At 39.3% G+C, this 60,198-nt stretch overlaps 1 pseudogene; it reads right to left on the bottom strand.

Annotated features, from left to right (window-relative positions):
• Nucleotides 1-15,850: 15,850 nt before the first annotated feature.
• LOC101710599 (swi5-dependent recombination DNA repair protein 1 homolog pseudogene) lies at nucleotides 15,851-59,906 on the bottom strand (annotated as a pseudogene).
• Between the last annotated feature and the right edge of the window lie 292 nt (nucleotides 59,907-60,198).

Genomic DNA, 60,198 nt, shown 5'->3' with positions numbered 1-60,198 from the left:
CTCTTCCTGCCACACACAGAGACTCTGTCCACAGCATCCACCACAGAATGTCTCTGCCCCTCACAGTTTCCAATGGCATCATGACTGTAGTCCATGACTCCAATAACTCAAACTTTAATTCCTCTGGCGTTCATCTTTATTTTATGTTAATGACAATCTTTCTTTTAAAAATGCACACAATTTTCTAACTTCTAAAATACTGGGCTCATGCTTCAGGGGACACTCTCCAGGATGCTTCACTCATTTCTGGTCTCCTCCATCTGAGCCCTGCACCGCCAGAACATCACCTCACTCCCACCTCTTCTGAGAAAGGGTCCCTTAACTTTCTTCACCTGCCTCCTTCTCTTGTTCTTCCATTTACCTCCTGTTGTAACTGTCTTTTCTACAGAGAAGCTCAACTTTTATAGGCACTTTTGAACTTTTATAGACATTTTGATCCTGCAAAGAGGATCCTAGCCAGCCTTGTGATTTGTGTGCTCTGCCCTGGCCATCCTCTGAGGCCCCACTTTCCATGGAGGGGGAAGTCTGCAGAGGCAAAAGAACGTGACCACCCAGAGTCCTCACTCTACCCCACCTCAAACACCAAACACGACCTCACTAGTCCTCACTCCAAAGGCCCCGCAGCAGCTCGAGGATCCGCACCAGCTTCTTCACTGAGTCCTTCAGAGGGCACATCACAAGACCAAGATGTGTGTGCACCCCAAGGCTTGCGGAGTGGGGGCCAAGGGCAGCTGTCTATGAGGGATGGAAACAACGTGGATATGTGTACTACGGTGTGCACATTTGCTCGTGAGGGCTTCTGAGCAGCCAGGAGTCAGCTTTTCCTGTGTGTCTGTGTTCTGGGGTGAAGTTTGAGGGCTCTGAGAATCCATATTCTTTCTAGGCAATTAGGAAGGTATATATGTCACTCTAAGAGGATAAGACATATCTCATTCAACAGTTTTTAGCTTGATAGATAACCTAAAAATTAAGAAATATGGTACAAGGCCTCCATTTGTAAATCTTATCCCAGACCTTACAAATATGAGGGATTTATCAGGGTTTATCAGTCAGGGCTCACTAGAGGAACAGATAGTGGACACTTGACATACAAACAACTTGAGTTATGACTGGCACTTTAGTTTTAACTTACGAACAAAGTCTTGAGTTATGACCTGAATGCCGGCCGCTTGTGCTTCCAGATGGTCTCAGATACAGATTTAACCCTTAAAGGGTTCTGGAAGGAACACTACAGCATTCCTTCCTGTGCGGGGTTAACTGAGAAATCTTGGGTCAGTGTCTCTCTAAGGACACTGAGGTCTGCCTGTATACAGAGGAGAGACTTTGACGGCTGTGTAGAGGAGCCTGAGCCTCCAATTGACCAACCTGAGTTATAACCCTCCCTAGTGAATGAATTGAGTTCATAAGTCAGGGGTCCATATATATATATATCTGGATTTACAAGGTGGGTTACAATGCTCCAGGCAGATGTGGAAGAGTGCAAAAGGGCTGTCTGCATCCTGGAGATGCAATGGGTCCAGTCAAAGGTCAGAGGCCTGGAGCTCACGGTAGAGTTCTGTGCCAGTCTGTACCAGGACGCCAAAGGGTCTGCGCCGCAAGGCTGAGGAGTCTACGCTGGAAGCGCGGAGACAGCTATCCAAAGTGAAGGCAAAGACTGCAGCTCCTCTGGAGAAACAAAAGTAAGGCTTTCTTTTGCTCTTCCTTTTTATTCCATTCAAACTGTAAGCCTTTTTGCTGATGCCACTCACACCCAGGGTGGGTCTTCCGTCTTCAGTGAAGTTTATTCAGTCACACCCAGAACTATGTTAAACCAATCAGTTGGGCTTTTCTTACTCAAGTTGACACAACAATTAACTATCACATAGGAGACTGTAGCCAGAAATGAGAATCAAGCTTGAGGTTTTGTTCACCTAGATATTCCTCTTATTTTCCATAACAACTCTTGAACCATCTTGAAATAAATTAAAAGAGATGTGGAATGGTTTGGTTGGCCTGGACTTGAGATTTAACGGTATAAGTGAACCTCAAATGGAAATTATACTGGCAGATTTTTTCTGCCTCTCCAATTTATCAAACCTAAGTCCTCAAAATCAAGATATTTACAGACTCTTTCTATATCTCTAATTCATCAAACCGAAGTTCACAAAGGCAACTTTTAAAGGACTTCTTTATACTTTGATGATTGTGCTTATCTGAAATGTAACTAACTTCACATGTTCACACTCCAGGAATTCCTAATCTGTTGATAATCCAGAAGAATTTGCTGGTTCTACCGAGGTTCCTTGATTTTACAAAGGAGGTTCATAGATTCTGTATCACACAGACTTGAGGGTGAATCCCCTTGTACTGGATTTGAGTTTATGCACTGTAACCCTTACTCTCCTAGTGGAAGGGAAGCCTGCTATTTTTAAATGCTGTTCATTATCATGGACTCACAATAAATAGCATTTGGCACTGAGAAAAAGTTATTGACTGGGATGCTATGAGAAAAGTGTTTCTGTGACATGAATTTACATGTAAAGATAGAATGGTTAAGAAAAACTTCTAGTGATTTATAAGACAGAACTTTCTGAAAATTAGTTTTTAAACTCCTTTGAATTTGTAATAACATCATTAAAAGATAAGCAGACAGACTTTCACAATCGATAATCCAAGTTGTTAAGTTATACACATACACCCACTGAGGCACACATTTGATCTGGTTATTTGGAGGTAGAAAACTTTAAACTTTATTTATTAAACTTTAAACTTTATTTCCTGTGGTTTCAGAATGCTTCCATCTTCTTCATTTATGAAATTTATGTATCTGATATCTAGATTATGAAGTTGAGTCTGAAAACAGTGAATATGCTTTCATCATGACTGGCTTCAGAAAAGTGAGATAAATTCTTTTTATGGTTTGGGAGAGCCAGTAAAAATTTAAGTAGGCTTGAAATTGAATTTTGGCCAACCCACTGACTAACTAAACCCTCAGGAGTTCTTAAACCTGAAGGTTGATGACTTCATTTGCAAAATGGGGTAAGAACACCTACCTTATACGTAATTTCCTAAGAATGAAATAAGAGCAGGCAAGTAAAATACTTGGTGTAGTATCTGGCTCGTAGTAAACACTCATAAATGGTCAATGTATCTGTAATATTATTACCAGTGCTTTTTTATTTTTGGTAGTTCTCAAAATTTGCTATTGTTGGAGTATGCCACCTCTGCAATTTGTCTATTTCTTTCAATTACGAGGAATTCTTTATTCAAAACTGGTAATGCAGCAGATTTTTATCAGCCTTTCCTTATCTCTTCTGATGGGTTTATGAGGCAGTCAGAGCAAATAACTTTGGGTTAACTTGTTTCTTCCGCTCACCTCCTGCCATGGTCAAACAAGTTCAACACTACAGAAAGGTAGGAGGAACAAAAGGCTCAGGAAAAGTTAGGAAAAGTGCTTCAGTTTCTCATGAAATTCAGTATGTACATTTCTATCAGGACGGAATCAGCATGTTAACCCCAGATGCTGAGCGCCAGCTTCCAGAAGCCATTCCCCAAAGACAACATCGCCACCTACCGTTGCCATTGTGAATCACTGCCGAAAATACCGCTCTGCAAAGTGGAGAAGCCAAGGAAATAAATGTCTTCTTTACCTTATAAAACCAATAATTTAGTTTCTATTTCAGCTTCCAGAATGACCCTGTTTCACAGAGATTCACTGTTTGAAAGCTCTTGCTAGGGCCATAAGTTGGCTCCAGAGTGTCTGGCTCCCTTAGTCAAATTTCTTCTCCCAAACTTTCTACCATGCGTCTCTGACTTCCAGTTTTCACTTCAACTTATTATACGTAAAAGAACCTAATGAGTGGCAATTTGTGTGTGATTGCCATATCCACCCTGCTTATTAGACGGGCAGGGGGTTAGGGAGGTGGGGGGAAGAGTAAGAAATACTGAGAAGCCAGCATTTGTGGTTATTGCTCAAAAAGTGATTGTCTTCGCTTGAGAGGAGCACAGGGAGTCTGAGAGTAAAGTCTGTTTCCTGGATCAGCCCAGTGGGGTCCTAGCACAGATCAGAAATCTGTCCCCACCACGCAGACAGCTGATAGCAATATCATCTCCTGAATGTCACGCTTTCCTCTGCCTCTGCAGTGATTTATTACTGCATGCTGACAAAGGGCGAATACTGAGCTATTTATTAACTGTAAAGTGGTTTTGGAAGCCGTTGTATAAAAGGCACTTCGCAAAAGCAAGCCTTACGTACTGCAGCAAGTTGGAGAGGAGGCACCCTTTCTCCATCTCCTTTTATGTACATATTTGCCTGGCATTTTATTTTTCCATCACCTCACTCTGCGCAGGAAAGTATCTTTCATCTTAGCATGGCTTCCTTCCACACTCCAGTGTTAAGTCTGGCCCCTGGCGTTCTTCAGATGCAAAGGAAAACTCTAAGACTCCTGCGTAATAATCTGGGAAGTGACAGTTCATTTCGCACAGATAATAAAATAATATAAAGTGCCTTTACCTCATACCAGAATAAACTGCACATTCCCTAGCAAAGAACAAGGCCTTCTTTTCACGTCCCAGGTAGGAAGCAAAGTGACTTAGAATGAGTGGGATTTTTTCATATCCTTGGAAGGGCATTTGTGTCCATCACAGGACCGGATGGCAGTCCTTACGTCCCAGCTCCTTTCGGGGTCATTTCCCTCCTGGAATCAGGATCAAAGTGAACAGACCCCATGGCCAGGCTGAAGTGCACTCTTGGAACGGTGACTTGGTTTACTTTAGACCAGCACAAGGGATTTTCCAAAGCCAAAGTTATTAGGGAAAGCAGGAAGGGGAATGCTTGGGGAAACACCATTAACACCTGATCCACACATTCTTTCCCCCTTCTTGCCACTCATAATCACTCACAAGATGCCAGATGTGTGGGAACAGATAAGCAGCCTCAGCCTGCAGGGGCCTCAGACCCAGGGCCACAGAACTCTGCCTCAGATCCTGTTTCTTTTTCAATTATAACTGTGCGTTTAAATTTGAGGAGACAGTTTAAAAATTACAATCGAACATAACCACCAGTATTTTCTTTTTTGTTTATTTCCTTGCATTTTCTGCTTTTTATACCAAAACCAGAGAGAGGACTGTTAAAATCTACTGATTTTTAACCTGTCTTTTTCCTAGTTAAGTCTATCAACTTCTTCCTAGTTTATTTATGTTATTAACCACTGTAAATTTTATTTATTTAGTTAGTTATTTTATGGGAGCAATTGCTTTCTAGAATTAATGAAGTACAATTGACAAATAAAATTACATAAATTTAAGATACACGATGAGATTATCTTCATATACAAGGGGTGATCAAAATATAGTGAATGCTTACATTTTAAAAATGTATTACAGTAAAGACACATTGCTATTAATCCCTCTCAAAATACTCTCTCCTGCTTTAGACACATTTATTGTTCTGTTCTTGTCACTTTCTGAAGTAGTTCTGGAAGATCTATTTTGTGTGTGTCTTTACAATGCTGCTGCCAAGTGCCCTTCAGTGGAAAGACAGGCTCACGAAATCTTTATGTGTCTTCATCTACCTTATGCACCTGATCTGGCACCATGAGACTTCTGACTCATTCCCAAAGTCAAAATGACCATGAAAGGTAATTGTTTTGAATCAATTCAGGACATCAAGGAAGCCATGACAGCACAACTCAAAGATACTTGTTAAAGAGGACTTCCAGAACTGCTTCAGAAAGTGGCAAAAACAAAAGAATAAGTGTTTGAAGTAAGGGGAGTATTTTGAGGGGGTTAATGGCAATGTGTTTTATACTATGATAAAAAAAAATTTTTAATTCTTTTATTGGTACATTTTAGGTATACAATACATTTACATTTATCATTGGGTGCTTGTAACTGTACGTGATGTATCTTGATTCTTATTTTTTCCCCGTTACCTGTGCACCCTCCACCCTTCCCTATTTACATAATTTTGGTTTATTTCTATTTTTTTCTATTTTTTTTGTTTCATTTTTTTTCTTTTCTCATAATTTTTCCTTTCCCTTTTTTCCTTTCCCCTTCCCCTCGTACCACTTCTACACCTTTGGACCTTCTCCTATTTCAGATTATCAATTATTCATTTAAATCATTTTAATCCTTATTTACACTTTCAGTTTCTCACACTAGAGAAACTATTTGGTATTTATACATGTGTGTCTTATTTATTTCATTTAATAGTATGGCCTCAATATGCATCTATTTATCTAAAAATGTCTCTGGTTTCTCATTCTTTATGGCTGAGTAGTACTCCATTTTATTAAAAAAAACAAAATCACATCTTCTTTATCCAGTTTCCAGTTGATGGGCGCTTGGGCTGTTTCCAAGCTTTAGCTATTACAAACTGTGCCGCTATAAACATGGGTGCACATATATCGCTGTGGTATGATTCTTTTAATTCTTTTGGGAAAATACCCACCAGGGGAATAGCTGGGTCAAATGGGGCCTCTAGTCCTAGTTCTCTGAGGTATCTCCATACTGATTTCCACTGTGGTTGCACCAGTCTACACTCCCACCAACAAAGGAGAAGGGTTCCTTTCTCCCCACACCCCTGCCAGCATTTGTTATTGGTTGATTTCTTGATAGCAGCCATTCTTTCTGGGGTGAGGTGGAATCTCAGTGTTGTTCTCATCTGCATCTCTCGAATGACCAGTGATGCTGAACATTTTTTCATATATTTATTTGCTGCTTTTACTTCTTTGTTTGAGAAATGCCTACTCATTTCAGATGCCCATTTTTGAATTGGGTCTTTGAATTTGGGGGACCCGACTTTTTCAATTCTTTATATATTCTATAGTAGTCTTTTGTCTGAGGTACTGCTGCTAAAAATTTTTTCCCACATTGTAGGTTGTCTCTTAGCTCTGTTGGTTGTTTCTCTTGCAGTGCAGGAGCTTTTTAATAAGATGAGATCCCAGTTGTTGATTCTTTCTGCTAGTTCCCGTGCTACTGAGGTTTCGTTCATAAAGTCTTTTCCTATGCCAATGTCTTCAAGAGTTCTACCTAACTTATCTTCCAGCAAGTTTAGTGTTTCTGTTTTAATATTAGATCTTTAAGCCACTTTGATCTTAGTTTAGTGCATGGTCATAGGTATGGGTCTAGTTTTAATCTCTGGCAGGTTGAAATCCAGTTTTTCCAACACCATTTATTAAATAGGCTATCTTTCCTCCAATGAGGGTGGTTGGCTCCTTTGTCAAAGATGAGGTGGCTGAGTATGTCTCGAGTTGTTTCTGTATCTTCTAATCTATTCCACTGATCCTCAGGTCTGTTTCTTTGCCAGCACCATGCTGTTTTTATCACAGTAGCATTGTAGTATAGCTTCAAGTTGGAGATTGTGATACCCCCTGCCATGTCTCTGCTGTCTAGAATTTCTTTTGCTATTCTGGGTCTCTTACAGTTCCAAATGAATTTTTGTATTATTTTCTCTAGTTCTGTGAAGTATGTTGTTGGAATTTCAATCAGCATTTCATTAAATCTATATAGTAGTTTTGGAAGTATGGGCATTTCCCTACATTGGTTCTTCCTACCCAGGAACAAGGGATGTCTTTCCATTTTCTGATGTCCTCTTCAATCTCTTTTTTCAGAGTGCTGTAGTTTTCTGAGTTTGCTTCGTTAGATTGATTCCTAGATATTTCATTTTTTTGGATGCTATTGTAAAGGGAATTATTTCCCTAATCTCTCCCAGTCTGTTATTTGTATACAAGAAGGCTATTGTTTTTTGAGTGTTGCCTTTGTATTCAGCTACTCTACTGAATCTGTCAATTAGGTCTAGAAGTCTTTTGGCGGAGTTTATTGGGTCTTCTATGTAAAGTATCATATTGTCAGCAAATAATGACAGTTTAACTTCTTCCTTTCCTATCTTTATTCCTTTTATTTCTTTCTCGTTTCTAATTGCTGTGGCTAATGTTTCCAGAACTATGTTGAACAGCAGTGGTGATAGTGGGCATCCTTGCCTTGTTCCTGATGTTTTAGCATGAAAGTTTTCAGTTTTTGACCATTTAGTATGATGTTGACTGTTAGTTTTTCATAGATAGCCTTAATCAGGTTGAGATAAAGACCTTCTACTCCAATTTTCTGTAGAGTTTTTATCATGAATGGGTGTTGGATTTTGTTGAATGCTTTTTCTGCATCTATTGAGATGATCATATGGTTTTTGTCCTTGGCTCTGCTAATATAGTGCATTACATTTATTGATTTATGTATGTTGAACCATCCTTGCATCCCTGGGATAAATCCGACTTGGTCAGGGTGTATGATCTTCTTGATGACCCTCTGTATTCTGTTTGCCAGTATTGTATTGAGAAGTTTTGCAACTATGTTCATTAGGGAGATTGGCCTGTAGTTCTCTTTTTGGGTTGAGTCTTCCCTTGGTTTTGGAATCAAAGTAACACTTGCTTCCAGGAATGAATTTGGAAGCATTGCTTCCCTTTCAATTTCATTGATGAGTTTAAAGAGTAATGGTGATAGTTCTTCTTTAAATATCTTGTAGAATTCAGCAGTGAAGCCATCAGGCCCTGGGCTTTTCTTTGTTGGTAAATTTTTAATTACATTTTCAATTTCACTGATTGTAATTGGGGCGTTTAGAATTTCTGTATCTTCTTCATTTAACTTTGGCAATTCATGTGTATCTAGAAATCTGTCCATTTCTTCTGTGTTTTCCATTTTCTTAGAGTACAAGTTCTCAATGTAGGTATTGATGATCCTCTGGATTTCTGCTGGGTCTGTTGTGACTTCACTTTTTTTGTTCTTAATTGCATGGATTTGAGCCTTTTCCTTTCTTTTTTTGATAAGGTTAGCTAAGGGTTTATCAGTTTTATTTATTCTGTCAAAAAACCAACTCTTTGATTCATTAATTTTTTGTATACTTCTCTTACTCTCCATTGCATTGATTTCTCCATGGATCTTTATAATTTCCTTTCTTGTACAAGCTTTGGGTTTGTTATGCTCTTCTTTTGATAGGAGCTTGAGGTTCTGCATTAGATTATTAATCTGAGCTCTCTCTGTTTTCCTAATATGGGTATTCACTGCTATGAATTTTCCACGTAGAACTGCTTTCATTGTGTCCCATAGATTCCTGTATGTTGTACTGGCATTATCATTTACTTGTAGAAATTGTCTAATTTCTTCTTTAATTTCCTCTGTGACCCACTGGTTGTTCAGGAGGGTGTTATTCAATTTCCATGTGTTTGTGGGAGTATTACAGTTTCTTATGTTATTGACCTCCAATTTTATTGCACTATGGTCTGTATTATAGAGGGGTAACTTCAGTTCTTTTACATTTACTTAAACATGTCCTAAACTAGCATGTGGTCTATTTTGGAGAATGACCTGTGTGCAGCTGAAAATAATGTGTATTCTGATTTTGTGGGGTGGAACACTCTGTAAACATCTACTACATCCATTTGTTCAATATATTGGTTCAGTTCTAAAATTTCGTTGTTAATTTTTTGTCTAGATGATCTGTCTATTTGTGATAGTGGGATTTTGAGGTCCCCTGTTACAATTGTATTAGTGCTTATTTGGTTTAACATGTCCATTAATATTTGTTTTGTATAGTTGGGGGCATTCATATTTGGTGCATACATATTTATGATTGTCATCTCTTCCTCTTGGCTTGTTCCCTTCACAAGGATGTAGTGACCATCTTTGTCTCCCTTAATTAGTTTTTGTTTGAAATCTACTTTGTCTGCAAATAAGATTGCTACCCCTGCTTTTTTCTGGGTTCCTGTCACATGGAGAACTGTTTTCCATCCTTTTACTTTCAGTCTGTGAATTTCTTTTTGAGTTAGGTGTGTTTCTTGTATACAGAATATTGCTGGATTTTACTTCTTAATCCATTCTGTCAGTCTATTTCTTTTGATTGGTGAATTGAGGCCATTAACATTGAGAGTTATAATTGATAGATATTGACTCATCCTTGTCATGATGTTTTACTGTTGTTGCTCTTTTATTTCTTATTTTTCCCCCTTTCTCTTTAGTTTCTTACCTTGCCTGGTGGCTTCCCTCTGTTGGGCCTCATGGAGTTGTGACCTTCATTGTCTTTTTCTAGGATATTGCTTAGAATTGTTTGGAATGCTGGTTTGGTGTTCATGAAATTTCTCGGGTGTTCTTTGTCGTGGAAGTAAGTAATTTCCCCATGGATTTTGAAAGATAATTTTGCAGAATACAACAGTCTAGTTTGGAAGTTATTTTCTTGTAGGGCTTCAAATACTTCACTCCAGGCTCTCCTTGATTTGAGGGTTTGTGTTGAGAAGTCGGCCGTGATTCTGATGGGCTTTCCTTTGTAGGTGATTTGTTTCTTTTCTCTAACTGCCTGTAGGATTTTGTTCTTCTGTTGGGTTTCTGGGATCTTGACTATTATATGTCTAGGTGTAGATTTTTTTTTATCATGGCTAGTTGGAGTTCTATATGCCTCACTTATCTGTATGTCCAATTCTCCACCTCTGTCTGGGAAGTTTTCTCCTGTTACTTCTGTGAACAGTTTTTTATGTCAATTGTACGGTCTCCTGTTTTTTCGTGGACTCCTATCAGTCTTATGTTACTCTTCTTTGCATCATCTAGCCAGCTGCTGGATTGATTTCTTGTGGTCCCTTACTATTTTGAAGAGATCTCTGTTTTCATGGTCCTTAACCACAATCTTGTCTTCTATATCTGATATTCTATCTTCAGATTCCCTTAATCTGCTCTGCATGTTTTCAGTGGAGCTTTTAATCTCCTGAATATCTGTTTGAATCTATTTCATGGTTTCTATTTCTTTCTTATGCTGGGCATTCATGGCTTCCAGCATGTTTCTGAGCTCATCTATTTTTTTTATCTGTTTCTATTCTAGAGCCTCTAGTCATGTCTTTCACTCTGGTCACCATCTCTGTAGTTATCTGGGAGATTATTTCTGCTTTGAATTTTTCTAGAGCCTCATTCATCTGTTTTGTTACTTCCTGTGCTATCAGTTCAGGGTGTCCAGGTGGTTGATTATTGGACTTCTCCACCTCGTTTCCCCCAGAATTTGCCTTTTGTGGGGTGGAAGTCTGAGTTTGTGCCTTACTTAAATGTCTTCTCATTTTTGTTTTTGGTACTGTTCTTGGTTTAATTCCTGGGTTGGTACTTTGAAGTTGCTTATTGTAAATATCTTTGTTGATGTATTTAGAACACTTATGGAATGATTGCTTCTCAGAGGTGTCTTCCAGGTATAGCTGGTCTTTAGGTTTTGAGTCTCTAATGGCTCTGAGGCTATCTCATTTTCATTATACCAGGAAGGACAACTGATTAGATCAATCACAATACCTTAGCTCAAGTGATACAATCAGTAACACAATAGCATCAAGTACCTCTTAGAAAATGACAGTTTGTGGTAGTTATTAATCTATCACCTTTAACTGTGTGAATTAAATCAAGATCAAGGACCAAACCCACATATGTTTATAGTGAATAAACTCTTCAATATAGCAACTTTACCCTTCAGGATGGAGAGTTAGAAGGAGTTGGGGAGGGAGGAATAGGTAAGTAGAAGGATGGGGGAAGGTTGGCAGTGAGGCCAGAGGGCACAGGCAAGAGAAGGAAAGAGAAGAAAAGAAAGATAGAGAAGAAATATGAATTAGGGGCAGAATAGGAACACAAAGGGAGATGAAGAACAATGTGGGACAGCAAGGGACCAAGGCAGAGAGAGAGAGAGAGAAAGAAAAGAGAAAAGAGAAAAGAGAAAAATAAAAATTTGAAAAGAGTAGCAAAGAAGAAAAAAAAATAATAAGAGCAAAAGAAATAGTGATAATTTTGAAAATAACAAATAAAAAATAAAAATGAAGGGACTCCTTCTGGGTATGTCTCTGCTATCACAATAGACAACGTTTGCAGCAGTGTGCAGTTATAAGTCAATGAGTCTCAGTAAGCCAGTCATAGACTTGTGAGATTCAGGCAGATTTCTTGCTGCAAGTCCCAAACTGAGCTCCCTGTTCTCCTGCAGGGTTGAACTCTGCGAGGTTGTACTGAAGATTCCAGCTTCCCTTCCCCTGAAGATAGTCCAGGTTCTGATGGGAGGTGATGATCCCTCCAACTTACCAAGTTCGGTGGTCCATTGTGCCTTTATTGCAGAAATTCTCTTCACTTTTCCAGTGGGCTTCAGTTTTCCTCAGGGAGCCTGAGAGAGGCCCTCTCTCTGTTGTTCACTTCTGCAGCTCAGGACAATGGCCTTTATGCTCCCCTGTGCCTCTGTAGTGTGGATCCAAGTGGCAGCTAGGTATCCAGCTAAGTCTCCTGGTCAAAAGTGGGCAGAGCGAGCTGGACTGAGCAGGGCACGCTCAGCCTGTGCCTGCTCTGCTCCCGTGCACGGCCAAGCTGGAGGCTGGTAAGCGTGCCTGGGGTTCCTCACCAGCTAGGTCTCTGGCTAGGTCTCCTGCTATGATGAAATTTTTTAATTTACACTATATCTATCACCTTTCCTACTTATCACTGCTATGTGTGTATAAAGTAAGAACATTTATGATCTTACTCTATTAGCAAATTTCAAGCACATAGTATAGTATTGTTAACTGTAGTAACAACACTGTACATTAGGTCCCCAGAAATTTTTCATCATAGAGCTGAAGATTTGTGAATGTTGCCCAAGATCTGTTTTACCCACTCATCAGCTTCTACTTCCTTTTTCTATGAGTTGAGATATTTTTTAGATTCCACATATGAGAGATGATGCAGAATTTATGTTTTATTTCTCTTAACCCAATGCCCTCAAATTTAATCCATGTTATCACAAATGACAAGATTTTCTTCTTTTATGGCTGAAAAATGTTTTATTGTACATACCACAATTTCTCTCTCCTTTCAACCATCAATAGATATATAGATTGTTTCCATACCGATCTATTTTGAATAATGCTGCAATGAGCATGGGAGTGCAGATATCTCTTGAAAGTAGTGATTTTGTTTCCTTCCTTACATTTTGTTTTAAATGAATGTAAATTTTAAATTTTTGTATATTTTAAAAATTCAACTTCATATTATTCAAGAGCAAGTTACTTTATTTTTTAGTCATGTTTTATACCTGAGAGTTTCTTTCATCTGATACTGCTACAACCACACTAATCTTCATTAGGCTAAAACAGTTGCACTCTCTTCCATCCTTTTACTTTCAATTTTTTAACCTTATGACTTAAATTTATCTCTTGTTAACAACATGTCATCTAGTTTTTTGTTTGCCTTAGCTACAGAATACAATCCACTAAGGCTTAGTACAATTACAATTTTGTGTTTTCTATTTGTTCCTGCTGTTCTATATTCCTTCTTGTCTTCACTCTTGACTCTTTAGAGATTGCTTCAGTAGTTTTCATTTGATTTGGCTTTATTGTCCTCTCCTAATTTTAATATTTATTAAAATAGTATCCAAATTTTAATATTTTATCGTTTATTTAAACACTTTCTCTTTTAAAAAATCACACAAGATACCATTGCATTACTGCTTACTCAGCTTTATCTATGTACTAACCATTTTCTTTGATACTCACTTATTCTTGAATCACAGCCATTTTTTCTGTGTTCATTTCGTTTCTCTCTTGAGCACAATCTTTGAATTTTCTTTTGTGAGACTAGCTAGTGAATAACTCCATTTTTGTTTGTCTACAAAAGTCTTTATTTCACTCTCATCCTTAAAAGATGTTTGCCTGTGTATAGCATTCTAGGTCAGCACTTCTTTTTTTTTTTTTTCTAAACACCTTAAATGTACCCCATTGTCTTCTGGCTTTTATACCTGCTGTTGAGAAGTTGCTATCCAGCTATCATTCGTTTCCAGGTAATCTCTTCTCTCCCTGCCCCTATTGCTTCCTCCTTTTAAAATCTTCTCTTTGTTTTAAATTTTCTATAGTTTCACAATGAAATATCTAGGATTTAATTTATTTTCATTAATTCTGCTTTTTATTTTTGAACATCTAGAATTCGTATTATATTCTCAGTCATTATTTTTGTCTCATGCCACTCTTTTTCTTCTATTTCAAAGTTCCTAACAAATATATTTGAGGCTGCAATGTAACTCAGTTGTGGAACACTTGCCTAGCATGTGTAAGACACTTGGTTTAGTCCCCAGCACCACAAAATAACAATAAATATATTTTGCCTTCTCACTCTAACCTGCATGTGTCATATATCTCTTTCAGTAGTCTACCTCTTTACTTCTGTTCTAGATTCTGAATAAAATTTGCTCACCTTCCCTTAAGCTTACTTTCCATCATACATCCAGTTCTTAAATTTCTGACTTCTTTTTTAATTCAAAAAGTTGAGTTTGCCCAGCACTTTGGAGGCTGAGCCTGGGGTATGAGAGAGACCCTGTCTCAACAAAATAAAACAAAAATATTTGGTTTCGTTTCTTTCTCAACTTGGTTCATTTCTTATAGCTGTCTGTTCCCTGAAGATATTGTGTTTTCTTTTGTTCAATAAGTAAGCAAAATTTTCCTATTATGTGTCAGAAACTGTCACAGGAGGCCAGTGGGTCTATTCCTTTGACTTATGTTTTTTCATGTTCTTGCACAAGGTGAAGCTGGGTATTTCTTTGTTTTCCCAGGAAAATCATTTATGAGAATTCAAGAGGGCATACCTCCAAAGAAGATCAGCATTGCTTCTTTCTAGCACTCTGGGCATCAATATTCTGTGATAATTGTAAATTAAGTCATAGGAATTTTTTTGGACCACATAGAAAAATTGGAACTTCAAATCCTTATAAGCATGAATTTCTAACTGTAAGTTGTTTTTTCTTTTCCTTCATTCCATTCAAGTAATCATTACATTCCCCTAGAGCTGGGACTCTGGACAGATTACCTGTGGGACTGCGCCTGAGAGTGTGGCCATCTGAGGTCTCAGCATTTTCTGACAGGCTCTTCTGCCAGAATCCTACCATGAACTGCATTTGTGGCCCCAGGTGCATTTAGTAGTCCTGAAAACTGAAGCTCCTGTTGATTTGGCTTTATACTTTTTCCACTGATGTATATCTCAATAAATGGTATGAAGTACTAGTTATCATTTACATTTTTTCCTAGTTCTCATCAGATTCTATGTATAACTCTTTTTTTTTAAATTTTGGACATAAGTTTAATATAAATGAATGGAAACAAGGTTTACAAACTTAGGAGAGAGGTGAGAACTTTTAGACCAGTTTAGGTTTAGACATTCACCATATTGGACTAACACTGAAAATAAGACTTTTTGTCACAAAAAGCAAAACAATATATTAAAACTGGTTCCCAGGACCTGTCCAAATTACTTTTTAAACATGGTTTAAATTTGTGTGTGCGTGCACATACACACTGGCGACTCCACGCAGAACTACATCCCTCACCCATTCATTCATTTATGTATTGGGGGATTGAACCCAGGGCCTTTGCACTAAGCTCCATTCCTGGCCTTCTTTTTGGGGGGTGGGGTGGGGAGGATAGGGTCTTGCTAAGTTACCAGGCTAGGCTCAAACTTTTCATCCTTCTGCATCAGCCTCCCAGGATGCCCAGACTACAGACAGGCAAGTGCCACCAAATCCAGCTTTTAACCTATATTTTAATTTCAAATTCTCTTTGTTAAATCTACTCAAAATACTGTATTTCATTTTAGGACTTAATTTATAGGGTCATTAGAGTATCCTAAATTGATGGTCAAGACACCTTACACCTAATGCATTGATGGAGAACCTTTTAGAGCTTTCAAGAACACAAACAGCCCTCTGTGGCACATGTGCCATAGGCTCACCAGCACTCCCCTAGTGGCTAACATCTTCCCTTTAAAATATCTAAGTGTCTTTTCATTAAGTTGTCATTTTCAAAGATTTACTGGAGAGGAGCCAGGAGTACGGCTCAGTGGTAACAGTGCACACGAGGGCCTAGGTTTGAACTCCCACTACTGAAAAAAAGAAAAAAAAAAGAGAAAGAAAAAAATATTTTGAGAAAAAAGTTATTAATTGAATATCTATAAATTCCTCTTCATTTCTGTTATAGTGTAACAATTTATCATCTAACCCATAGTGGTCTATCAACTGAGTAAGGCTTAGTTTTTGTTCTCTTCAGACGTAGCTGACTGCAACTCAAAGCAACAGCTGGCTACAGCTTCTCCACTTCTTTATCAACAGCTGTAACTGTGAGAGGTCATTCTTTGACCTATACATTTTGACTAGTTTTAGCCTCCGAAGGAGGTCTTCCTTTTCCTGTACCTGCTTCACCAATTTTGCTTTCTTCCTTTAATCTGTGTTCAAGATTCTCATTCACAGAATCGCTTTGAAGAGCACTGTATGACATAGTATCAAGTGAATTAGATTTACAAGCAATGATATTTTTGAGAAGATTTTTCAAGTATGTATTTTCGTCAGATTCACTATCTATGAGTTTAAAACTTTCTTGAAATTCCAAACAGTTTTCTTCTGTTGAAGATGCTGGTTTCTCTGAAAAGGTCTCATCATTTTCTTCATTCTCTTTTTTAAGATGTTTTACTACACTGCAACAGGAATTAAATGAAAGTCTTGTTTTCCTTAATCTTTCTTTAAATGTTGCACTCATGGGCGCTTTCCGTGAACTATTTGTATGGCGAGATGGTGGATTCGCACAGGCCTTGGAGTGCTAGGTAAAAGTACAGCCGAGTTTGATGGACTTTCCGTACTGGAAATGAAATCTTGGTTTACTTTCCTCCACCGACTGCGACGTCCGGGGCACAGCCATCTCCCGACCGGAGAACAGCGCCTTCCCTAGAATGCTCAAAAAGCACATGGAGCCCAGACTGTATGTTTAACCTTTTTTATTAACAACATATTTTTAAAAGTTTAATCATGCTGACACATGTAACTCTAATTCATTTATTATAATTTATATCTGTTACATTTTTGCCTATCATTTTAGGATATTTGCAATTTGAAGGTTTCTTTAGTTCTGCAATACTACCAGCAGTAGGTGTCCTCAGTACCTTCACATACACTTTTTGCTTCTTTTGCATGCTATCCTTAAGAAAGAAGGCTCAGGAGCAAAGACTGTAAGATAAAACACCTCTATTCATTAGGCCAACACTCACATTGTTGAATTATGCTCACTGAGACCCTGTTGGTGGTGACTCGTGTTGTCATGCTGCTTCCCAAAGCAGCTGTAAAAATAAATCAGATTCACTCTGAACATGTTAGCATATGGCATTTTCATAAAAGTATTTCCTAATTTAGTTGTACGTGACACCTCAATTTTGTTTTAATTTGTGTTTCTCTGAACTTCTGCCAAGAAGGACATTTTTTTCCTGGATAAATATTTGCATTTACTTACTTATATAAACTGGAATTTAAATTCTTAAAAGAATCTCTAAGTTGATTCAATCTTTGGTCATTTCTGTAGAAAATGGCTACTCTTTCTAGCAATGAATGTTTCCTAATGGTCAAATAAGCTCCTAATGAGCACTCAGGGCTACAGCTATAACAGGCAAAACATAACTTTTTCCTCATAAGTGGAAAGACATCATAAAGCTATATTGTCATAAAGCAAAAGAGCCAGGAGTGCAGTATGTTTAATTGCAGATTTAATTCATTTTAGTAGAATTAATTGAGAATCAGTTCATTATGTGCAAGGAACTGTCCTAGGACAATGAGGTAAACAGGAGCTTCTACTTTTGGACAGGTGGCAGGGGAAAGATGAGTAAAATGGGAACAGAGCTCCTTTCTGGTTCTTTCTCCAGCTTAATAGGACAACCGGAGGAAGGGAAGAAGACACTGCACAAGATCCAATAAATACTTGCTGAAAAGGCCATCTCCCATTGGGGAACATTGGAGACATATGGGACCCACTTTTTCTGAGCCTTTTGTCCCTGCTCAGCAGTAGAACTGTTGTCTACAGAACTCTCAGATCAGGGCAAGCTCTGAAGCATGCTGGTTTGAGGGGCCTTTCTGAGAACTTTTTACCTACTCTGTTGAATGTGACTGTGACTTGAACAGTGGTAGGAGAGAGTACAGACAATATTTTGTCAAATTGGGGGCTTAACATGAGTATCTTCCTGCCTTATCCTTCTGCTCAGATCTGTGGACCTCCTTGATTTTTAGACAGCTCCTTTTAATCTTTTAGGTCATTGTCCTCTCTCTGCACACTAGCTTGGCCTTCATTGTGGGTTTAACTTGTTGTTGGTTTTTTTTCAAAATTTTTATCTTTTTTTTTGTATTAAATTCTTTTACTGGTACATTGTAGGTATACAACACAATTATATTTCTCATTGGGAATTGTACCTTTACATAATGCATCTTGGTTCTTATCTTCTCCCCATTCCTAGCCCTCCCTTCACCCCCTCCACCCTTCCCTATTCACAAAGACTTTATTTCCATTTTTTCCATTTCTCATTGTTTTTCCTTTCTCTTCTTTCCTTTCCCCTGCCTCTCCCACTACCCCTACACCTTTGGACCTTTTCTTCCTATTTTACATTATCGATTATTCATTCTAATAATTGGTACATTTTAGGTATACAATATAATGACATTCATCATTGGAAATTTGCACCTTTACATAGTCTCTCTTGGTTCTTGTTTTTCACCCTTGCCCAGCCCTCCCTTCAACCCCTCCAGTCCTCCCTATTTACAAAGATTTTGTTCCTATTTTTCCATTTTCTCATATTAATCCCATTCCCTTCTATCCTTTCCCCTAGCCCTCCCACTTCCTTCCCCTTTGCCCCTTTTCTTCCTATTTCACATGACCTATTATACATTTAGTCCTTATTTACACTTTCAGTTTCTCACATCAGAGAAACTATTTGGTATTTACACGTGTGTCCTATTTACTTCACTCAAGAGTATCGCCTCAATGTGCATCCACTTACCTATAAATGTCTCTAATTTCTCATTTTTTATGGATGAGTAGTACTCCATTTTATAAAAAAAAAACACATTTTCTTTATCCAGTCTCCAGTTGATGGGCATTTGGGCTGTTTCCAAGTTTTAGCTATTACAAACTGCACTGCTATGAACATGGGTGCACATATATCACTTTGGTATGATTCTTTTAATTCTTTGGAGAAGATCCCCAGCAGTGGAATAGCGGGGTCAAATGGGACTTCCAGTCCTAGTTCTTTGAGGCATCTCCATACTTATTTCCACAGTGGTTGCACGAGTCTACACTCCCACCAGCAATGGAGCAGGGTTCCTCTTTCCCCACAGCCGCACCAGCATTTGTTATTGGTTGATTTCATGATAGCAGCCATTCTTTCTGGAGTGAAGTGAAATCTCAGCATTGTTTTCTTTTGCATCTCTCGAATGACCAGTGTGTTGAACATTTTTTCATATATTTATTTGCTATTTCTACTTCTTAGTCTGAGAAATGTCTGTTCATTTCAGATGCCCAGTTTTGGATTGGGTCTTTAAATTTGGGAGGTCTGATCTTTTTAAGTTCTTTATAGATTTGAGATAGTAGACCTTTGTCTGAGGAAGAGCAGGTGAAGATGTTTTCCCACATTGTGGGTTGTCTCTTCACACTTCTGGTGGTTTCTCTTGCTGTGCAGAAGCCTTTTAATAAGAAGTGATCCCATTTGTTGATTGTTTGTGCTAGTTCATGGGCAACTGAGGTTTTGTTCATAAAATCTTTTCCTACACCGATGTCAAGAGTTCTACGTAACCTCTGTTCCAACTGGTTCAGAGTTTCTATTTTAATATTTAGATCTTTAATCCATTTTGATTTTAGTTTAGTGCATGGTGAGAGATATAGGTCTAGTTTTAATCTTTGGCAAGTTGAAGCCCAATTTTTCCAACACCATTTATTAAAGAGGCTATGTTTCCTCCAGTGAGAGTTTTTGGATCCTTTGTCGAAAATGAGATGGCTGTGTCTGGCGTTGTTTCTGCATCTTCTAATCTGTTCCACTGGTCCTCAAGTCTGTTTCTTTGCCAGTACCATGATGTTTTTGTCACAGTAGCTTTGTAGTAGAGTTGCAGGTTGGGGATTGTGATACCCCCTGCCATGTCTCTGTTACCTAGAATTGCTTTTGCTATTCTGGGTCTCTTCTTGTTCCAAATGAATTTCTAGATTTTTTTTCTCAAGGTCCATGAAGTATGCTACTGGGATCTCAATTGGAATTGCATTAAATCTATATAGCAGTTTTGGAAGTATGGCCATTTTCACTCTATTAATCCTTCCTACCCAGGAGCAGGGGATGTCTGTCCATTTTCTGATATCATCTTCAATCTCTCTTTTCAGAGTGCCATAGTTTTCAGAGAAGAAGTCTTTGATTTCTTTCGTTAGGATGATTCCTAGGTATTTCAGTTTTTTGGATGCTATTGTGAAAGGAATTATTTGCCCTATTTCTCTCTCAGTGAGTCTGTCATTGGTGTAGAGGAAAACTATTGATTTTTGTGTGTTGACCTTGTAAGCAGCTACTTGACTGAATTTGGTTATTAAGTCTAGAAGACTTTTGGTGGAGTTCTTGAGGTCTTCTATATAGAGTATCATGTCATCTGCAAATAATGACAATTTGACTTCTTCATTACCTATCTTTATTCCTTTTATTTCTTTCTCTTGTCTAATTGCCGTTGCTCATGTTTCCAGAACTCTATTGAACAAGAGTGGTGATAGTGGACATCCTTGTCTTGTTCCTGATTTTAGTGTGAAGGATTTCAGTTTTTGACCATTTAGTATGATATTGGCTGTTGGTTTTTCATAGATGGCTTCTATCAGTTTGAGGTAGAGACCCTCTATTCCAATTTTTTGTAGGGTTTTTATCATAAATGCATGTTGGATTTTGTCAAATGCTTTTTCTGCGTCTATGGAGATAATCATATGGTTTTTGTCCTTGGCTCTATTGACATAGTGTATTACATTGCTTGATTTTCATATATTGAACCATCCCTGCATCTCTGGGATGAATCCCACTTGATCAGGGTGTATGATCTTCTTGATGATCTTCTACATTCTGTTTGCCATTATCTTATTAAGGAGTTTTGCATCTATGTTCATTAGTGAAATTGGCCTATAGTTCTCTTTTTTAGTTGGGTCTTTCTCTGCTTTGGGGATCAAGGTGATGCTTGCTTCCAGGAATGAATATGGGAGTATTACTTCCCTTTCAATTTCATTGAAGAGTTTAGACACTAGTGGCAGCAGTTCCTCTCTAAATGTCTTGTAGAATTCAGCAGTGAAGCCATCAGGACCTGGGCTTTTCTTAGTGGATAAGTTTTTAATTACATTTTCAATTTCATTCATTGATATTGGGTTGTTCAGAATTTTTAGGTCTTCTTCATTCAACTTTGGTAATTCATATGTATCTAGGAATTTGTCCATTTCTTCTGTGTTGTCCATCTTATTGGCGTATAGGCTCTGGAAGCAGGTATTGACGATCCTCTGGACTTCTGCTGGGTCTGTTGTAATTTCACCCTTTTCATTCCTAATTGCATGGATTTGCACCTTTTCTTTCCTTTTTCTGGCAAGGTTGGCTAAAGTTTTGTCACTTTTGTTGATTCTTTCGAAGAACCAACTCTTGGCTTCACTGATTTTTTGTATCGTTCTCTTAGGCTCCATTGCATTGATTTCTCCTCTGATCTTTATAATTTCCTCCCTTGTATGAGCTTTGGAGTTGTTCTGCTTTTCTTTTACTAGAAGCTTGAGGCTCAGCATCAGGTTGTTTAATTGGACTCGTTCTATTTTCCTAATATGTGTATTCACTGCTATGAATTTCCCTCATAAGACTGCTTTCATTGTGTCCCATAGATTCCGATATGTTGTATTGTCATTGTCATTTAATTGAAGGAACTGTCTGATTTCTTCTTTCATTTCCTCTGTGACCCTTTGGTTATTCAGAAGTGTGTTGTTCAATTTCCACGTGTTTATGAAATTTTTTGAGTTTCTTTTGCTATGGATCTCCAATTTCATTGCACTCTGGTCTGATAATATACAGGGGATAACTTCAATTCCTTTGCACTTACTTAAACATGTTCTCTGTGTGAGTATGTGGTCTATTTTGGAGAATGACCCATGTGCAGCTGAGAAGAATGTATATTCTGATTTTGTGGGGTGGAAGACTCTGTAAACATCTGTTAAGTTCATTTGTTCAAGAGTTCAATTGAGTTCTAGTATTTCATTACTTATTTTTAGTCTAGTTGATCTATTTGTGACAGTGAGATGTTGAGGTTCCCCACTACAATTGTATTAGTGCATATATGACTTTTCATGTCTGTTAGTATTTGTTTTATATAATTGGGTGCACTAGTGTTTGGTGCATAGATATTTATGATTGTCATCTCTTCCTCTTAGATTCTTCCCTTTACAAGGATGTAGTGTCCTTCTTCATGTCTCTTAATCAGTGTTGGTTTGAAATCTACTTGATCTGCCAAGAGGATAGCTACTCCTGCTTTTTTTCGGGTTCCTGTCACATGGAGTATTGTTTTCCACCCTTTAACTTTCAGTCTATGAGTTTCCTTTTGAATCAAGTGTGTTTCTTGTATGCAGCATATTGTTGGATTTTGCTTCTTGACCCATTCTGCCAGTCTGTTTCTTTTGATTGATGACTTGAGACCAATAACATTGATGGTTATAACTGAATCGTATTGACTTGTCATTGCCATGACTTTTTCTTTTTGTTGGGTTCTCCCCCTTTACATTTAATTTCTTGTCATGCCAGATGGGTTCATTCTCCTTTGCTTCCTGGGGTTGTGATCCTCAATGTCTGTTCCTAGGCTATTGTGTAAAATTCTTTGGAGTGCTGGTTTGGTATTCACGAAGTTCCTAAGGTGTTCTTTGTCATGAACATATCTTATTTCTCCATCCATTTTGAAAGATAGTTTTGCAGAGTACATCAATCTGGGTTTTCTTTTAGGGCTTAGAATATGTCACTCCAAGCTCTTCTTACCTTGATGGTTTGTGTTGAGAAGTCTGCTGTGATTCTGATGGGCTTTCCTTTGTATGTGATTTGTTTCTTTCCTCTGACTACTTGGAGAACTTTGTTCTTCTGTTGTGTTTCTGGAATCTTAACAATTATATGCCTATGTGTAGATTTTTTTTTATCAAGGCTATTTGGAATCCTATATGCCTCACTTATCTGTATGTCACGCTCTTTCCCCCTGTTTGGGAAGTTTTCTGCCATTATTTCTGTGAAGAGGTTTTTTTATGTCATCTCCACTCTCTCCTGTTTCTTCATTGAGCCCAATCATTCTTATGTTATTCTTCTTTGCATCATCTAGCAGCTGCTGGATTGATTTCTCATGTTCCCTTATAATTTTGAAGCAATTTTTCTTTTCCTGGTCACTAATTGCAATCTTATCTTCTATAGCTGAAATTCTGTCCTCACATTGGCTCATTCTGCTGTGTAGACTTTCAGTGGAGATTTTCATGTCCTGGAAATCTATTTGCATCTGTTTTATTGATTCCATTTGTTTCTTATATTGGGATTCCATCATGTTCCTGAGCTCCTCTCTAGATTTATTAATCATGTCTTACACTAAGGGCACAATTTCTCCTGTTATCTGAGAAATTATTTCTGATTTCATTTTTTCCAGATCCCCTTTTGTTGCCAGTTCAGGGGGTCCAGGTGGTTGAGTATCAGAGGGTTCCATCTCATTTCCCTTTGTGGTTGCTGTAGGTGATCTGGAAGTCTGGTTTTGAGACTTATTTACCTGTTTTCTCATTTCGACTGGGGCGGGGGGGCTCTTAACGTCTTCACAGATTACCTCCTCTGATCTGGGTGAGGTGGGACAGGGGCTGGGAGCAGCGGTAGGTATGGTGGCCCAAAACCCCTTTCCTGTGGGCTGGGAGCAGTGGGAGGGATGGTGACCGGGAAGCCCCTTTCTCTGGACCAGGAGCAGTGGGACGGAGGCTCAGAAGCCCCTACCTCTGGGCCGGGAACAGCGGGACCCAGTACCTTGGTCTGGTGGTCTGGTGTCCTCTGCGTCTTTGTCGTGTGGAACCAGGTGGCTCCCTGTCTGCAGCATGGTGATTCGGTGTCTTCCGCGTGACTCAGGACCTCGTTAGGGCATGCACAGACCTTCCTGTGTGCAGCAGGCTGATTGGGTGTGTTCTGTGCGACTCAGGACCTTGGTAGGGCGTGGGGAAACCTGCCTGTCTGCAGTGGGCTGATTCGGCGTGTTCTGTGCAACTCAGGACCTCAGTAGGGCATGGGCAGACCTGCCTGTCTGCAGCAGGCTGACTTGGCATCCTGGGTTTAACTTTTTAATCTATGCCCTCTCTGCCGTCATCATGCATGGCTCATAGAGGTGAATATATGGGCATATATGTCTAATTCAAAGCTTTCTTCTTTTTAATCTTCACATGTAACAAGCCACAGTCATGAATTGCATTTCTAGTACTCATATAAACTGTGATCATTAAAAAATATTGTTGGTAGGGCCAGGGATTTGCCTCAGTGGTTCTGTTGCCTGCCTCTCAAGTGCAATGCCCCAAGTTCAATCCCCTGGTACCAAAAAACACAAAAATGTTAGCTGCAGTTGTAGTTATGTAAGGCATCTAATGAAATGCATTAAGAATCTTTTAAACACTCCTTAATACAAGTTATTATAAACAGCATACAGCCTCCACTGCCATTGCTAACTCTCTTCCTTTGGGTAAACCACAAGGGTACTAGCACTTTAGTGGTGAGCCCTGCCCTTCATGGAAGATCTGACAACCAAAATCCTATTCTGTTGATGTTGCCTGCTTGCTCTCCATCTCTAGTCAACATAGGCATATGAGTAAGAATTCAAAGAAAATGCATTTGATTTTACATTTTGAAGTGGAGCTATTTGACTTTGATTCAGTTTAGCACAAAATGAAGAATTCTGTAACCATTCTTCCTTTAAGTTAACAGATACTATTAATGCATATAAGTGCATTCTTCATAGCACTAGTGAAGTGTGAAAATATGGCTAAAAGAGTTAAAAAATATGGCTAACAGTTAAAAAAATGGCTAACAGTTAAAAAATATGGCTAACAGTTTAAAAAAATGCTGACCTACAGCAGAGAGTAATTACAAGGAAAAATTTTCAACACTCCAGCCAAGTAGTGGACCTCCCTTCCTGGCCTTAACTCCTGTGTTTAAAAATATGCCAAGTACAGCACATACTGTACTGGATTTTCTTTGACTTAGGTTTCATTATAATTATGTTGATTAAAAAGTTTAGTGCCAAACAGGGCTTCTACACTGGTAGGCTTGGGGCATATAGAGTTTATTAAGTTTCTAAGATAGCAGAAATTATCTGCCACAAAGACTTGTTTGGGGGCTCAGGTGAGCAAAGTTTTATTTTTCATACTGTTTATAATACTTTTTTAAAAAAAGATTTATTAATTCACAAGTATTCATTTTCCCACAAGGTAGACATTTAAATTTAACCCATAGTGTTTCTCCCTCAGTCACAAATTGTTCTCTGAGACTTAGCTTCTGTATCATTACTTGGGGCACCACTTCCCTGCCTTGCACTTGCTCCCTGGCAGGCACATCAGGATAGTACCTGCCATCCACTCTGAGCCCTTCAGGAAGATAACACATAAAGACATGAAACAGGAAGCTGAAGACCCAGGTTCCAGCTTACTAAGACCCATTTATTAAGTTGGGGCCTAAGTTCATCATTTAGCTTCAGTTTCCTTTCCTTTAAAAGGCAAACAAAAATTACTCATTTTGCTCACCTCCCAAAGTGATTAAATATTACATAAGATCACGTGAAAGCTCTTTGTAAACAACAGTAAACATATTTCTATACCCCCAACCTTTAGGGGAGCCATTTAGGACACAGTGTAGTATTGATTAACATTCTTTTAGTTCCAAGTACCAAAAATGCAATTCAAGCAGAATTAATGCAAACAAAAATATATTGGATTGATATACAAAAATTCATTATATTTCTATGCATTTATAATAAACTATCAGAAATGAAATTAAAATAGTTTCATTCAACATGAACAAACTTAAAACTAAATTTAATGAATAAAAAGTTTACATTTTGAAAATCATAACACACTATTTAAACAATTAAAGAGGATCTAAATAAAAGGAAAAACAACACATGTTCATAGGATCAGCAAACTTAACCAGGTTAAGAAGTTAATACTCCCCAAATTGATTATAAAATCTCTACCCCAAACTTAGTTGGCTTCTTTGTAGACACTGACTAGCTGATTCCAGAATTCATAGGGAACTGCAGCACACTTGATAGAGTTAGCACAGTTTTGAAAAAGAAAAATAAAGTAGGAGTGCTACTCATACTTCTTAATTTCAAAACTTACTACAAAGCAACAGTTGCCAAAAAATTATGATACTGACATTATGGACATATAGATTAATATGATAGAATTAAGAGTCCAGAAAGAAGCCATGTGTTTAGGATCAACTCATTTTCATTTTTAACAAGGGTGCAAGAATAATCAATAGTGTATAGAAAAGCAAACTGTCTTTCTTCTGCTTCCACACAACAGAAGTCCAAACAGAAGTCTTCTGTGACCACCTCAAAACATGGGGATTTCTTTCCACCAGCAAACAAGCAATTGATTCTGTAGAGTGGACAGGAGCTAAGCATCCTGTAATTCAATTCAGTTCTGATACATCAGATCCCACAATTTGAGGGAAGCCCCCAAACCAGCCCCCAAGACTGGTTTGACTTGACAGCCAACAGTAAGGCTTAGGTTATTTTGCCTGTGCTTCTGACCCAACCAGCTATAAAACAGGGAACACAACCCCTTTCCTTGTTTCATTAATTCACTAGAGTGGTTCCCGGACTCAGAGAAATGCATTTCCTTATGAATTGTGCAGGATATTTCACAGGATAGAGACAAAGAGATGCACAGGATGAGGTGTGACATGGTGAGATGCTTCCTCAACCTCACTCCTGGAAGCGCTAAAGGTTTAGCTTTTCAAAGAGCTCAGAACTCTGCCCTTCTGGATTTAACCTACAGGAAAGTCCTAGCCTCTAATCTTGCCTTGGTATCTCAGGTGATCAGCCCCCCCCCCGCCCCCATGTTGCCTAGGAGCTGCCAGCCATCAATCAACTTGCTAACATACAGAAAGACATTCAACACTTCAGACTCTATTTAAGAGCTGTGAGCCCTAAAAGGAAGATCAGATTTATATATTTCATGATATTACATGGGGAAAGGATAGCATTTTCAACAAATGGTGCTGATGTTGGATAGAAGATATAAAGATAGGTAGAAAGGAGACAAAGAAAGTGCTAATTTTAAGATTTTTTTTTTTTAGAAAAAAATTGCAGTTTACAAATTTTTTCTTCCCAGGCTACTCATTCTTAAATTTCTAAATCTTAAAAAATATCATAGATTGGGCTCATGTTTTTCTCCTATAAAACTGGCCTTTTGCCTGTAAATGAGCTCTTGCCTTCCTCCTGTAAATTGAGCCCCCCTTTTCTCCCTTTGCTATAGATTCACAGATTCTGCAGATCCCCAACCCCAACCCTGGGCCATAATGTGCCCTTCTTAAGGATCCACATTCTATTTTCCCTGAGTGTGCATGCTTTTTTAATTCTGCCTAATAAATCATTTTCATGCCTCTTACTGATGTGTCCTGAAAATTATTTTTCCATGATGGGAGCCAGTGGACCTACCTATTCTATAAGGGTGAGTTCAGACCCCCATCTCCTGTTTGGGGTGACCTCCTTGGCCCCCATCAGGTGCCAATGCTGGCAGGACTGGATAGCCATATGCAAAAAAATGAAGCTGGATTCTTATCTTACACCATATAAAAATTAACTCCAAAAGGATCAAGTTCTAAACATAAAAACTAATACTATATATAAATCTATTAAACTAAGCATGGGGGAAATCTTCATGATCTCAGATTGGCAGTAGATTCTTAGATTTGACATCAAAGGTACAAGTAACAACAACAAAAATAAACCGGATCTCATCAGAATTAAAAGCTTTTGGGCTGGGGATTTAGCTCAGTGGTTCCACCGCCTGCCTCGCAAGCGCAAGGGTCTGAGTTCAATCCCTGGTACCAAAACCAAAATAAAACAAAAACAAACAAAAAAAATTAAAAGCTTTTGTACATCAAAGGACACTATCAAGGAAGTGAAATGGCAGTCTACAGAATAAGGAAAATATTTGTAAATTACATATCTAATAAGAAACTAATATCTAGAATTATGTAAATAATTAAGATAAATATTCCAACTTTTAAAATAGGCAAAGATCTCAGTGGACACTTCTCCAAAGAGGATCTACAATATGTAATAAACACATTAAAAAATCCTTGAACTGGGCAGGGGATTTAGCTCAGTGGTTCCGCTGCCTGCCTCGCAAGCGGAAGGACCCGAGTTCGTCCCCGGTACCAAAAAAAAAAAATCCTTGACATCATCCTTCACTAGGAAATGCAGTCAAAACCACAGTCAGATACCAACACACTAAGTAGGATGACTAGAATAAAAGAGTGGAATATCAAGTGTCAACAAAGATGAAGCACAATCAGAAAACTGCACTGCAGGTAGGAATGGAAAATGAGTTGGCCAGTTTAGAAAACAAGCTGGCAGCTTCTCAAACAATTAAAAATGGTTATCATACTCTGGTTTCTCTTCGGATCTTATAAATCTTTTGCCTTTTAAAAATGGTTATCATATGACCCAGCAAGTCCATTCTTGGGTATATACACAGAAACATGGCACAGTTATTTATAGCAGCAATTATCTATAGTATACAAAAGGTAGAAATAGCCCAAATGCTCATCAACTGATAAAAAAGGGTAACAAAATATGATATATCCATGCCACATGATGGAATGTTCTTTAATCAAAGAAAGGAATGGAAAACTGATACATGCCACAGCATGAATGAACCTTGAAAACACAATGCTAAAGGAAAGAAATTAGACACAAAAGGCCAAATATTACATAATTATGTTCATTTGAAATATCCAGAATAAGAAAATTTATAGACAGAAAATGTGTTTGTATGGCTTAGGGTGTGGGGTATGGGAGATATGTGTGTAATAACTAAAGGGGATGGATGTTCTTTTAGTTATAAGCTTTATTTTTAATTAACACAAAATAATTGCATGATTTATAGATTGCAGTGTCATGTCTTGTTTGAAGAAAGGCTTCTGTTCATTGCTTTAAAACAGAAGCTGGGGGTGACATGGTAGAAGTCACTGTTCTAGGGAATCTGGAAGAAGTAGCTTGAAGAACTTTATATTTAAATTTATTATATTCATTTCTCCCTTTAAAAGTCAATGTACTGAACTATTAATGGTTTATATTATAACAACATATATTTCTACTTCAACTTGAAGGATTTAAGCAATTTATGCATCTTAGAATTGTAGAGATAGGGCCAGGGATTTAGCTCAGTGGTTTCGCCGCCTGCTGAGCAAACTCAAGGACCCGAGTTTGAACCCTGGTATAAAAAAAAAAAAGAATTGTTGAGATAAGCATTCTAGAATTTAAAAAATTGACCTTGAAATGGAAAATTAAAAATTGAATCTTTTACCTAGGAAATTTTAGAATCTTTGGATTCAAAGATTTCTTCTACTTTGTTAATCTTATGTCTATCTTGATTTTTTTCTTTAGAGAAAATATGAGAAAACATGTATATTTCTCTCCTTTCCAAGTTACTTTTTATCTTGAGTAGATTTAAAACTAGACTAGCTGTTATAAGATTATTCTAAGATATGTGTGGGACAATTTTTTAAGTGATAAAAATATTCTAAAATTAACTGTGGTGATGGTTGTATGCATCTTTGAATATGACAAAGTCCACTGAATTATACTATTTAAATGGGTTACTTGTTTCTAAGGCAGAAAACAATGGCCTCAAGCCCCACCCCCTACATAATTTAGTTACATCTTGTGAGGATAGATGTTTATCTAGGGTTTGTAAAAAACCTACATCAATAAAAGAATTAGAGGTGTAAGTTCAGAAAGAGAAATAAAATCACTTTATTGGAAAGGGAAGAGAAATGAGGGAGCAAAATCACTTTATTAGGAAAAGGAGAGAAAATAAGTAGATAGATAGCTATCTTGTCAGAGTAAGGAAGAGAGCCCAGAGCTGGCACGGGGCAGGGAGAGGAGTCTTTGTTCTAGGCCTCTTTTGTGAGAAAAGGACTCTTCCACAAGAGAGTTGCCCTCAGTAGGGAGTGTTGTCCAGTGGGCCTCTGTAGAAGGAGCAAGTCTCCATCTGAGGTTTCATCTGAAGTTTTATGGCATTTACTCTTTCTGAGTCCTGGTGTCCACCTGTTTGGAGGGGTTCATATATGTGCAGCAGGTATCATTCAGCACTGCACAGACACCTCTTGACGGGTCAGCATCCAGTCCAGAATTTGACAATGTTCCAGCACCATTCCTGCAAGTGAATTAAGAGAAACCTCAAGGTCCCTGAAGTTGCTTCCTGAGTCCTGGGCCACCTCAGCCATATTAGCAGTGAGGTTGGATATTGGGGCTGAAGTGGCAAGTACTCCATAAATGATTTCTCCCAGTGCAGCTAGGAGGGCTGTTATTTCTAGAACAATGAAGATGACTGGATCTCCTTTCATGGAGACAAAAAGATGTCAGTGTCCTGCATATGAACCTGTTTTAATTGTTCTAAATCAGGATGACTAAAGGCTGATACAACATCAGGATTGGGGCTTAGCAGAATGATGCCCCAGCTTCCTCTACATTTATAGGGATTTAAGCATTGTATTTCCCAAAATTGAAATTAACCATGGATTTGTCATCTCTTACATAACAAGTACCCAGAGGGGAGACATAGGAGAGCTAAAGTCCTGTGTGTGAAATTAGTTGGAAGTAGATTTTTTTAGTTCAACTTGTCTTTCCTTGAAGAAACTGTCCTCAACCTCAACTGTCCTTGAAGGACAGTGCTAAAAATGTTATTGGGTGAATTGTTTTGTTTTGTTTTGTTTTTTCTCTTTTCTTACCATTTCTTGCAGAGGGCATAGGACATTTCAGTAAGGATGTCTTGGTCCTCTGAATTGCGGGACAGAGGGAAGTCTGTGCCATATCCAGTCAAATATGTCAATACCTTCTATCACACTCTGGTAGGGACTCCTGTTAATTAAAGGATTTGGAGACCTCAAGAACCACTTTTCATATTTAAGATCTTGTGGGGAGGAAGCTCCCTGCTTCCATCCCAGGCTCCTAGGGCAGAGAAGCTCAACTGGTCCCAGACCCCAGAAGGAAGCTGCCCCACTGCCATCCCAAGCTCCTAGGGCAGAGAAGGTGAGCCACGTGCCAGAAGCACTCCCTCCCTTGGAAATGAGAAGATGTGTAAACAAGTCTTAAAAACAGACTTCTGGATCCCCTACAGCAACCCCAAAGGGAAACGAGATGGAACAATCTGATACTCAACCACCTGGACTCCCTGAACTGGCAACAAAAGAGGATCTGGGAAAAATGAAATCAGAAATAATTACTCAGATAACAGCAAAGATTTTGCTCATGGTGCAAGACATGATTAATAAATCTAGAGAGGACACAGATTAAAAAAAAATAGAGGATCTGAGGAACATGATGGAATCCCAACATAGGAAACAAATGGAATCCATAAAACAGATACAAACAGATTTCCAAGAGATTAAAAACTCTATCGAAAGTCTGAGCAGCAGAATGAACCAATGTGAGGATAGAATTTCACATATAGAAGATAAGATTGCAATTAGTGAGGAGAAAAAGAAAAATTGCTTTAAAATTGTAAGGGAACATGAGAAATCAATCCAGCAGCTGCTAGACGATGCAAAGAAGAATAACATAAGACTGATTGGAGACAATGAAGAAAGAGGAGAGAGTGCAGATGACATAAAAAAACTCTTCACAGAAATAATGGCAGAAAACTTCCCAAGGATGGGAAAAGAACTTGACATACAGAGAAGTGAGGCATATAGGAAGGACTCCAGATAACCTTAATCAAAAAAAAACTACACATAGGCATATAATAGTTAGGATTCCAGAAATCCAACAGAAGAACAAAATTCTACAAGCAGTGAGAGAAAAGAAACAAATCACATACAAAGGAAAGCCCATCAGAATCACAGCAGACTTCTCAATGCAAACCCTCAAGGCAAGAAGAGCTTGGAGTGATGTATTTCAAGCCCTAAAGGAAAACAGCCTCCAACCCAGATTGATGTACCCTGCAAAACTAGCTTTCAAAATTGATGGAGAAATAAGATACTTTCATGATAAAGAGCACCTCAGGAACTTCATGAATACCAAACCAGCACTCCAAAAAATTGTAGACAATACCCTAGGAAAAGACAATGAGGATCACAACCCCAGGAAACCCAGCAGAATGAATCCATTGGTTGTGGCAAACGCAAAGGGAGAGAATCCAACAAAAAGAAAAAGTCATGACAAGGCTTTTAAAACTTTTAACTTCATCTCCCTGATGAATGTATAATTCAGTCTTATTATTATACTGATTAGTATTTTTCTGATTCTAGAGTTGCACACCATTCCTTGTGCTATACTGGCTATTTATCATCTTCTTATGTCTACATTTTAATTGGGTTGTCTGTTAATGAGCTCTAAGAATTCTTTATATATTCTGGTCATAGGTTATATGTATTGTAAATATGGTCTGTTTAAGGACTACTTTTCATTTTAATGATGTCATTTAAAGTTCTAAATTTTGATGGAATCTCATTTATCAAATTTTTTTCTTTTATACATCATGTTTTTTGTATCCTAGGTAGTTCTTGCCTACCCTGAATTCATAAATATTTTCCCTTATAATTTCTTCTTAAAGTTTTATACTTTTAGGCTTTCTTATTTAGGTTCATAGATCCCTTCAAGTTATTTTCATGTATGGAAAAAAAGGGTTGAGGTGAATTTTTTTATATATGGATACCAGGTGTTCTAGTGCCATTTGCTGCAAACACTATCTCTTCCTTGGCTCTTGAATTGAGTTTATAGTCTATAAAATGCTAATGTTAAATAATCTTTCAAAACTCAATGGACCATATATGTGTGGTTCTATTTCTGGATTCTCTGTTTTATTCCAATGATCTATATGTCTTTCCTTACACCAACACTGCCTTGATTACTGTAGCTTTAGAAGAGGTCTTAAAATTAGGTACTAAATGTCTTACAACATTGTTTTTGTTTTTGTTTTTAACTTTTCTAGGTCCTTTGTACTCCTACATAACTTTTAAATTTCAATATCCAATTCTTCATTTATAGCAAGTATACACTGACCTGAATTTTGATATATACCTTGTTCTAAGATATATATATATATATATATATATATATATATATATATATATATATATAATATCCTGCTAAATCAAGTACAAGTTCTTGGGGCTCCTAGAGATTTCTTAGTATTTTCTCTGTAGATGATCATTTCATCTACATATAAAGATTTTGCTTCTGCCATGCCAATCCTATCCTAGTTGTGTCATTTTATTGCCAGACTATTTTGGTCGGGACTAGGTTTCAAAGTTTAATGGACAGATAAAGAGTAAGCATATCTGCCCTTGTTCCCCACCTTAAGGAGAAAGCATGGTATCTTCTCCATTTATATAAGGCATTCTTGCTGGAAGTATGGAGTACATGTCTTTAATTTATTGAGAAGTTTCTGTTCTACTTCTAGGCTCCTGATAGCTTTTACCATGAACAGCTGAAGAATTTAGTCCAATACTTTTTCTCCAACTAGTGACAGGATCATATGGCTTTTTCCTTTCCTCTGTTAAAATGATGACTTTTGGGGGTGGATCTTCCAATGTTGAACCAACACTGCCATCCCTATAGCAAAACCACTTTCTACATCTTGCCAGATCTGACTTCTAAGAGTTTGTTTTGTTAAACAAATTTCTATCTATGTTCATACTTTTTTCTTCTATTATCTTTATCCAGTTTTAGGATTAGCACAATGTTGAGTTCCTAAAACGAGGGGAGAAGTGTTCCTTCTTTTTTCTGCTTTAAATGATTGATATAATTTATCAGTTAAAATGTTTATGAGCCTGCTGTTGTCATATAGGTAGGTTTTCAAGCTAGGAATATACTTTCTTTAATAGGTGCTATTCAAATTTTATATTTCCTCTAGAGTTAGTTTCATTAATTTGTCTTCCAAGGTACTTCTTAGAAGTTGTCAAATTTATTTCAAAACAGATTTTTGAAATATGCTTTCTATATCCTTTTAAATTCTGTAAAATCTGTGGTGATGTCTCCTAGATCTTAATATTGTAATTTTAAAAATGTATACCTGATATTGTGTAACAGGAAGAAAAGGTCTAAAAGAGCAGGAGACTTGGGAGGGGTAGGGGAAGGGAAAAAAGGGAAAGGAAAAAATATGAAAGGAGGAAAAAAAAATGGAAACAAGGTCTTTGCAAATAGGGAAGGGTAGAGGGGGTGAAGGGAGGGCAAGGGAAGGGAAAAAAATAAGAACCAAGATACTCATGTAAAGGTACAAGATCCCAATGATGAATGTAACTGTATTTTATACCAAAAATGTACCAATAAACTTAATGGGGGAAAAAAAAGATCTTGTGGGTGTTGTACAGGTTCAATCATTACCCAAGGAGGGGCTCTGACCACCTGGGAGGTTCTTTAAAACAAACCCAACAATTGGGATACCCCAAGCTCAGGGCCCTACCATCTGAATGAGTGAATTGTTATGCCACCATACCTGTCCTAGTGGGAGTCTCTGTCCCATCAAAATGGAGAGAGGATGGTCCCAGTTAAGGCAAGCGTGAGCATGAGCATGAGAAATGATTCCATACCTGAGGCAAAAGACAACTGAATCAGAGCCATAACAGGATTATAAGTAAAATCCTCAGGAAAATACATAGTAGAAACACAGGGTAGATAGGACCCTCTTTATCAATCATCGATATCTTCTTCCTCTAGCAGAGGACATAGAATGAGAGTACAGAAGCAAGAAATTTCTATTTTTGTTGGGGTAAAATCAGAAAAAGAGCTCTGAAGCCAGAATAATGTATGACATCAATGAGGTCCTATCTGGTGGCTATAGAATAAAATTGAATCTCTTGGCGTAGAATGTGTAGGAAATCTTGAAATTGAGTAAGAACATGAACATTACCTATACCTACAGAGAACAAATTTTTAGCACCACTTACCTTGTTTCATCTTTTGAAGAGGAACTTGAGGTCTTCTACAGGCTCACAGGCATAGGCTCTGATTTGGGGGGAGGTGCTCCAGAGGTGTGATTTTTGTGGCTCTTGGAGACAGTCCACAGCTTTGCTTGGGTGTGATGAATCCACAAGTCATGTACTGTCACCTTAACTACAGCCAGGGCAGAAAGGACCACCTTGTGGTGGTGTTGGTGTAGGGACCTTCTCACCAAAGTCTGTCTATGTCCTGTGTGTCTTAGGCCTTGACCAACACCAGGTCCCAGGCCAGAAGAGAGGCTCATGAGATGGAGTAGGTCTGGGATCTGTCTGTCTCAAGGATGACAGGATTTGCTGGAACTGGACTAAGTACCTTACTTATCTCAAGGCTTCCTCAGTTTCCTCATCAACTAGGATGTTGTTTCTGAGGAAGAGCCTCTCACACAGAAGTTCAAAGGGAGAGAACACCTGGAACCTGGGCATGTGTCTGGCTTACAAAGGGCCACAGGTAGGAGCTGCTTCCAAGGGGCCTTGCATTCCTGTGCCAGTTTAAGCAAGTGTCTTTTAAGTATCCCATTAGCCTGTTCTACCTGTCCAGATGATTGAGGATGCCAGGTACAATGGAGCTAATAATCAATGCTCAAGGCTTTTGAGACTCCCTGGGTGACTTTAGAGCAAAAGGTAGGCCCATGGTCACTCTGGAGACTTCCTGGCATTCCAAACCTTGGTATGATCTCATGAACAAAGACCCTCACTACTTCTTCAGTCTTGTAAGTCTGTGTAGGAAAGGCTTCTATCCAACCTGTCTAAGAATCAACCAGGCCTAAGAGGAACTGGCTATGTTGGCCTCCTGGCACATGGGTGAAATCAATTTCCCAGTCTTCCCCTAGATAACTGCCTTGATACTGTACTGCTGGAGGTTTTAATCAGGGGTTCTGAGGATTACTTCTGAGACATATCTCACATTCTCTAACCACCTGCTGCATCATTTCATCCAGTCCTTCCTCTAGAAAGGACTTGGTAACCAAAGTAAGGGTGTTTTGTGTTTTTTTTGGGGGGGGGGGTCCAAAATGGCAAGTGTCATGGATACTTTTAATTATTTTCCATCCCAAGCCTATTGGTAGAAAGAGGTGACCTTTAGAGGTGGCCCACCATGCCTTAGAATTAAGGGTCCATCCCTGGCTCTTGACATGCAGAATTTCTTTATCAGAATAAACAAGTGGGTTAGTAGGTAACAGACTAGCTGACCACAAGAATGGGCACTCTAGCTGTCGAGAAGCTGCTGTCTTTGCCTTCTCATTGGCCCTTCTATTGCCCACAGAAATGGGATCTGTTTCTTTTTGATATCCCAAGCAATGAATAACTGTCATTTGTCAAGGATGGTGAACAGCCTCAATGAGTTGTAGAATTTCTGCGACATGTTTAATAGGAGATCTGTTAGAAGTCAGAAGGCCTTTTTCTCTCCAAATTGTGGCATGTTCATGAGAAATATGGAATTCATCCTTAGCAGTAAAAATGTTTACTCTCTTATCTCTTGTCAATGTCAGTGCTTGGATGAGAGCGATTAGTTCTGCCTTTTGAGCACTTGTATTGTGAGGCAATATAGGCCTGATTCTAACACTCCTGCATGGCTAATCACAGCATATCCTGACTTTCTGAGTCTGTGCTCCCATCAGTGAACACCTCATCCTCGGTGTCACTGAGAGGCTGATTGCTTAACCATTTCCTTGACTGTTGGGTGTGGATTAGAACCTCCATGCAATTGTGTTTACTTTCTCTAAGCTCTCCAGGATCAAGCAGGTCGGTGGCAGGGTTAAGGCTTTGACACGTTTCAATATTTACATCTGGTCCTTTTAACATGAGAAGCTGATATTTTTAAATCCCTCCATCAGAGACCCAGGAGTGGACTGGGGCATTAAGTAATCTCCCGTTTTTCATAGGAGAACCTGATTATAAGATTCCTCCCCTGGGTGAACTTATGAGCTCACCTGCAGCTGAGCCTATAGCTGCTAAGGCCTGTAAACAGCCTAGCCACGGTGTCCAATTCTTTGCTTAAATTGGCTGCTGGCTGGTGGCTAGGATCTAGGGACTGGGTGAGAATCCCTAAAGTTACTCCCTGTCTTTCAGTTAAGAGTATAACTATACTTCTCTTGAATTTGGAGCCCTAACACAGGAGTGTTTTGTAGAGCTCCCTTGAGAACTTGGAAAGCATGTTGGGCCTCTGGGATCCAGACAAGATGAGTGAGTCTTTGCATCTTGAGTCCCTGTAAGAAGCTGGTAAAGGGGTCTGTCCTTTTCAGTATATTCTGGAATCCAAATTCTGCAAAATCCAGTTACCCCCACGAAGGCTCTCGGCTGTTTGACATGTTTTGTCAAAGGAAAGTCCAGAATGGATCAGATTTTCTCTGAACTTAGTCCTCTTTTGCCCTGAGAAATGAGAAACCCTAAATAGGTGACCTGTGATTGACAGATTTTGGTCTTTTCTTGGACACTTTATAACCTTAGGAGGCCAGGAAGTCAAGGGTCTCAGTTGCCTCCTGTACTTGGGTCTCTCTGTCCCCACAGGGCATCAAATCATCTACATAATATAATGTAAGAGGGTGATATACTTATTTTTCCATTCTAGCTGGTCCTGTGTTATAGGACTAAGCCAAAAAGATGGGAGCTATCTTGAAACTCCTGGGAAAGAACTGTCCAGGTCAGTTGTCCCAACCCTGTAAGTGAATTTTCAAAAGCAAAGAGGTTTTGACCCTCAAGTGCCAAAGGAATACACAAGAAACCATCCTTAAGACCTAGGACAGAAAAGCAACTGGCTAAGGCTAGAATCTGTGTCAGCAAAGTATAGGTATTGGGCAGGACCAGATGTAGAGGTATCACAGGAGGCAAAGGTCTTGAACCAATTTCCATTTATTAGGCCCCTTTCTATCTCTGATGGTAGGAATATTATAAGGGCTGACAGTCTCTCTTAAGAGTCCTTGTTTAAGTAGTCATTGGACTATAGGCTTTAGTCCCTCTCTCACTTCAGGACTAAATGAGTATTGTCTCTGGTGGGGAAAGTGAGTGGGGGTCTTTGAGATGGATCTGAGCTGGTGTAGTTGTTTTTGCTTTCCCCACCATGTGTCTATCTGTCTACATAGCTGGGTCCACCTGTAATTCTCAGAGAGGGAAAATTCCCATGGAGCTGGCCCTGGAGGGAGCAGGATTTGAACCTAAGGTTTGGAGAGTATATTTCTTCCCCACAATGGAGTTGGGGTTTCTGGCATTATCAGAAGAATGGTCAAAATGCAGTTATCCCCAGGGGCATGCCACAGGCTTAGAGAAGAATCTTTCCATGGGGCATTCTGAGACACCTTGGACTGTAGCTGTTTGTGTATAGCGTGTTCCAGGGGAGACTTCAAGAACAGAAAGCGGAGCATCAATATCCATTAGAAAGCTTATGAACTTGCTCCCTACAGTTAGGTCAACTGGGCTCCACTGTTTCAACAGGAGTTAGGGGAGTTTGAATATGAATCTATGGGGACTTTCATTGAGAGTTCTATTGGTTAAGAAGGGGGTATTGATTTTTCCAGTGATCTCCTTGGCAGCTGGGACAGGGGCTGGAGACTTATATGAGGTCTTTTTCTTGTGTTTCCTCCTGTTGGGGGGCAATCTTTTTTCAAATGTCCTGGCTTTTTACAATGATAGCAAAGTTTGGACTTGTTGATTGGGCATCCCTGGAAAGCAGCAACTAACTCTCATGTCTCCTTTTTCTTATCTGTTGAATTTCCAGGTCCCTGTTGTAAAAGACTTTTGTAGCCTCTCAGAGACATTTTCCCTGTCAGGATCAGGTATCAGCTTGAAGAGTTTTCTTTGAATGTCAGGAGAAGACTGGGAGATGAATCTGTCCTTGAGGATGACTTCTCCTTCCTTACTATTTGGGCTTATGTGTGCAGTCATAGCATCCTTAAGCTTTTGTAAAAATACTGATGGGGCTCTTTCTCCTCCTGATAAATTCGGCTTAGTACAGCATTGTTTATCAGCTTGAATTTTGCTGATTTTAGCCCTTCCTTGATAAAGTGAAGAAAGTGTAAAGGGGCCCTTTCTCCTTGGGATGTATAATAACTCCAGCAGGCCTTGGCAGAGGAACAGGGTTCCTCTCCTACAGGGGCGTATACCTCCTTCTCCTTGACAGAGGAAATCATTCCTCCATATGCAATTGAGCAACTATGGGTTAACTGTGTTATTGGACAACTATGGGATAACTGGGTAACTATGTTCTTTGTGGAATGCACCTGAGTAACCATGACAACTTCTGTAATCTGTCACCACAGGAGCTTAACAGACTCAGAAAGTCCTGCCAGAACTCTTTGCTCTTCCCCTACACTACTCTGCTTTGTATAAATCCTGCTTGCTATATTCCCAGGGAAAGTCCAATGAAATTAAGCCTCAGATGTAAAAAGAGGTATATAAAGATGAGCAAACTTCTACTTGAGGCTTGCAAGGTGATATGAGTCCCTTTTGAGCCACTGGATAATAAAGCCGCTTTTGCTCCTATCTCTGTGTTCAAGTGCTCTGTCTGGGAATCCCCTGCAGTTTCCTGCTGCACCTTATCATCTTCATTTGCCTCATTCAGATTAGCAGGTGGGGCATAGGACCTGACTCTCCAGGATATAAGTGCAGATCCCCTATCCAGCAGACTTTCTGGGTTTTGGTTTTTCCCTGTCGGGGCCTTAAAGTTGGGTCTCTCCCCACTGGGATGAAGGAAGAGGATTAGTCCCAAAGCAGCTAACAGAAGAGGGTCAATGGAACACTGAGACATTCATTCAGGTTGATTTCTGAGACAAAAAAAAACAATTGAACATAAGCCACTTTCCCCCATTTTTCTTCCTTTTTGCAAAATAGATTGAATTGGTGTACAATATTGCAGTTGATACACCCTTCCCCCCAACTTGGCCACCTTTCTTGGTCCGCTTGAGGGTACTCTGGCCAAGCCCTAGTACAGGAAAAGACAAGGGCCTTTTTTCTAAAACTTTGAGAATATAATTTTTTCCAGTGTTTACAAAGGGGAACGGCTGATTGTCCAGGCACTATCTAAAGAAAGAGAAAGATTGAGTATAAGAGTCTCTTTACTTTTGAGTGTCCCCCTGGCAAAGTCTCTCTCAATTTCAAGGCTAAAATGGGGGGAAAGCCTCTCTAGGCCCCAACCTGCCACGCTGCAGGTTTCTACCTAGACATCTCTCCTCCTGCCTTGAAAACCTGAGATAGGACATCTTCCACCCCATCAGAAGTCCAAGTGAAACCTTGATTTCCTTCCTCCCTGGCCCCCTACCATCATCAGGATTTATTCACAGTTATCCATGCATGGGTTAAGGCCAGTGTTCCTGATGTGTCTTTCTGTCTTTGGGGAATTGGACCAGGATCTTTGTAACCCCTTTTATGTCCCCAGTAACAATGACCATGCCATATCTCAAATGCAGAGAGTTCCCAGAAGGCTTTTTATTTTAAGGGGCCAGTATGGCTATTAAAGCCAGATTCCAAAGTGTGTGTGTGGGGGGGGGTGTCTTATTTGGCTTATGTGTGGGAAGGAAACTGAACCTGTGAGGTTTATCTAAGGATGGCCTTGGTTTGTTGTTTTTTTTTATCTTGTTCCTTAATGTTCTCCCAAGATGCTGAATGAATAATCTCTAAAAGATGGAGCAACCATAGGGATCCCCTGGCATACTGTTCTCTAGATAGGTTTAAAACTTTCTTGAGGTGTCTAACTAGCTCATTAGGGATAATGGGTTGGTGACAGAACAGATGGAAGGTGAGAGGGAGGAGATAGGAAGGATCTAGCCAGTGCCTTGTTTCAATGGCCCAGTTATTTCTCAGTGAACAGCGGCAAAAAGGGCAAGCTGTCCTAGAAAATTCTAGCCTGCAGAGGAGATCTATCACCTCTGGGGACAGATAGAGACATGTAATAGTCTGGGAGAAATCTTGGCCTTAGGCCCTAGGACAAAGAGTTCTCCAGGACATTTTGTGTTGTCTATCTGGTCACCTAGGCAATTTCCCTCTTATAGGAGTACTGGCTGGGCTTTATTCAAACCCACTCTGAAGATGTTTATGTCCTGGTATCTGTAATACACTTAAGAAACTCACAGATTATCATTGTCCAGCCACCACAAATTACATGTTGGTAAAGGCCCATTTTTCAGTCCTCCCCATACACATGAGAACCAGAGCTAGGAGGGGGAGGGGAGAACAAGGAGATCAGGCCTTCTCTGAGAGTAGGGGAGTGAGGAAGAGAGAAAGAGTGAACCACTGGACTCCTTCTAGGTATAAGTCCACAGACTTCACCAAGTCACAGGGGTAGCATCAATCACCACCTGATAAGCCATTTGTATCTGCAGGGCTTAGGGTATGATCCCAGCCACCCAAAAGAAGGGAGCCATGGCATCCAGGCTGACTGAGTTTATGTCCTTTGGTTGCAAAAGGGAGCTGAAAGGGCGGTTCAGAAATCCTTCCCTCAAATTATATGTATTTTGGCCCATCTGTGTGTTGCTTATTTGGAAACGGTGTCTCGGGTTCAATCTCTCATATCTGCTGAATGAAGAGATTGTGCTTAAGGACACTGGACTGGGCTGGAACTTATATGTGTCCCCCTGGGCAAGCAAGATTCAGGTGTCTCATCTGATCCAGAGATGGGGTATGTGCTCCTTATCTAAAATGACATTTCTATCTTCAGTATTTTATAGACAAGTGCTCATTTTCTTTTTCTATGGGCTCAACTTAAGAGTTTCAGTTGTTGGAAAGGAAAGACTCACTAAACCCTTTGTAGGGTTCCTCCCTCTAATCTTTAGAAACATGCCTTCAAAGAAGGGGAAAGTACAAAGTGACAGGAATGGTTGGAATATAAGATCAGTAAAGGTACATTTTTCTCCTCACAAGCCCACAATGAGTTATGATACCACCCACTCATGAGTTGTCACTCAGTAGGGAAATCTCAAGAGCCAAGGCTGCCTCTCCACCAGTGGAGGATGAAACCAGAAAGAAACTGAAGCAGTACAGGCTAGACATTCCCCGCTAGAGTGTAGAGGGGGGATCAGAGGATCAGGCCTTAGTGTCCCAATGAAACCTGTCCTCCAAGTTTTAAGATCCGCTGCCAGTGCTATTCACCCCGCCTTTTTTTTTTTTTTTGTGCATACCTGGGATCGAACTCAGGACCTTGCGCTTGCGAGGCAGGCGTAACTCCACTGAGCTACATCCCCAGCCCATATCCACTCCTTTTGATTGGCAGTTGGAGTCTCGGATGATTGATAGTCATGTGCATTTTTATTTTCTAGATATAAACTAGCAAAATCCATTTTATAGCGTTTGAACAAATTTATAGTTTTGTTAGTATCAATGTTCACTAGGGGGAGCTCTAACACCATTTCTCCTGCCATGGCAGCTGGAGCTACTTGTCTCTTATCCTCAGCCTCCAAGAAATATGTAAGATTTTCCTCAGCTAGTACTGACTGTATCTGAGGACGACGTTTGTTTTTCTTCAAGTCCTCGCTGTCCAAGCAGCCCACTGGGACAGTAAAACATAGTCCCAGTACAAAATTAGAAGGACCAAGTCTTAGCTTCCCTGCCAATGCACCTAGAGATGTTACAGATTTTTATCTAGGATTTGTAAAAAACCTACATCAATAAAGGAATTAGAGATATAAGTTCAGAAGAAGAAACAAAATCACTTTATTGGAAAGGGAGGAGAAATGAAGAAGCCTAGGAAGGGAGCCCAGAGCCGGGGTTTGGGGGGCCGTGTCTTTGTTCTAAGCCTCTTTTATTACATAGCGAAAAAGAGAGTTGTTATAACTTGATTGGCTATTTTGGGCTCTGAGACCCGTGATTCGGCCATTGCCCTTTCCATTGCCTACATGTACATTTTTGGATAAGCCCTTCATTGATCTCTTTGTGCTGTCTTGTGAGATTTACAGCAGTTACATTCAAGGCTGAATTAATAAAAAGGATGCATGTTCATTTTAGTGTATTAATATGGTGAGAAAATAATAAAATATATGTACTTGTGTGTGTGTGTTTGTGTGTGTGTGTGTGTGTGTGTGTACAGGTGGTAGTGCATATTTTATATACCAAGTGAGTTTGTATAATAAGATCCCCCTCAATTTGGGCTTAATTGGAGGTGGAGAGAGGAGGGAATTGTCCATGAAGTGAGCCAGGTCAGCCTCATCAGCTCTCTCTGTTTTTCTTAGCTACTCCCTTTCTTTATTTACCAGAAACTTCACTGAATCTCTTTAACTTTCCCTGCCTGTCCCCCAATTTCCCCTACAGTTTGAGAGCTGGGTTAGATGTTCTGCATTGTGGCCTTATTACATTCTGTCTATTTTGTTCTGAAATTAAAGGATGTGAAGTACAGAAAATGCAATTTTAAAAAATAATAATAAATGGGTAAATTGTATGATATATGAATTATAACTCAATAAAACTTTATTTTTTATTATTATATGTTTGCAGTACGTAATTGTCACATTTCTTGTGGGGAGTTCGTGCATGTGCATAACATATCTTATCCCCTTATCCATACCTAACATATCCATACCTAACATATCTTGTCCATACCTTATCCCTTTTCCCTCCTCTCTCTCCCCTCCCTCCATCTCTTTGTCTCTTTCCCATTTGCAAAAGATCTATCTCCCTATTTCTTGTTATGTAAACTTTATTTTGCTCTTTATTTGTGTTTTGCATTTCTCATAGCAGAGAAACCATGTGATATTTAAACTTCTGTTTTAGATGTATTTCACTTAACATTATAGTCTCAAGGTCCATCCATTTTACTACAGACTCAAGTTTACCTTTCTTTTTTTCTGAACCTGCACTCCAGGTTTGAATGGGGCAGAGACTGTCTGGGTGATCAAGGGCCGCTCATCAAACCTCTCTATGCCCCTGAAGAACCCTAAACAGAGCAATAGGAAGACACAAGAGACACATATGTGAAAGCTCTAAAACACCAGCACTCACATAACTCAACTAGAAGGCGACGTGGGAACCACATGAGCCTTTGATTTCTAAAACCTGATTTCTCAAGATCCATGTAAGAGGGAAGGAACCTCCCCTGCTGCCATCCCAAGCTCCTAGGGCAGAGAAGGTGAGCCATGTGGGCGCCAGAAGTACCGCCCCCCCCCCCCGTGGAAATGAGAAAACACACAAACAAGCCTCAAAAACAGTTCCAGTTCACCTACAGCAACCCCAAAGAGAAAGGAGATGGAACACTCTGATACTCAACCACCTGGACTCCCTGAACTGGCAACAAAAGAGGATCTGGGAAAAATGAAATCAGAAATAATTACTCAGATAACAGCAAAGATTTTGCTCATGGTGCAAGACATGATTAATAAATCTAGAGAGGACACAGATAAAAAAATAGAGGATCTGAGGAACATGATGGAATCCCAACATAGGAAACAAATGGAATCCATAAAACAGATACAAACAGATTTCCAAGAGATTAAAAACTCCATCGAAAGTCTGCACAGCAGAATGAACCAATGTGAGGATAGAATTTCACATATAGAAGATAAGATTGCAATTAGTGAGGAGGAAAAGAAAAATTGCTTTAAAATTGTAAGGGAACATGAGAAATCAATCCAACAGCTGCTGGACGATGCAAAGAAGAATAACATAAGACTGATTGGAGACAATGAAGAAAGAGGAGAGAGTGCAGATGACATAAAAAAAACTGTTCACAGAAGTGATGGCAGGAAACTTCCCAAGGAGGGGAAAAGAACTTGATGTACAGAGAAGTGAGGCACATAGAACTCCAGCTAGCCTTAATCAAAAAAAATCTACACATAGGCATATAATAGTTAGGATTCCAGAAACCCAACAGAAGAATAAAATTCTACAAGCAGTGAGAGAAAAGAAACAAATCACATGCAAAGGAAAGCCCATCAGAATCACAGCAGACTTCTCAATGCAAACCCTCAAGGCAAGAAGAGCTTGGAGTGATGTATTTCAAGCCCTAAAGGAAAACACCCTCCAACCCAGATTGATGTACCCTGCAAAACTATCTCTTTTTTTTCTTTATTAAATTCTTTTATTGGTACATTGTAGGTATACAACGCAATTACATTTCTCATTGGGAATTGTACCTTTACATAATGCATCTTGGTTCTTATCTTCTCCCCATTCCTAGCCCTCCACCCTCTCTACCCTTCCCTATTTACAAAGACTTTATTTCCATTTTTTCCATTTCTCAGCATTTTTCCTTTCCCTTCTTTCCTTTCCCCTGCCCCTCCCACTACACCTACCCCTTTGGACCTTTTCTTCCTATTTTGCATTATCGATTATTCATTCTAATCAATGGTACATTTTAGGTATACAATATAATGACATTCATCATTGGAAATTTGCACCTTTACATAGTCTCTCTTGGTTCTTGTTTTTCACCCTTGCCCACCCTCCATTCAACCCCTCCATTCCTCCCTATTTACAAAGATTTTGTTCCTATTTTTCCATTTTTTCATATTAACCCCATTCCCTTCTATCCTTTCCCCTAGCCCTCCCACTTCCTTCCCCTTTGCCCCTTTTCTTCCTATTTCACAATACCTATTATATATTTTAGTCCTTATTTACACTTTTAGTTTCTCACACCAGAGAAACTATTCAGTATTTATACATGTGTGTCCTATTTATTTCACTTAAGAGTATTGCCTCAATATGCATCCACTTATCTATAAATGTCTCTAATTTCTCATTTTTTATGGCTGAGTAGTACTCCATTTTATATTTAAAAAGGACATTTTCTTTATCCAGTCTCCAGTTGATGGGCATTTGGGCTGTTTCTAAGTTATGCTATCACAAACTGTGCTGCTATGAACATGGGCACACATATATCACTGTGGTATGATTCTTTTAATTCTCTGGGGAAGATGTCCAGCAGGGGAATAGTGGGGCCAAATGGGACTTCCAGTCCTAGCTCTTTGAGGTATCTCCATACTGATTTCCACAGTGCTTGCACCAGTCTGAACTCCCACCAGCAGTGGAGCAGGGTTCCTCTTTCCCCACAGCCCCGCCAGCATTTGTTATTGCTTGATTTCATGATGGCAGCCATTCTTTCTGGAGTGAAGTGGAATCTCAGCATTGTTTTCTTTTGCATCTCTCAAATGACCAGTGATGTTGAACACTTTCTCATGTATTTATTTGCTATTTCTAATTCTTTGTCTGAGAAATGTCTGTTCATTTCAGATGCCCAGTTTTGGATTGGGTCTTTAAATTTGGGAGGTCTGATCTTTTTAAGATCTTTATAGATTCGAGATAGTAGACCTTTCTCTGAGGAAGAGCAGGTGAAGATTTTTTCCCACATTGTGGGTTGTCTCTTCACACTGCTGGTGGTTTCTCTTGCTGTGCAGAAGCCTTTTAATAAGAAGAGATCCCACTTGTTGATTGTTTGTGCCAGTTCATGGGCAACTGAGGTTTTGTTCATAAAATCTTTTCCTACACTGATGCCTTCAAGAGTTCTACGTAACCTCTGTTCCAACTGGTTCAGAGTTTCTATTTTAATATTTAGATCTTTAATCCATTTTGATTTTAGTTTAGTGCATGGTGAGAGATATAGGTCTAGTTTTAATCTTTCACAAGTTGAAGCCCAATTTTTCCAGCACCATTTATTAAAGAGGCTATCTTTCCTCCAGTGAGAGTGTTTGGCCCCTTTATTGAAGATGAGATGGCTGAGTGTGTCTAGCATTGTTTCTCCATCTTCTAATCTGTTCCACTGGTCCTCAGGTCTGTTTCTTTGCCAGTACCATGCTGTTTTTATCACAGTAGCTTTGCAGTATAGTTGCAGGTTGGGGATTGTGATACCCCCTGCCATGTCTCTTTTACCTAGAACTGTTTTTGCTATTCTGGGTCTCTTCTTCTTCCAAATGAATATTTGGATTGTTTTCTCAAGGTCCATGAAGTGTGCTGCTGGGATCTCAATTGAAATTGTATTAAATCTATATAGCAATTTTGGAAGTATGGCCACTTTCACCATATTAATCCTTCCTACCCAGGAGCAGGGGATGTCTGTCCATTTTCTGATATCATCTTCAAACTCTCTTTTCAGAGTGCCATAGTTTTCAGAGAAGAGGTCTTTGATTACTTTTGTTAGGTTGATTTCTAGGTATTTCAGTTTTTTGGATGCTATTGTGAAAGGAATTATTTGCCCTATTTCTCTCTCAGTGGGTCTGTCATTTGTGTAAGGAAAGCTATAGATTTTTGTGTATTAACCTTATAACCAGCTACTTGACTGAATTTGGTTATTAAGTCTAGAAGACCTTTGGTGGAGTTCTTGAGGTCTTCTATATAGAGTATCATGTCATCTGCAAATAATGACAATTTGACTTCTTCATTTCCTATCTTTATTCCTTTTATTTCTTTCTCTTGTCTAATTGTTGTGGCTAATGTTTCCAGAACTATATTGAACAAGAGTGGTGATAGTGGACATCCTTGTCTTGTTCCTGATTTTAGTGTGAAGGATTTCAGTTTTTGACCATTTAGTATGATATTGGCTGTTGGTTTTTCATAGATGGCTTCCATCAGTTTGAGGTAGAGACCATCTATTCCAATATTTTGTAGGGTTTTTATCATAAATGCATGTTGGATTTTGTCAAATGCTTTTTCTGCATCTATGGAGATAATCATATGGTTTTTGTCCTTGGCTCTATTGATATAGTGTATTACATTGATTGATTTGCATATATTGAACCATCCCTGCATCTCTGGGATGAATCCCACTTGATCAGGGTGTATGATTTTCTTGAATACCTTCTGCATTCTGTTTGCCATTATCTTATTAAGGATTTTTACATCTATGTTCAATAGTGAGATTGGCCTATAGTTCTCCTTTTCGGTTGGGTCTTTCTCTGCTTTGGGGATCAAGGTGATGCTTGCTTCCAGGAATGAATATGGGAGTATTGCTTCCCTTTCAATTTCATTGAAGAGTTTAAACAGTAGTGGCAGCAGTTCCTCTCTAAATGTCTTGTAGAATTCAGCAGTGAAGCCATCAGGGCCCGGGCTTTTCTTAGTGGATAAGTTTTTAATTACAGTTTCAATTTCATTGGTTGATATTGGGTTGTTCAGAAATTTTAGGTCTCCTTTGTTCAACTTTGGTAATTCATACTTATCTAGGAATCTGTCCATTTCTTTTGTGTTGTCCATCTTATTGGTGTATAGGTCTGGCAGTAGGTATTGATGATCCTCTGGATTTCTGCTGGGTCTGTTGTCATTTCACCCTTTTCATTCCTAATTGCGTGGATTTGGGCCTTTTCTTTCCTTTTTCTGATAAGGTTGGCTAAAGGTTTGTCACTTTTGTTGATTCTTTCGAAGAACCAACTCTTGGCTTCATTGATTTTTTGTACTGTTCTCTTAGGCTCCATTGCATTATTTTCTCCTCTGATCTTTATAATTTCCTCCCTTGTACGAGCTTTGGGGTTGTCCTGCTCTTCTTTTTCTAGAAGCTTGAGGCTCAGCATCAGGTTGTTTAATTGGACTCGTTCTATTTTCCTAACATGTGTATTCACTGCTATGAATTTCCCTCATAAGACTGCTTTCATTGTGTCCCATAGATTCCGATATGTTGTATTGTCATTGTCATTTAATTGAAGGAACTGTCTGATTTCTTCTTTTATTTCCTCTGTGACCCTTTGGTTATTCAGAAGTGTGTTGTTCAATTTCCATGTGTTTATGAAATTTTTTGAGTTTCTTTTGCTATGGATCTCCAATTTCATTGCACTCTGGTCTGATAATATACAGGGGATAACTTCAATTCCTTTGCACTTACGTAAACATGTTCTATGTGTGAGTATGTGGTCTATTTTGGAAAATGACCCATGTGCAGCTGAGAAGAATGTATATTCTGATTTTGTGGGGTGGAAGACTCTGTAAACATCTGTTAAGTTCATTTGTTCAAGAGTTCAATTGAGTTCTAGTATTTCATTACTTATTTTTAGTCTAGTTGATCTATTTGTGACAGTGAGATGTTGAGGTTCCCCACTACAATTGTATTAGTGCATATATGACTTTTCATGTCTGTTAGTATTTGTTTTATATAATTGGGTGCACTAGTGTTTGGTGCATAGATATTTATGATTGTCATCTCTTCCTCTTGGATTCTTCCCTTTACAAGGATGTAGTGTCCTTCTTCATCTCTCTTAATCAGTGTTGGTTTGAAATCTACTTGATCTGCCAAGAGGATAGCTACTCCTGCTTTTTTTCGGGTTCCTGTCACATGGAGTATTGTTTTCCACCCTTTAACTTTCAGTCTATAAGTTTCCTTTTGAATTAAGTGTGTTTCCTGTATGCAGCATATTGTTGGATTTTGCTTCTTGACCCATTCTGCCAGTCTATTTCTTTTGATTGGTGAATTGAGACCATTAACATTGATGCTTATAACTGAAACGTATTGACTTGTCATTGCCATGACTTTTTCTTTTTGTTGGGTTCTCCCCCTTTACATTTAATTTCTTGTCATGCCAGATGGGTTCATTCTGCTTTACTGCCTGGGGTTGTGATCCTCAATGTCTGTTCCTAGGATATTGTGAAAAATTCTTTGGAGTGCTGGTTTGGTATTCATGAAGTTCCTAAGGTGTTCTTTGTCATGAAAGTATCTTATTTCTCCATCAATTTTGAAAGATAGTTTTGCAGGGTACATCAATCTGAGTTGGAGGCTGTTTTCTTTTAGGGCTTGGAATATGTCACTCCAAGCTCTTCTTGCCTTGATGGTTTGTGTTGAGAAGTCTGCTGTGATTCTGATGGGCTTTCCTTTGTATGTGATTTGTTTCTTTTCTCTCACTGCTTGTAGAACTTTGTTCTTCTGTTGAGTTTCTGGAATCTTAACAATTATATGCCTATGTGTAGATTTTTTTTTAATCAAGGCTATTTGGAGTCCTATATGCCTCACTTATCTGTATGTCACGCTCTTTCCCCTGTTTGGGAAGTTTTCTGCCATTATTTCTGTGAAGAGATTTTTTATGTCATCTGCACTCTCTCCTGTTTCTTCCTTGACTCCAATCATTCTTATGTTGTTCTTCTTTGCATTATCTAGCAGCTGCTGAATTGATTTCTCATGTTCCCTTATAATTTTGAAGCAATTTTTCTTTTCCTGGTCACTAATTGCAATCTTATCTTCTATATCTGAAATTCTGTCCTCACACTGGCTCCAGTGGAGTTTTTCATCTCCTGGAAATGTATTTGCATCTGTTTTATGGATTCCATTTGTTTCCTATGCTGGGATTCCATCATGTTCCTCAGCTCCTCTCTAGATTTATTAATCATGTCTTACACTAGGGGCACAATTTCTCCTGTTATTTGAGAAATTATTTCTGATTTCATTTTTTTTCAGATCCCCTTTTGTTGCCAGTTCAGTGGGTCCAGGTGGTTGAGTATCAGAGTGTTCCATCTCATTTCCCTTTGTGGTTGCTGTAGGTTATCTGGAAGTCTAGTTTTGAGACTTATTTACATGTTTTCGCATTTCAACTGTGGGGGTGTGTGGCTGTTGGCATCTGCATGGATTACCTCCTCTGAGCTGGGACAGGTGGGACAGGGGCTGGGAGCAGTGGTAGCGATGGTGGCCCAAAAGCCCTTTCCTGTGGGCTGGAGCAGTGGGAGGAATGGTGGCCGGGAAGCCCCTTTCTCTGGACCAGGAGCAGTGGGACGGCAGCTCAGAAGCCCCTACCTTTGGGCTGGGAGCAGCAGGACTCAGTACCATGGTCTGGTGGTCCTGTGTCCTCTGTGTCTTTGTAGTGTGGAACCAGGTGGCTGCTTGTCTGCAGTGGGCTGATTCGGCGTGTTCCCTGCAACTCGGGACCTCCGTAGGGCGTGCGCAGACCTGCCTGTCTGCAACGGGAATTTGCAGAGGTTTTAGTCCACAGTCAGCTGGCTCCAAGGCAGAGTGGCATGGCAAAGAAACAGTCCATGGTAGAACAGATATGAAGCAGCAAAGGACCAAAGAGTAGCAGAGGCAACCGAAACCCCTGCAAAACTATCTTTCAAAATTGATGGAGAAATAAGATATTTTCATGATAAAGAGCACCTCAGGAACTTCATGAATACCAAACCAGCACTCCAAAAAATTGTAGACAATACCCTAGGAAAAGACAATGAGGATCACAACCCCAGGAAGCTCAGCAGAATTAATCCACTGGGTGTGACAAATTAAATGCAAAGGGGGAGAATCCAACAAAAAGAAAAAGTCATGACAAGGCTTTTAAAACTTTTAACTTCATCTTCCTAATGAGTGTATAATTCAATCTTATTATTGTACTGATTAGTATTTTTCAGATTCTAGAATTGCACACCATTCCTTGTGCTATACTGGCTATTTATCATCTTATGTCTACATTTTAATTGGGTTGTCTATTAATGAGCTCTAAGAATTCTTTATATATTCTGATCATAGGTTATATGCATTGTAAATATGGTCTGTTTAAGGACTACTTTTCATTTTAATGATGTCATTTAAAGTTCTAAATTTTGATGGAATCTCATTTATCAATTTTTTTCTTTTATACATCATGTCTTTTGTATCCTAGGTAGTTCTTGCCTACCCTAAATTCATAAATATTTTCCCTTATAATTTCTTCTTAAAGTTTTATACTTTTAGGCTTTCTTATTTAGGGTCATAGATCCCTTCAAGTTAATTTCATGTATGGAAAAAAAGGGTTGAGGTGAATTTTTTATATATGAATACCAGGTGTTCTAGTGCCATTTGCTGCAAACACTATCTCTTCCTCGGCTCTTGAATTGAGTTTATATTCTATAAAATGCTAATGTTAAATAATCTTTCAAAACTCAGTGGACCATATATGTGTGGTTCTATTTCTAGATTCTCTTTTATTCCAATGATCTGTATGTCTTTCCTTACACCAACACTGCCTTGATTACTGTAGCTTTAGAAGAGGTCTTAAAATTAGGTACTAAACATCTTACAACACTGTTTTTGTTTTTGTTTTTAACTTTTCTAGGTCCTTTGTACTCCTATATAACTTTTAAATTTCAATATCCAATTCTTTTTTATAGCAAGTATACTCTGACCTGAATGTTCTAGGGGCTCCTAGAGATTTCTTAGTATTTTCTCTGTAGATGATCATTTCATCTACATATAAAGATTTTGCTTCTGCCATGCCAATCCTATCCTAGTTGTGTCATTTTATTGCCAGACTATTTTGGTGGGGACTAGGTTTCAAAGTTTAATGGACAGATAAAGAGTAAGCATATCTGCCCTTGTTCCCCACCTTAAGGGGAAAGCATGGTATCTTCTCCATTTATATAAGGCATTCTTGCTGGAAGTATGGAGTACATGTCTTTAATCTATTGAGAAGTTTCTGTTCTACTTCCAGGCTCCTGATAGCTTTTACCATGAACAGCTGAAGAATTTAGTCCAATACTTTTTCTCCAACTAGTGACAGGATCATATGGCTTTTTCCTTTCCTCTGTTAAAATGATGACTTTTGGGGGTGGATCTTCCAATGTTGAACCAACACTGCCATCCCTATAACAAAACCACTTTCTACATCCTGCCAGAGCTGACTTCTAAGAGTTTGTTTTGTTAAACAAATTTCTATCTATGTTCATACTTTTTTCTTCTATTATCTTTATCCAGTTTTAGGATTAGCACAATGTTGAGTTCCTAAAATGAGGGGAGAAGTGTTCCTTCTTTTTTCTGCTTTAAATGTTTGATATAATTTATCAGTTAAAATGTTTATGAGCCTGCTGTTGTCATATAGGTAGGTTTTCAAGCTAGGAATATACTTTCTTTAATAGGTGCTATTCAAATTTTATATTTCCTCCAGAGTTAGTTTCATTAATTTGTCTTCCAAGGTACTTCTTAGAAGTTGTCAAATTTATTTCAAAACAGATTTTTGTAATATGCTTTCTATATCCTTTTAAATTCTGTAAAATCTGTGGTGATGTCTCCTAGATCTTAATATTGTAATTTAAAAAATGTATACCTGATATTGTGTAACAGGAAGAAAAGGTCTAAAAGAGCAGGGGAATTGGGAGGGGTAGGGGAAGGGAAAAAAGGGAAAGGAAAAATTATGAGAAGGGGAAAAAAATGGAAACAATGTCTTTGCAAATAGGGAAGGGTAGAGGGGGTGAAGGGAGGGCAAGGGAAGGGGAAAAATAATAAGAACCAAGAGACTCATGTAAAGGTAAAGGATCCCAATGATGAATGTAACTGCATTTTATACCTAAAATGTACCAATAAACTTAATGGGGGAAAAAAAATCCATGTAAGACAACTTGATATGAGAGTCAAACAGATTTTACATCACTGGACCTGGGAAGGCTCCATAAATGAGGTAACATAATTTTAAGAACGTGCCTTCTTTTCTCCCAGCCTTGTCTTATTATTGTCAATAAGAGTAATAATCTCATAAGCCTGTTCTCTAGACAGAGCATGCAAATGTACCATATTCAGGTGCAGATTCAAGGTTACTGGACAGAGTGCATTATGACTTCTCTAGGAGAGGAGGAATGGGGTGGGAGACCCTCTGTTGTGAGTGGTCTCATTTGTGACAAGCAAGTGCACCTGTTTTCCCTTCTATAAAATGGGGGCAGTGATTCCTACTTCAAGGGGGAGAGAGTGTAGATGGTAAGTATGTGACCTGCCAGGCACCTAGTGGGCATCCAGTTCATCTAGGCCTTTCTTCCTCTCTCATTTGCACAGCAAGAGTAGGCTGGGGCATCCTGCAATAATCCTACCCCAAGCAGCTTCCCAGGCAGGTTTGGTCCCTTGAAATTGGGCTTCACTGAATTTCTGTGCCAGAGCCCACATGGACCCAAGAACAAGGGCATGCACTGAAAAGAAAACCAACGCGCCTCCTCTGTCTGATCCCGAAAGGATTAACATGTAGATTCAAGACCAGGAGTTAGTGGCTCCCCTGGCAGGAAACAGGGCCTGCAAGTCCAAGACATCCTAGGAGACTTTGCTGCTTGAGACACATTTGGTACAACTGAAATCAAAATAAGGAAGAAAGATGCATATAAAAATTGAAAATATCTTTTTTAAAAAAATTAATTTTATTGATACATTTTAGGTATACAATATAATGACATTTATCATTGGAAATTTGCACCTTTACATAATCTCTCTTGGTTCTTATTTTTCCCCCTTCCCCTACCCTCCCTTCAACATCTCCATCCTTCCCTATTTACAAAGACTTTGTTTACTTTTTTTCATTTTCTCATATTAATTCCATTCCCTCTTTCCTTTCCTCTACCCCTCCCACTTCCCCTTCCTCTTTGCCCCTTTTCTTCCTATTTCACATTATCTATTATACCTTTTAGTCCTTATTTACACTTTCAGTTTCTCACACTAGAGAAACTATTTGGTATTTACACATGTGTGTCCTATTTATTTCACTTAAGAGTATGGCCTCATTGTGCATCCATTTAGCAATAAATATCTCTAATTTCTCATTTTTGATGGCTGAGTAGTACTCCATTTATCAAAAACCACATTTTCTTTATCCAGTCTCCAGTTGATGGGGAAATGGGCTGCTTCCAAGTTTTAGCTATCACAAATTGTGCTGCTATGAATATGGGTGCACATATATCACTGTGGTGTGATTCTTTTAATTCTCTGAGGAAGATGTCCAGCAGGGGAATAGCTGGGTCAAATGGGACTTCCAGGCCTAGTTCTTTGAGGTGTAACCATACTGATTTCCACAGTGGCTGTACTAGTCTACACTCCCACCAGCAGTGGAGCAGGGTTCCTCTTTCCCTACTGCCCCACTAGCATTTGTTATTGGTTGATTTCATGATAGCAGCCATTCTTTCTGGGGTGAGGTGGAATTTCAGTGTTGTTTTCATTTGCATCTCTCCAATGACCAGTAATGTTGAACATTTTTTCATATGTTTATTTGCTATTTCTACTTCTTTGTCTGAGAAGCCTGGGGTCCTGATGGCTTCACTGCTGAATTCTACAAGACATTTAGAAAGGAACTACTACCAGTACTGTTTAAACTCTTCAATGAAATTGAAAGGGAATACTCCCGAATTCATTCCTGGAAACAAGCATCACCTTGATCCCCAAAGCAGAGAAAGACCCAACTGAAAAAGAGAAATATAGGCCAATCTCCCTAATGAACATAGATGCAAAAATCCTTAATAAGACACTGGCAAATAGAATGCAGAAGATCATCAAGAAGATCATACGCCCTGACCAAGTGGGATTCATCCCAGCGATGCAGGGATGGTTCAACATATGCAAATCAATCAATGTAATGCACTATATTAAAATTGAAAATATCTTAAGTCACATGCTTGTTTTCACCAGACACAATTTTCTCCCAAACTGTGAAACTTCAGAAATGTCAAACAAAGGACAGAAGAAATGAACTAATTCAGAACTATAGTTATGCTGACTTGAGAAAGGGAGGTGGAAGGAAAGAAGGGAAAGAGGAAGGAGAATGGAGCAGGGAGGAAGGAAAGGAGAGAAGGGGGAAAAGGGGGACGGGTCTGGGCCTTAGGTGGGGCAACCGGGGTAAACAGAGAGATCAAGGGATTGTCAAACCCTCAAGCCACCTGTCTCAGAAAAGGACCTCTGAAAAGACTGAGGTTTTCACAATAAATGCAGGTTCTTTTCAGTGCAGTTTTCTCAAAACAGCAGACACCTGTGGGGCAGAATCATTCAACAATCCTCAAAGAACACAGGCTGCCCTGAAGCATTTTCAGGGCGGTGGTGGGGACAGCCGGGAGCCTGAGTGGACAGCAGTGGCCACTTCCTCAAGCAAACACTCAGACACCTGCCGAGCAGGGCACCTCTTCCTCCTGGGCACTGCCTGCCCACCTCCCCCCTCCAGCACCACCTCGAGTCCCACTGAAGAAGGCTTAGGGAGGGCACCCTGTCCCAGCTGCCTCCCCAGGTCCCCGACCCAGCTCCTTTCTTCCCTTGCCACCTTTTTTTCCAGGATATTGCCCTCCACTCCCTCCACCTACTCCCTCCTTCGGTTGCCCTCTCCTTGTTTCCAAGCCAACTGTTTTCTCCACCAGACCTTCAACCAGTCCAACACTTCCCAATGCTGGCTGCTGGCAGTGAAGAAGCCCCAGGCCTGGCCAGTTGGCCCACAGGGCTGGAGCTGCTGAGGCTCCTGCTTAAGTTTGGCCCCCAGTGTGCTGTCAGTAAGGAGGTCTTCGCTAGACACAGTGCTTTCTGGTCTCAGGTCACCTGCCAGCACACACACCCTTCGTTTTTCTCTAATGTGGAGGTAATTACTGTTCGTTGGCAACACATCTCAAAGTCTGGAAGCCTTGATTTCTCCTGTGCATAATGGGCCCAGTAACCAAATCAGTATCAGGGATTAAATGAGATAATACACAGAATACTAGATTGCTGTTACTATACAGTTTCTTTGTGCTGGTGACCCCCAACTCCTATACTGCCTTGCGTTCCCAGCTGGTAGACTTTGTACATGGCAAGATGTATACACTTGCTACTCAAAGCCCGGAAGAGCAGAGTTCTGACCTTTTCCTCCAGCAAGGGTTTTTCTAGAGCACTTTAAAGAATCTGCTTGCTTTATTATGCCTGGATTTTGGCATTCCTTGCATTTGTTTGTTCACAATAAAAGAATGTGTCTTTCTCAAGGACAGGGACAGTGTTTTATTCTTTTTATGTCCCTGGCACCTGGCACATATTTGGGATGTGGCAGTTCAACAAATATTTGTAATATAATTTAAATGATTTAGCTTTACAGGTCACTCAGAGTTGGAAATGTTTGGAAGGGCTATGAACAGAGTGAGGAGCTGCCAGAGCAGGACCCAAGAACCAAGGCACAGTGCCAGTGGCTGGGTCAGCTGCGGTGCCTCTCCTGGCTTCTTGTTTAACTGGAACAAGCGTGTGTGTGTGTGTGTGTGTGTGTGTGTGTGTGTATGTGACTGAAGCAGACACAAGACACATCCAGCCTTGGGCATCTATTACTTTTCGGTTTTTGTTTTGTTTTGTTTTGTCTTTTGGTACCAGGGATTGAACTCGGGTCCTTGCGCTTTCACAGCAGTGGCAAAACCACTGAGCTGAATCCCCAGCCCCATCTATTACTTTTTGTAAAGGCTCACTTGAAATACAAGGTAGAAAATCAGTTCTTATTTTTAGATGAGTTGGTTTTATTAATTTACTCCATAAATATTTACTGAGGGCCCACTATGTGCCATACACTGTGCTAAGTATAAAGGACACAAAAACTACTAAATATTCACTGACTCAATCAAAAGTTTATTAATTGACTCCTCTGATTATGGTATCCTAGAAAGGAAACAAAATAATATATTTAAATACTAGTTATTGATTCTAGGTCTCAAGAATTCAAGCATATATGAACCATCTCACATCACACAAACCATACTGGTGCATGGCTATTACAGCTACAGCATGGAACCAAATCTCCTCCAAAATGCTCCGATGCCAGAAGGCTGTCTACATCTATTTAGCAGTAGTCTGCCCCTGTATAGAACTGATTTTTTCATTCATTCCATTATTAAGTAAACTCCTAGCTGCATACAATTAAACCTCTGAAAATATGAAAATAATTAAATTAGTTCATCTCATTGGGAAATCAAATAAATACATGCTTACTTCCAACCTGATAATCTGAAACCCAAAATGCTCTAGAATCTGAAACTAAAAGTGAAAAAAAAGTGAAACTAAAAGTGAAACAAATCCACACCTGACCTCAGAGCCCCTCTCCCCCTTGAAAAAGACAGTCATTAGGCAATGGCCCAATAATTATTTTTATAATGAAAGGAAAAATGAGAGCATTTGTTGACCAGGTATCTTGTACTAGATGGATGCCTGAAGTTTGACCAGGCTGTCTTTGGGGTCCCATCCCTTGTTAGGGAATCCTGGCTAAGGTCGGAAAGCAGGTTTCATGAACTCCATCACAAATGATGGTGAACAGTGCACTTTGCATAGTTGACCATCTCCCATGACTGTGCACTCCATTCGACCCACGAGCTTTCCAGGTAGTCCAAGGGTCTGGGAGAGAGCCAACTTCCTTCAACAAGCTGGACGAACGCAGAGGTGCCTTCTGCCTGCAGATAGAATATGCAGGAGAGCCCAGGTCTGGCTCTTCCTGTCTCAGGGAGGCTTGGGTGATCATATTTGTGGGATGTTACTGCCATGACCCAGTGCATACTGGGCAGCTGGATATAAAGGGTCAGGGGCCAGTGTCTGTGAAAACTTCTATTTTGGGGGACCCCAGTAAGTAGCCAGTTATTTTTGTTTTCATGGTATATAGCGGCGATGAGGAACCTTTTAGAGCAGCCACCACTGGTATATAACATGAGGGTAGATGGGGTAGTTTCTTGCATCAGAAGCCATAGGGGAACGAATGGTCATCATAAGTGGTTTAGAGACTTCCGGGGGCCTGGGAGGGCATCGCTAGAGCCCCTGAAGTGAAGGAGTTCTCTTGAAGGTACCAGCTGGAGTGCCTATTGATTTTAATTTGTAAGTAAACTTTTACCACCAGAACCCCAAAAGTACTCAAAGATATTGAACTTATATGACCTTAATGAATATGTTCAATGAATCTCCTTGGACTAGTTATCAATATAATATCACACCTGTGAGAATGGATATCCCTAAGATCTTGTCTTCAAAGTTGGTATGTGACAACAGAGCTGTTGATATATGACATGACATGGGTAGCCTGTTATATTGCATACCTTTCAGAACTGTAGGCAAACTGCTCTGATTCAGGGTCTTGCTGTTAATTCTGGCTGGCCTTGGATTCACTATGTAGGCCAAGCTGGACTCAACCTTGTGGCAATCCTCCTGCTTCAGCTTCCCCCCACCCCAGTGCTGGGATTACAGGTTGCAACACATGCCCGGCTCTTCTGAGAATATTGGAAGACATGGAGCAGTTAGCCAGTCTATAGGAACAAAGCGTTTACTGGTGGCTGATTGTGTAGAATCACTAATTTTGGCAGCACTAGTTCATGAGTATGGTGCCTTACTGACTGAGAACATAGAATTAAGGTTGTAGTAGTCTGGCATGTGCACTTAATATTTCCAGATTTAAAAATAGATAAAATCTGGCTGTCTCAGTGGGCATAATCAACCCTTTATTAATTAGGTTTTATATTGCAATTTTGGAGGCTCTTTTAAAATTTACAGGGTCATACTAACTATCTTAACTGGGAGCTCCAGGGATTCCTTTCAATCAAGCTAATTTGTAAGTGCCAAAACCTTACTTTAATCTTTATTTATTCTTTATGTTAGAATATCTACAACTAATTGATAGCATTTTAGGACAATGGGTATGATAACTATGGGAAATTTAGGCAAGGCTGTAGTTAAAGTGAGGAATACCGATTTTTTTCTATTTTCTATTCTGTCATCCTCTCAAGATTTTAGGGGGAGGGCTGGGGATTTAGCTCAGTGGTTCCACCGCCTGCCTCACAAGCGCAAGGTCCCAAGTTCGATTCCCGGTATCAGAAAAAAAAAAAGATTTTAGGGGTAGAGCATTTAAAGTTAGTGGAATCGCCAGGTAGAATTTGAGCCCCAATATCAGTTAACCTTATGATGTTTTGTCAATGGCTATATTTTAGCAAATGTTAAAGTTTAAGCCTGTGTTTAAAGGCACAAAAAGCCAGTGAGCACCTTAAAATTATTTTTGTTATATTAATTACTTAGTATATAAATTTTAGATTTGATTAAATGATGGGCTTTTGTTTTAATTTTATATTATATATAATTTGTTAATAATGTATTTATATTAAGTTATATATACACACAATTTACTTATTTATCATTTATTTCTCCCTATTTGTATGGACTTTCTTGTGACAGTAATTAATCTAAAGCTAGCACTGGATCTGTTAGACTTAGTATTTGCTTTGTACATGAAATTTGAAGTTCTTCCTTTGACTTGTATGTACCTACAGCAGCAGCCTTCTTCCCCATTCTCCTGAATCTGAAGTTCTTTGTCTTCAGCTGATTTGAGGGAGAGAGGGTCTGATACCCAGGCCATGATCTCCCTCTAAAACATCCCTCACCACAGATAGTCTCTTTGCCTCTCTTCTCTTCTTATTTTAAGTAAAATCTTTAGAGTGGCTTGTATTAGTAGCTAGCTAAAAAGTTTCTCCTCTCTCTTTGGATATCTACCCTAAAAGCTCTCCATGGTCCCAAGTGGCCCCAGTTCTGAGAGGCAGCCTCCACTTGTGGTGACACCAACTCTTTGGCAGGTAGTCACCTCCCTCTCTGCAGTGCTGTTGACCTCAGCATGAGAGGAGGAAGAGCTGCAGGGGCAAAGCAAGGCAGTC

Source organism: Heterocephalus glaber, unplaced genomic scaffold (assembly GCF_053883595.1).
Source record: "Heterocephalus glaber isolate CG9 unplaced genomic scaffold, H.glaber_assembly_v1.0 deba00001463, whole genome shotgun sequence".
Lineage (NCBI taxonomy): Eukaryota > Metazoa > Chordata > Mammalia > Rodentia > Bathyergidae > Heterocephalus > Heterocephalus glaber.
Note: the sequence above shows the minus strand (reverse complement) of the source record. Positions and strands in the feature narration are given on the sequence as shown.